Source organism: Salmo salar, chromosome 27 (assembly GCF_965601325.2).
Source record: "Salmo salar chromosome 27, fSalSal1, whole genome shotgun sequence".
In the NCBI taxonomy this organism is placed as follows: Eukaryota; Metazoa; Chordata; class Actinopteri; order Salmoniformes; family Salmonidae; genus Salmo; species Salmo salar.
The window spans coordinates 14,860,280-14,932,368 of NC_138317.1; the positions used below are offsets into that span (position 1 = coordinate 14,860,280).

At 42.7% G+C, this 72,089-nt stretch overlaps 1 protein-coding gene and 1 gene segment (V, D, J or C); both read left to right on the forward strand.

Annotated features, from left to right (window-relative positions):
• The window catches only part of LOC106588257 (Ig kappa chain V region GOM-like), an 11,841-nt gene extending 11,630 nt beyond the window's left edge, over positions 1-211 (forward strand). The window contains 1 exon segment of the V gene segment in view: positions 9-211. Within this exon segment, the coding sequence occupies positions 9-211 (203 nt within the window).
• A 20,396-nt stretch (positions 212-20,607) lies between these two features.
• Positions 20,608-50,893, forward strand: LOC106588300 (zinc finger protein 516). Of its 2 annotated transcripts, none has more exons than XM_082970060.1 (5): positions 20,608-20,790; positions 36,742-38,462; positions 40,338-41,702; positions 46,233-46,297; positions 46,986-50,893. In XM_082970060.1, the coding sequence occupies exons 2-5, from the start codon at positions 36,926-36,928 to the stop codon at positions 47,034-47,036; spliced, it is 3,018 nt and encodes a 1,005-aa protein (XP_082826186.1). In that variant the 5' UTR covers positions 20,608-20,790; positions 36,742-36,925; the 3' UTR covers positions 47,037-50,893. The 2 variants fall into 2 exon arrangements, with proteins under 2 accessions (XP_082826186.1, XP_082826187.1); XM_082970061.1 differs by lacking the exon at positions 20,608-20,790 and adding an exon at positions 20,918-21,421.
• The last annotated feature ends 21,196 nt before the right edge of the window (positions 50,894-72,089 follow it).

Consider the following 72,089-nt stretch of genomic DNA (forward strand, 5'->3'; position numbering starts at 1 on the left):
TATTTTAGGTGAGATCAGTCCCACCCTGACAGTCCTGTCACCCTACAGTTCGGAGCTGCAGCAGGGGAAGGCCGCTCTCATGACCAACATGGGCTTCCCCTCAGAGTGGAGGCTGAGCTGGAAGCTGGATGATAGCATCAGCAGCAGAAGCACCTCATCAGTGTCTCCGGATGATGTCATCAAAAACACTTATCTGCATCTATCTTTCTGAGTAGAAAACATAGAAACATGTTGGGTTAGTGCTGGAAATGACGAATTTGATGTTGACATGGGTGGAATTTACCTTTAACAAGAAACTGAGGCAACAAAGTGCCAATTCTAAATGGAGTTAAAGAGAATTTTGAGGTATTCAAAGAGAACTCTACTAGGACCTTTCCCATCCCCCACCCACAGAGTTTTCCATTGTTGTCCAGGTTACAGCTCTTGCAGGGGTGATCAACCAGTTATGGGGCAAGATTTTTCTTCTCTACTTGGCATTCAAAAGTGATGGATCTGCATTCTGCACTAGGTGTGAGATCTGTATAGAGCCCCACAGTGTAGATGTTATAATACCCATAAAACCTAGCGGTCAAACACTTAAAATAAGGGCTGTGTTTCGTGTTGTAATGGGTGCGTGCTGGTGGCAGGGAAGTCAGGCGCAGGAGAACGAACTTGGTATAAACAGAGTTGTTTAATAAGTGCTCACAAAACTACAAAAACCAAAATATACAAAATAATAAAAGTGGGTACAAAACCCGTCGCGCACCAGAACATAACTTGCACATCACATACAAACAATCACCGACAAGGACATGAGGGGGAACACAGGGTTAAATACACAACATGTAATTGATGAGATTGGAACCAGGTGTGATGTAAGACAAGATAAAACCAATGGAAAATGAAAAATGGATCAGCAATGGCTAGAAGGTCGGTGACGTCGACCGCCGAATACCGCCCGACCAAGGAGAGGGACCGACTTCGGCGGAAGTCATGACACGTGTAGGTTTACCCCGGCGTGACTTTTTGATAACCATGTAAATCTCTCTCAGACAAGGTGACTTTTATCAATATATTCGGCTCTATTCACTTTCAGATTCAAAAATGCTAATTGTTTGGACACGATGCACAAAAAATACTAATAAAGATATTAGCATTTGAAAACAGTGCCATGAAACTAAACCAATGCATGGCTTGCTGTCAATCACATCTTGTCCATCAATTGCTTACAGGCTAAGGAAACCAATATGTCATTTTGTATTAACTCTCTCTTTAAATGGATAGTTCACCCAAATGACAAAATAACATATTGGTTTCCTTACCACGTAAGCTATGGAGAAGGTATGACATCAATCCATGCTTTGGTTAAGTTTCCCTGGCACATTCCAAATGTTCAAGTTTTAGGATTTGTGGCACAAATCCCATTCAAGTCCTGTTACCAATATTAGCATTTTTCATGCATCCATGTTCAAATAGTCTATAATGACTTTGTTGAGCTTCACAATCAATTTGAAATACCTTTTGGACATGATGCGTGAAAAATGGTAATATCAGTACCAGGACATGAATGTGATTTTTGCCACAAATGCTAAAACGTTAGCTTTTGAAAACAATGCCAGAGAAATATCACCAAATATTTTTTCATTTTATTTATTTAACCTTTATAAAGAATGGACTGCTGTCATACCCTGTCCATAGACTGCTTAAAGGATAAGGAAACCAAAGTGTCATTTTGTCATTTGTAATTTCCATTTCAGAATGAATAATGTTAGAACTAAATGATAGAGTATTTTACTCTTGATATGCTTGTTGTCTAAAAAACTAAAGTGAACTGAGAAAATATGGCACTCACTTCTTCAGAGTTTTAACTTTGATACTAGCAGAACAGAGATCTGGGTCACAATCACCCAGATGATCCTTGAATAAATAAAGCCAGTGTGTGTCGGTAATAGTGTGAACTCCCTAATACAAGGTTTTTCAAATGTTATGAGCAGATAAGCCAGCCAGTATATAGTTCAACCGGCTGGTGCATGGGTTATAGCCTCTGGTCAACTATCTCAAAGTACTTTATAACACTGATAAACACTGTAAAAAACATTAGGGACACCTGCTCTTTCCATGACATAGACTGACCAAGTGAATCCAGGTGAAAGCTACGAACCCTTATTGATGTCACTTGTTAAATCCACTTCAATCAGTGTAGATGAAGGGGAGGAGACAGATTAAATAAGGATTTTTAAGCCTTGAGACAATAGAGACATGTATGTGTGCCATTCAGAGGGTGAATGGGCAAGACAAAAGATTTAAGTGTCTTTGAACAGGGTATGGTAGTAGGTGCCAGGCACACCGGTTTGAGTGTGTCAAGAACTGAAACGCTGCAGGGTTTTTCAATCTCAACAGTTTCCTATCTGTATCAAGAATGGTCCACCACCCAAAGGACATCCAGCCAATTTGACACAACAGTGGGAAGCATTGGAGTCAACATGGGCCAGCGTTCCTGTGGAATGCTTTGGACACATTGTAGAGTCCTGTCCCGATGAATTTAGTCTGTTCTGAGGGCAAAAGGGAGTGCTACTCAATATTATGAAGGTGTTCCTAATGTTTTGTGCATTCAGTGTATAAACACAGATTTATTAGTAAAAAGTAAGTACAGATGTAGGATCTTAATTTGAGCCAGTTTGCTACAGCAGGAAAAGAATCCTGCAATGACAGGAAATGTGAATTATTATGTGGATTATAATTAATAGACATTTTTATAGGCAATATTTTTTTCATTATAACAATCAAGTCTGAAATTTCAACATGGAAATTACAAAATCTAGAAGCATTTTTGCATTTCCTAGATATCTTAAGATGAATGCATTAACTTTAAGTCGCTCTGGATAAGAGTGTGTGCTAAATGGCAAATGTAAATGTATTGTGACAAGTCCTCAGGATAGGAAAGTCATCAGAGGAGACAATAAAAAAAACATATTACTCCTTTGAGTGATGATCACTTCACTTCCCCTGGGTCCCTTTTTTCCATTCTTTACAAAGAGATTTGCCAATGGAAGCTTATCCCTAAAGAACACTGTTCTGCATCCATGCAATCTTTCTTGTTCTCACAAAACTACCTTCCAGGGAAATGCATCTGGTTGGGAGATAAGGGGCTTCTGTTGGAGAGGAGCAACAGATCAAGTTTGGTTGATTACATCTTGTGCCCAGATTCCAGGCATGTGTGTGTCAAGGTTGGGCTCAGTTAGAATTGAATTGAGAATGCCTCATACATTTTCATTACATTCATGAATTTGAATTGGAGAAGTAAACAGGATACAGAATTGCAATTCGAATTTGAATGAAAGGAAATAGAATTGAATTCAGTGAAATTTAATGAAACTCAAATGCCTCTTCTATTCTATATTAACTTGAACAAAAATATAAATGCAACATGTAAAGTGTTGGTCCCATTTTTCATCAGCTGAAATAAAATGTCCCAGCAATGTTCCATATGCACAAAAAGCTTATTTCTCTTAAATGTTGTGCACAAATTTGTTTACGTCCATGTTAGTAAGCATTTCTCCTTTGCCAAGATAATCCATCACCTGGCAGGTGTGGCATATCAAGAAGCTGATTAAACAGCATGATCTTTACACATATGCACCTTGTGCTGGGAACAATAAAAGGGCACTCTAAAATGTGCAGTTTTGTCACAAAACACAATGCCATAGATGTCTGAAGTTTTGAGGGAGTGGGCAATTGGCATGCTGACTGCAGGAATGTCCAACAGAGCTGTTGCCAGATAAGTTAAAGTTAACTTATCTGGCAACAGAGGGGGTGCTGAGGAGAATTTCTGTCTGTAATAAAGCTCTTTTGTTGGTAAAAATTCATTTTGATTGGCTGGGCCTGGCTCCCCAGTGGGTGGACATGGCTTCAAAGTGGGTGGGCCTAGTTATATGAAATACATAGATTAGGGCCTAATGCATTCATTTCAGTTGACTGATTTCCTTCTATTAACTGTAACGCAGTAAAATCATTGAAATTGTTGAATGTTGTGATCATGTTTTTGTTCAGCATAGATATACAAATATACATCTTATGCATGAAACAATTGAGTTTCAGGACAAACTCTTAAAACTAATTATAAAAGTTATTATATTTCATTAATCACTTACATTTTGTTCAATATGGGGAAAATACTACTTTTCCCAGAATGCATTAGCTTAACCCTCAAGTTGACCCTTAGTCCTTCAAAAAGAAGCCAAACAAATGATGTGGTTATTGGGAATATAAAGTACAGCAATTGGCTATTCTAAGCACTAAGGTTAAAAAGAGTATATGAACATTGTTTCCAGAGAAAAGTGATATTCTTTGGTATCTGGAAGTGTGAACTGTCAGATACAGTGAAACTCTCATGTTCTATGACTGAGTGGAATTGATTTGAATTGCACTGAATTCAATTCTACTTCCTGCCACTCAAACTTAAATTCTACATCCTGTGGGGTGTGACCAATTCAATTCAAACCAACCCCGCTGTGTGTGTGTGTGTGTGTGTGTGTGAGTGAGTGAGAGAGAGAGACAGAGAAAGAAAGAGACAGAGAGATGTGATGGGGGTTGGAGCTACTGCCCCTCCCCCAATGAGGACCAGCTTCCTCCATGCATCTTCAAAAAGCCCTGAACTTCCATGTGGGCATCCGTTGAAAAAAAGTGAGACAGGAAAAAACAAGACCAAAGGTATCTAAACGAATATGCAAACTGACATGTTACATAATATTCAAAGAGTAACTACATTTCCTACATTGCTACTGATTATGTAGGAATGATATCCAGATCTGTTGGGAAAAAGTGAGAAAACAAAACTGAAAAATATATGGACACATGCACCTGAACTGATATACATTCATGACATGCTACAAACCATTAGAGTTACAACACTATCTACATACTACTGGTATTGTAGTAGATACAGTAATGGACTCTCCATACGAGTCTCAATGTAGTGTCAGATACACAGCTGCAAAACTACGCTCTACAACAGGGACGTAGGCACGGGTGGGTGCGGGCCCACCCATTCAGATTGAGGAAAAAAAACGGGACATTATTTGGGATATACATTCACCGACCAGTTTATTAGGTAAACTATCTCTTTCACTAAAATGGATCGCTCATGCAGACAGTGAAGCTCGTTGCCGTGGCTTGTTATATAAAGCAGGCAGACAGGCATTGAGGCATTACGCTACTGTTCGATTGAACGGTAGAATGGCCAAATTAGTGACCTAAGCGACTTTGAGTGTGGTATGATCGTCGGTTCCAGGCGCAACGGATCCAGTATCTCAGAAATGGCCGCCCTACCAGGCTTTTTACGCACAACATTGTTTAGGGTTTTTCCAAGAATGGTGCGACAAACAAAAAAACATTCAGTCAGTGGCAGTCCTGTGGGCGAAAACATCTTATTGATGAAAGAGGTTTAAGGAGAATCGTGCAAGCTAACAGGCCGGCCACAAACAGACAAATAACGGCGAAGTACAGTGGTGTGCAGAAAGACATCTAGGAACACACAACTCATTGATCCTTGTCGCTGATGGGCTACTGCAGCAGATGACCACACCACACAGGGTTTCACTCCTATCAGCAAAAACAAATTCAGTTTACAGCAGCGAATTCAGTTTACTTGAGTGGCCAGTACAGACCTTAACCCAATAGAGCATCTATGGGATAAAATGGAACAAGCTGTTTGCAGCATTACTATACAGCCGTCCAATCTGCAGCAACCGCGTGATACCATCGCATCAACATGGGCCAACATCCCTGTGGAACGTTTCCGGCACCTTCACATACCCCGAAGAAGTCAGACTGTTCTGGAGGCAAAGGGGGATCTGACCCAGTACTAGATGGGGGTACCTAATAAAGTGTAAATTGACAATAATAATAATCAATTTTATTTGTTAGATGCCTTTCAGGATACTCAAGGACATCTTACATAAAATACAGTGCTGAACATAAAATACATTTAATTGAGGCCTGTGTAATGAATTAGAATTATGCTTGATTATTTACTGGGGAAAAAAACAGCAAACGAATTATAGCAAATTAATTGACCAATTTCAAAATAATGGGCAGGTTCTGGCATGTGTCACTTTGCACTGATACCATATGCAGAAAACAGTAGCTATCTCCTCATTGTTAGCTACAGCTGCAGCTAAGACTCAATAGCCAACTTGGCTAGCAAAAACAAGTAAAATGCCAAAACAAAGCTAAGTGTAAACAAAATTCAAGAGACCGTGTATAGAATAGGAGGTTGGAGCATTTGCAGAGTTATTTCATAGAAGTGATTTCGCCATGAAGGGCCTCCAGTCCCCCTCTATATCAATCACTGACTGCTTTTATCTAATTGAGGGCCTTAAATAAAGTTTCAATAGATTCAGAGACAATGATCAGCACTACAAACACTTTTAGAAATCATGAAACACACTTCTCCACTTCGACTCACATTCTCTCCCTCCATCCACTGAGACATGACCATCAATCCAGTGAAATGTCAATTTATGCTCCAATGTGCCTCGCAAGTAATAGGCTAAAACGAATGACCTATTACCAGTGTTATCATATAGCCTAGCTTGAGACTCAAGTTTTGAAATATACTGTGAGACTCTACGTTCTTTATAATAAATCAGACCCGTCTTAATATACAGTGCCTTCAGAAAGTCTTCATACCCGTTGACTTATTCCACATTCTGTTGTGTTACAGCCTGAATTCAAAATGGATTAAATGTATTTTTTCTCTCACCCATCTACACACAATACCCCATAATGACCAAGTGAAAATGTGTTTTTAGACATCTTTGCACATTTATCTCAAATGAAATACATAAATATATCATTTACATAAAAATTCACATCCCTGAGTCAATACTATGTAGAAGCATATTTGGCAGTGATTGCAGGTGGGAGTCTTTCTGGGTAATTCTCTAAGAGCTTTCCACACCTGGATTGTGGACCATTTGCCCACTATTCTTTTCACAATTTTTCAAGCTCTGTCAAGTTGGTTGTTGATAATTGCTAGACAACCATTTTCAGGTCTTGCCATAGATTTTCAAGTAGATTTAAAGTACCAGACAAAAGTTTGGACATACCTAGTCATTCCAGGGTTTGTCTTTTTTTATTTTTTATTCTACCATTGTAGAATAATAGTGAAGACATCAAACCTATTAAATAACACATATGGAATAATTTTTTTGCAAATTTCTTTACATCCCTGTTAGTGAGCGTTTCTCCTTTGTCAAGATAATCCATCCACCTGACAGTTGTGGCATATCAAGAAGCTGATTAAACAGCATGATCATTACACAGGTGCACCATGTGGTGGGGATATTTAAAGGCAGCTGAAATGTGCAGTTTTATCACACAACACAATGCCAGAGATGTCTCAAGTTTTTAGGGAGTGTGCAAATTGCATGCTGACTGCGGGAATGATCACCAGAGCTGTAGCCAGATAAGTTAATGTTAATTTCTCTACCATAAGCCTCCTCCAACTTCAATTTAGAGAATTTGGAAGTTTGTTCACAACCCCAGACCACGTGTATAGTGTCTTGTGGGCGAGCGGTTTGCTGATGTCAAAGTTGTGAACAGAGTGCCCAATGGTGGCGGTGGGGTTATGTTATGGGCTGCCATAAGCTACAAACAACGAACACAATTGCATTTTATCAATGGCAATTTGAATGCACAGAGGTAACGTTATGAGATCCTGAGGCCCATTGTTGTGCCGTTCATCCGCCGCCATCACCTCATGTCACCCATTGAGCATGTTGGTGAGGCTCTGTATTGACGTGTGCAACAGCATGTTCCAGTTCCCGTTAATATCCAGCAACTTCGCACAGCCTTTGAAGAGGAGTGGAACAACATTCCACAGGACACAATCAACAACATGATCAAATATATGCGAAGGAAATGTGTCACGCTGCATGAAGCAAATGATGGTCACACCAGATATTGACTGTTTCTTTGATCCACACCCCTACCTTTTTTTAAAGGTATCTGTGACCAACAGATGCATATCTGTATTCCAAGTCATGTCAAATCCATAGATTAGGGCCTAAATAATTTATTTCAATTTACAGATTTCCTTATATGAACTGTAACTCAGTAAGATCTTTGAAATTGTTGCATGTTGCATTTATATTTTTGTTCAGTATAAATAGCCTATCATTTTTACCAATTTAATTGAATTATAAATATAACTTCTCCGCCCATGCACTATAATTAGGTATTAATAAGCTATTAATAATTTCATTAATATCATTCAATACATTGTAGGCACACCTGATCTCTTGCGCCCAACAGAGAATTGCACTCACTTGCATTTTGACTCATGAAGTGATCTCGACTAACATGCTGACCAGACCGCTCGCGTGCGTGCGTGCATCCGCCATCGCGCACATGTTGATTTTGTCCACCCACACCAGACGCGATCAGGACACACAGGTTGAAAAATCTAACCAAACTCTGAACCAACTATATTAATATGGGGACAGGTCAAAAAGCATTAAACATTTATGGCAATTTAGCTAGCTAGCTTGCTCTTGCTAGCTAATTTGTCTTGGGATATAAACATTGTTATTTTACCTGAAATGCACAAGTTCCCCTACTTGAACAATGAATTCACAGATAACAGGGTAAACCGAGTTTGTTTCTAGTAATCTCTTCTCCTCAGGATTCTTCTTCTTCTTCTTTGGACTTTATATGGCGGTTAGCAACCAACTTTAAGGTGCATTACCACCCTCAACTGGACGGAGTGTGGACCTCAGTTCATCTTTCTTTCAATCACCCATGTGGGTATATGCTCCTAAAAAATAATGAGGAGATGGGAGAGGCAGGACTTGCAAGGCGTCAAGCTTCACAAATTGAACCAAGTTCTATTTTAGCACCTGGCTACACAGACGCTCATTGACGCGTGTGAGCATTGTGGGTGCAATGATTGAATAACATGTATGTGTACATTTATTTTGCAACACTCGCGCAAGCGACGTGAGTGGTGTGGTCAGCATGCTTCCCCGGGATGATCAGGGGGTTCTTCTCGTCATGTCCGAGTTTTGCTTCTGTGTTGCGACCCCCAACTCTCAGGCTATGGCTGCGTATTGTGATTATTACTGTTATATCAGGGAATTATGTTCTAGTATTAGTCTATTCATTATAGGCCGATGGTTTATAATGTGTAGGTGTACTGTCCTCCGTATGCGTTATTGCACATATTTTGACCGCAAGATAAAACCCTTCACATCAATAATCCTCAAAGCATGATCTCCATGTTCACAAGATTTATTATTAAGTTGAAACAGCATGAAATGAAAAAGCTTCCTAAGTCATACAACATAAAGGATGGATGAAGATAGTAAGCAGACAACTAAAACAGAGCACTGAGCTCTACATGAGGCAACAATGACCAACTTCCTCCAAACAGGTCACACGACGGATCCTTTTTAGGTAAAGTAAAATACTCCAGATCAACACTAGGGAGAGCCAAATTCAAGGTAAGTAATATAGGTAAGTATTAGAACTAAAACAGAGCACTCCCCACCTGGCGTGATAGAACGCCACTCTGATAACTATGGAATGTCCATATAAGAGACCTTGTTTGTTTAGACCTCTGAAGGGAGGAGAAGGACCGTCTATGTGACGGGCCTAAGAAAGAGCTTAGTCCCTTCTTGCTTGCAGAGTCTAACCTCGACTTTACGGACTTTACCATCCTTGCTGGGAAAGACCTGAGTGATCAGTCCAACAGGCCATTAATTCCTCTTGACTTGTTTGTCTTTGAGGAGCACAATGCTTCCATGCTCGAGGTTGGGCTGGTTTGACTGCCACTTCCTTCTTATCTGAAGTGAAAAGAGGTATTGTTTCCTCCACCTATCCCAGAAAGTATTTGCAAGATGTTGAACCTGAAGCCAATGCCGCTTAAAGAGGTCCTTGGCGCCGAAGGGGCACTCACTTTCTGTGTGAGGAGAGTAGCAGGTGTAAGTATGAGGAGGTCATCTGTATCTGTAGAGACTGGAACCAGAGGTCTGGCATTGATGATGGCAACCACTTCTGCCATAAGAGCAGTGAGCGTTTTGTGACTTAGCATTGAATGACCCTGTTGGAGGAACATAGAATCCAGGATTCTCCTTGCTACACCAATCATCTTCTCCCAGGCACCACCCATGTGAGAGGCATGAGGCGGGTTGAATATCCAGGTGCAGCCCTGTTCTGACAGGTAGGTATCCACAGAGTCGTCGTTGATTTTCAAGGGGATCTTAAGTTTCTTGCAGGCCCCAATGAAGTTGGTCCCATGGTCGGAACGAATCTGCTTTGCTGGGCCTCAGATCGAGAAGAAATGCCTTAGGGCGTTGATAAAGCTTGATGTATCCAGTGACTCAAGAACTTCAATATAAACGTCTCTCACGCTCACACAGGTGAATATGACGGCCCACCGCTTACTGTGAGTGAGGCCTCCTCTTGTCCGGTGAGAGGCAACGGTCCATGGACCAAATACATCCAGGCCGACATGGGTGAACGGCGGTTCGGGGGAGAGACGATCAGCAGGAAGGCTGGCCATCTTCTGTGCCTGTGGGGGACTGCGAAGTCTCCGACAGGTGACACACTGGTGGATGATGCTGTTCACACACCTTTTACCACCAACTATCCAAAGACTGGCTGTAGGAATGGCTCCCTCTTTGAAAAGGCGTCCCTGGTGTTGGATCCGTTTGTGGTAATGCCTCACCAGTATAGTTGCAACGTGTTGCTTCCCTGGGATGATCAGGGGGTTCTTCTCGTCATGTCCGAGTTTTGCTTCTGTGTTGCGACCTCAAACTCTCAGAAGGCCGTCTTTATCAATGAATGGATCTAAGGCTCTCAGAGAGCTTTCTTTGGGGATTGTTTCCTGGTTCCTGATGCACTCAAACTCTCTTGGATAGGTTTCCTCTTGGACTGTCCGTATGATTATATCCTTTGACTGAGAGAATCCGTCTGGTGTGCATGCTGTCTGACAGTAGTGCCAGCCCTTACAGTTGCTGTTTTTTTTGTCGCTGTAGTGTTGTTGAAGAGACGAGCGATGTGGACGAGGTGAGTGATGGCACGAGTCAGCGACTTCCACGTGGAGGACCTTGAAAAGCGTAAGGATCCAAGCTGCTTGGGTGAAGTTATTGTCTTCAGTGTAGACACTTGATGGCGAATATCAGCATCTGAGGAGGGGTTGATGAGCTCAAAAGCATCCCTTTCAAGACTGAGAGACTGGCGTGTCAGAAACTCTGGGCCAGAGAGCCAGGTTGTGTCTGAGAGGTAAGCTGCAGGGACGAATGTCGTCACATGATCTGCAGGGTTCTGATCTCTAGGTACATAACGCCACTGTTCTGGACGAGTAGATCTCCTTATCCGATGGACTCGATTGCTCACATAGACGTAGAAATGTTGGGTCTCGTTGTAGACGTAGCCTAACACCACCTTGGTGTCTGTGTGGAAGGTTGTATAGTCAAGCTCGATGTCTATTTCTGAGGTGATGAGCTTGGCCAACTCGACTGCCAAGACTGCTGCGCAGAGTTCCAACCTTGGAGTCGTGTGTTCTGGGCGTGGCGTCAGTTTTGCTTTACGCAAAACAAAGCCCATGTGACTCAATCCTTTGACGTCTGTCACTTTGAGCTAGGCAACTGCGCCTATTGCCTTTGTGGATGCATCCGGGAATATGCATAGTTCTCTTCATCCTTAGTGAGACCTTAGTGTAGGCCCTAGGGATATGGAGGTTACATAGCTCTTTCAAAGACTCTCTCCATGACTCCATTTCTGGAGGCAGGGGGAGTCCCATTCACTGTTGGCCATTGTGATCTCCCTGAGAATAGACTTGCCTTGAATGGTGACAGGGGCCACAAAAATCCCAGTAGGTAATACAGACTGTTCACAGTTGATAGCACTCGGCATGTGAAGGGCTTCTCATCTTCAGCTATCTTGAAGGTGAAAGTGTCAGTCCTGAGGTCCCAGTTGAAACCCAAGCTGTGCTGCATAGGCAGAGTGTCTGACCCTATGTTGAAATCTTTGAGGTCGCTTGAGCGATCTTGAGATGGAAATGCTTCCATTACCTCCTACTTGTTCGAGGCAATCTTGTGTAACCTCAGATTAGAGTTAGCGAAAATCTCTTGTGTTCTCTTGAGCAGGGTGACTGCATCTTGGACTGCAGGAAATAACTTTAAGCCATCGTCGACATAGAAGTCATGTTCCACAAACTGTCTGACATCAGGATCGTAGTTTGTTTGTCCTTGTTGAACAGACTGTCTGAAGCCGTAGATGGCCACTGCTGGAGAGGGACTGTTGTCAAAGACATGGACCTTCATGTGGTAGTCGATGATATCTTTGGACAAGTCGTTGTCCTGGAACCACAGGAATCTCAGGAAGTTACTGTCTTCTTCCTTTACCAGGAAGCAGTGGAACATTTGTTGGATATCTGCTGTCACAGCGACAGATTCCTTACGGAAATGAGTAAGCACCCCAAGGAGTGTGTTGTTGAGGTCAGGCCCAGTCATGAGAACATCACTGAGGGATACTCCATCGTATTTGACACTAGTGTCACAAACCACATGGATTGGACCAGGCTTCTTTGGGTGATAGACACCAAATGTAGGCAGGTACCACCGTTCTTCTTCTTTTTTCATGGGCCGAGTCACTTCAGCATGACCATTCTCGAAAATCTTCTCCATGAAAGAGACAAAGTGGTCTTTCATCTCAGGCTTCCTAAGGAAGCTGCATCTGAGGGAGGAGAAGCGTTTCAGCGCTAGAGGTCTATTGTCGGGGAGACAACGTCTTGATGACTTGAATGGTAATGGTGCCACCCAGCTGTTGCTGTCGTCCTTTCTCATCCCTTCCTTCATTATTTTCAGAAAAGAGCTGTTTTCAACAGAGAAGGCCACTTTATTGTTGTCTCTTGTTTGCTGGAACACATTGCAGCCCAAGTGAACTTCCTCTTTGTCGCAAGGAAGACTTTTGTAGCAGCATAATGCAGGTTGATCGGGAGCTTGGGCATTCTGCAATCTTTCTTTCACCAAGAAGAGGTTGAGATAAGGCTCGAAGAGATTAGGGCGTCCTTTCTCCAAAGTGTTTGTGTAAAAGGTACTCACTGAGAGAGGCTTGTGAACGCTCCCCAGGCAGACATTGCCTATTATGACCCATCCGAGGTCAAGCTTCTGGGCATATGGTGAGTCATGGGGCTCATTAACTTGCTTGCGCACCTTATGGACATTATCGGAGCATGATGGGAGCCTTGGGTTCGAGTTCTGGGATGAGGTGAGCAAGGGGCTTCAGGTGAGCATGGTAGAGTGCTGCGTCTGGAGTTGGGATCTCAGATCGGTTGTTCGGGATCTCATTACACTCGATGAGAGTTAGCAGCGGAAGACTGACTTGCCCATCCATAGATTCTACCTGGTAGCCGTTGGCTCATCTTCATACTGTCTCCATCACCCCGGCGCAGGTCTTAAGGGAGTAGGGAGAGCTGGGGCCTTGTACCCTGAAGATATCGAAGAACTCAGAACTGTCACGTCCTGACCAGCAGAGGGCGTAATGGTGTTAGTTTTGGTCAGGAGGTGGCAGGGGTTTTGTGTGTGTGAATGGTTGTGTTGGTGATTGGGACTCCCAATTGAAGGCAGGTGTGTTGAGTTGCCTTTGATTGGGAGTCCTATATAGGAGTGTGTGTTTTTCTTTGGGGTTGTGGGTAGTTGTTTTTGCACTGCGTTTGATAGCCTGCAAAACTGTTGCTGTCTTCTTTATTGTTTTTCCGGTGGATGCTTTACTCTTTTGAATTAAAATATGAGTATCCACATACCCGCTGCGCCTTGGTCCATTTTTGAAGACAGTTGTTACAAGAACGAACCAATGATCTGTTGCTTTGCTCGTCGAGGATGGCATAGAATTTCACTGCTCTATCTCGGTAGGCTGTTGGGTAGATTTAGACGAGGCAGATCTTAGAGCAAGACCTGTCAGTGATGTTTCCACTGCAGACTTGCGTACACTGAGACGTTACATCGAAAGGAAGTGTGAGCTCTTCCTTCCCACCGTGCTCTGTAGGAAGGTCTGCTTTTTTGACCCAGGGGGGTGGTCCTGGATGAAGGGAGGTGTTATGACTCTCACTCTCACATTCTGCGCAGCTAACGCTTGACTTGCAGTTCTTGGCAATATGAAAAGAGGATGAACAACATCTAAAGCGTATGCCATTCTCTTTCAGCCTTGCGTTGGTCCAGTGGTTTCTCGTGGAAGGCGCAGCACTTCCGTAAGGGGTGAGGCTACTTGTGTATAGGGCACTGCTGTTCGGAGTTCTCGGCTTTCTTGATAGGCTTGTTTGAGTCAGAGGAGGTAGTGGGGGATACCTCTGTTTTGTGAACTGAGACTTTTCTCTGCCTGCTTTGCTTCCAGGGAACTGTCTGCTTTAGCAGGAATGTCGGCAACAAGGTTGAAACTGAGGTCGTTCCTGATTCTGGCTTGCTGGATGACGAAGTCAACAAAGAAGGCAAAAGGAGGGAACGGAACATGATATTGTTGCTTGTAGTTGGAACCAATGGAGATCCATTTCTCTTGTAACCCGAAGGGCAGTTTCTGGACTATAGGGTTAACAACTCGAGCTGTATCGAGAAAAGCTAGACCACGGAGGTCTCCTTTGGCCTTGGTGGACTGAAGCTCCATAAGCAGGTTTCCCAACTCCTTCAGCTTTGGGTAGTCCTTGTTGCAGATCTTGGGGAAACTGTTGATTTGTTTGGTGAGCGCACTTTCTATCACCTCTGGCGAACCGTAGCATTCCTCAAGTCTATCCCAAACCATCCTCAGACCTTGTTCTGGATGGTTTACATAAACGGCTCAGATTTGTTTTATATGTTCAGCAGACTCTTTTCCAAGTCACTTAACCTGTTATGGATAGGGGGCAGTATTTTCACAGCCGGATAGAATATGCATATAATTATTAGCTTTGGATAGAAAACACTCCAAAGTTTCTAAAACTGTTTGAATGGTGTCTGTGAGTATAACAGAACTCATTTGGCAGGCCAAAACCTGAGAAGATTCTGTACAGGAAGTACCCTGTCTGACCATTTCTTGGCCTTCTTTGCCATCTCTATCCATTACAAAGGATCTCTGCTGTTACGTGACACTTCCTACGGCTCACATGGGCTCTCAGACGGCGGAAAAAGTTGAATCGTGGCTTTGCAGGCTCTGGTTGAAACAAAGTAGCGCGTTTGGGTAGTGGCTGGTTACAGTACTGTGAGACTCAGGTGCGTGCCCGCGTCGACCGAATGCTTTGTTTACTTTCCTCTGTTTACCGAAACGCAGATTCCCGGTCGGAATATTATCGCTTTTTTACGAGGAAAATGGCATAAAAATTGATTTTAAACAGCGGTTGACATGCTTCAAAGTACGGTAATGGAATATTTATAAATCTTTTGTCACGAATTGCGCCATGCTCGTAACCCTGATTTACCATTTCGGATAGTGTCTAGAACGCACGAACAAAACGCCGCTATTTGGATATAACGATGGATTATTTTGGACCAAACCAACATTTGTTATTGAAGTAGCAGTCCTGGGAGTGCATTCTGACGAAGACAACAAAGGTAATCAAACTTTTGTAATAGTAAATCGGAGTTTGGTCAGGGCTAAACTTGGTTGGTGTCTAAATGGCTAGCCGTGATGGCTGGGCTATCTACTGAGAATATTGCAAAATGTGCTTTCACCGAAAAGCTATTTTAAAATCGGACATATCGAGTGCATAGAGGAGTTCTGTATCTATAATTCTTAAAATAATTGTTATGTTTTTTGTGAACGTTTATCGTGAGTAATTTAGTAAATTCACCGGATGTTTGCGGGGGGTATGCTAGTTCTGAACGTCACATGCTAATGTAAAAAAAGCTGTTTTTTGATATAAATATGAACTTGAACAAAACATGCATGCATTGTATAACATAATGTCCTAGGGTTGTCATCTGATGAAGATCATAAAAGGTTAGTGCTGCATTTAGCTGTGGTTTTGTTTTTTGTGACATTATATGCTAGCTTGAAAAATGGGTGTCTGATTATTTCTGGCTGGGTACTCTGCTGACATAATGTCATGTTTTGCTTTCGCTGTAAAGCCTTTTTGAAATCGGACAGTGTGGTTAGATTAACGAGAGTCTTGTCTTTAAAATGCTGTAAAATAGTCATATGTTTGAAAAATGGAAGTTTTCGGATTTTATAGGAGTTTGTATTTCGCGCTACGCCCATCATTGGATATTGGAGCAGGTGTTCCGCTAGCGGAACGTCTAGATGTAAGAGGTTTAACTAGAAGATCCATTTCTTCACTGTAGGTTAAGTCTAAGCCTCTGATGGCGTTGTGAACAGAGCGCCGCCAAGCCCCGTTGCTCTTCGTTTTTTTGGTATTTTGGTATTTTATTAGGATCCCCATTAGCTGTTGCAAAAGCAGCAGCTACTCTTCCTGGGGTCCGCACAAAACATGAAACATAATACAGAATGACACAATACAGAACATCATTAGACAAGAACAGCTCAAGGACAGAACTACATACATTTTTAAAAAGGCACACGTAGCCTACATATCAATGTATACACACAAACTATCTAGGTCAAATAGGGGAGAGGCGTTGTGCCGCAAGGTGTTGCTTTATCTGTTTTTTGAAACCAAGTTTGCTGTTATTTGAGCAAGTTCCATGCAATAAGGGCTCTATATAATACTGTACGTTTTCTTGGATTTGTTCTGGATTTGGGGACTTTGAAAAGACCCCTGGTGGCATGTCTGGTGGGATAAGTGTGTGTGTCAGAGCTGTGTGTAAGTTGACTATGCAAACAGTTTGGGATTTTCAACACAATGTTTCTTAGAAAAAGAAGAAGTGATGCAGTCAGTCTCTCCTCAACTCTTAGCCAAGAGAGACTGGCATGCATAGTATTTAAATCAGCCCTCTGATTACAATTAAGAGTAAAACGTGCCGCTCTGTTCTGGGCCAGCTGCAGCTTAACTAGGTCTTTCCTTGCCGCACTGGACCACACGACTGGACAATAGTCAAGATTAGACCAAACTAGAGCCTGCAGAACTTGCTTTTTGGAGTGTGGTGTCTAAAAAGCAGAGCATCATTTTGCAATCATTGAATCTATATGTTTTGACCATGACAGTTTACAATCTAAGGTAACGCCAAGTAATTTAGTCTCCTCAACTTGTTCAACAGCCACACCATTCATTACCAGATTCATGTCTAGCACTTAAGGAATGATTTGTACCAAATACTATGCTCTTAGTTTTAGAGACGTTCAGGACCAGTTTATTACTGGCCAACCATTCCAAAACAGACCGCAACTCGTTGTTAAGGGTTTCAGTGACTTCTTTAGCTGTGGTTGCTGATGCGTATATGGTTGAATCATCAGCATACATGGACACACATTCTTTGTTTAATGTCACTGGCAGGTCATTGGTAAAAATAGAAAAGAGTAGAGGGCCTAGAGAACTGCCCTGCGGTACACCACACTTTACATGTTTGACATTAGAGAAGCTTCCATTAAAGAAAACCCTTGAATTCTATTAGATAGATAGCTCCGAATGCACGATATGGCAGAGGTTGAAAAGCCATAGCACTTAATTACGTTTTTTCAACAACAGGTTATGGTCAATAATATCAAAGGCTGCACTGAAATCTAACAGTACAGGTCCCCCAATATTCCTATTATCAATTTCTTTAAACCAATCATCAGTCATTTGTGTCAGTGCAGTACATGTTGAGTGCCCTTCTCTATAAGCATGCTGAAAGTCTGTTGTTAATTTGTTTACAGAGAAATAGCATTGTATTTGGTCAAACACAATTTTTTCCAACAGTTTGCTAAAAGCTGGCAGCAAGGTTGGTCATCAAATTGGAGTAGACCCGTGGTGATGAGCTCACGACAAGCGAAGTACCTCACAAAGTTGTTAACGTTTGGGTTCTCACTTTGGGGTTCTTCCCATGTGCGCTTGTAATGTGGAGCAGGTGGATGACTTCCGTCATTGTGCATACCTCTTTGGGTCCAGCTGTTGTTCTGACCTTCTTGAAGGGAACCGTGTATGCTAGGGGTGAGGTGAAACTTCTGGGCTGGCCTTGACTCCGGATTAGGGAAGCGGCGGTCTACAGCGGTAGTGGTGTCAACAGGAGGAGAACTGATCTCAGGCTTGAGACGTTGTAATAGGGTGTTACGTGCGGGCTCTGGCCTGATATATCCCTGTCTTGTCTCGTCATCAGAGGACGGCTCTACTCCTGTGATTGGCTTGGGAGTGTAGTAGGATTTATCTTGCTCCATGAGAAACTCCTTAGTTCGCTGTGTGGGGTCGAGTTGGGTGGAGTCGAGCTTGAGTCTGCAGCTACTTTTCTGACTGCCAAAGACAGCAGCGGCCTCTAGAGCCTCAGCTTCAGCCACTGCTGCTGCCGCTTCCTTTTCCTCTTTCAGCACATCATTAGATGCTTCTAATTGTGCTTTTTTTATTTTCATTCTCCTTTCTTTCTCCACAAAGGAGAAGCGAGCTTTTGCAGCTTCTGCTTTTGCCCTTGCTATAGCGTCTGCGGCTCCTGTAGGTGAGCTGTTTGAATGGTAAGATAAGGCTGAGGCACGAGACCTAGACTTGAAGGTGCATGCCTGCTCCTCGGCCATAGTGTATTGGAAGTTGTCTGTACTCTGTCGTAATTATCGTAGGCCTCTCTTGGCGTTGTGACGGTTAGCAGTGTCTGTTGCTTGATCCAACTTGTGGTCCTGCTCACTAGAGACCTGTCATTTCATGATAGGCCGATGTTTTATAATGTGTAGGTGTACTGTCCTCCGTATGCGTTACTGTGCATATTTTGACAGCAAGATAAATGCCTTCACATCAATAATCCTCAAAGCATGATCACCATGTTCACAAGATTTATCGAGTTGAAACAGCGTAAAATGACAAAGCTTCCTAAGGCATACAACGTAAAGGATGGATGAAGATTGTAAGCGGACAACTAAAACAGAGCACTCTGAGTGTAACAGTATTGCTTCCGTCCCTCTCCTCGCCCCAGGGACCCTCTGCACACATCGACAACAGTCACCCTCTAAGCATTGTTACCCATCGCTCCACAAAAGCCGCGGCCCTTGCAGAGCAAGGGGAACAACTACTTCAAGGTCTTAGAGCGAGTGACGTTATCGATTGAAACGCTATTAGCGCACACCCCGCTAACTAGCTAGCCATTTCACATCGGTTACATGAGCTCTACATGAGGCAACAATGACAAACTTCCTCCTAACAGGTCACATGACAGGTCATTTTCTAGCTAAAGGAACATCTCCAGATCAACACTAGGGGGAGCCAAATTCAAGGTAAGTAATATAGGTAAGTATTAGAACTAAAACAGAACAGTAGGTCTATGTGAGTTGCATTTTAAATGTTACGTAGGCCTACAAGTCTATTTGGTCTGTAATGCAAAATCACATGTTAGATGGTTTGTTGTGTGTGATCAATTACAGTAGGGTAGGCTTTTATGATAATTTAATAATAATTTGAGTTGCCACATTTTTGCTGGCCCTGCCATCAACAGATTTCTGCGTATGTCCCTGCCTACCTCTACAAAAACATGGTTACTTGGAAGCATATAAAGACATTTTGGGAATATTTGATTGTACGATAAAGTAATCAAAACCACTATTGATTATGACCAATGTGTGATTCTTGTTTTGTTTGACCCTCTCCATGGGACCATGGGTAACACTCCCAGCTATTTGCCCAGTGATTGGGGGGTGGCTGGTGGGGGAGAGATTATGTTTCTGTGGGGTAATTGGAGATTAGGGGATCGTGTGGCATGTCTTTTCAGACACACACACAAAACTGGAGCATTTGCTTAATGGTAGGGCGAGACAGCGGAGTAGGCTTTGTTCTGTTCAAGCGACAGCTGTTGCCCACATTGGTGAAATGATATACTCAAATCTGTACACTCCCAACTGACATGGCAACCTCAGAAGGTTTCATGGACATTCTAGTTGTTGTGGTGTGTTACTTTCATTATTGGATTGTAACTTTGTATTTAACATAATAGCTTCATACTCACATAGACAATTTTATTGTTTCGTAAATCTAAGATGGAACCAAATATGTTAATGTTAATGAATACAAGTAATATTGGACCAGATGGGTGAATCTTATTGTCTTCTCCTTGTCCATTTCCACTGTTCAAATTGTCTTCTTTCGTGTTGGATTTTACATGCAAAGTGTTTGCCTCCTTTTACAAATTAATTTAATAAAATAATATAATTCTACCTTGTGCTTTGTATTTATTTTCTAAACATTGAAATCAATGTTGCATCCGTGTTTGCACTTGTGACAATACAGTAGGTGAGATAATTGGAGGCATTATTTGAGCAGCTAGTGGCAATAGTAGGTAGCCTACATTATTTTTTATTTATTTTACATTTTAGTCATTTAGCAGACGCTCTTATCCAGAGCAATTTACAATGAGTGGATACAGATAACTTTCCCAATCATACCGCTCAAGAAATGTATGTCGGTCTATTAAATAATTACATTATATTGACACACTAGTTTGAAAAACATTTGGCTTGTATAGCCAACAATGGAAACCCCCGAGTATTCTCCTGTGAAATTCCATTCAACCCACATAGGATTGCTGAGAGCTGTTATTAGGCTACGTGAGTCAGGGTAGCTAGCCTACTTTATTACACATCCAAAACAGAGATAACGTAACTATCAGCCACTGTGGAGGTGGCGTCACGCAGACATCTTCACTTTGAAGTATGCCATCGATGCACAGTCATCTACCCTGCCCTTAGGTTTTTAATAACATCAACAACGTACAGGTAAGAAGAGAACGATTATAGGCTAACATTACCTACATTTACAAGCGTTTTTATAAATGGTGATGGGTTCGCGGGTTATTTTATATAATTATTTGTTTATTTATTAGCGGTGGATGTCCGTGTAGAGAGGCAGAGTGGAGGGATTATTTCAACACCACATTCCATTGAAGAAATTAGATCAAATCTAGCCTAATTTTGTCATAAAATGTTTTTATACCTAGGCTACAGAAACTACGGTCTGGTGGAAGCATAAGGCGGAGCTTAGCTCCTACTTTTTTGTTTTGATGCGTTTTTGTCTTGAAGCCTATTGCTTGTAACTGTTAAGTCTGTCGAGTACTAAGCCGATTCTATTTCAAGGGTAGCGAGTCGAAACGGGACATGGAGACCATGATTAAACGACCCGACTAAAATTTTGCACTTCGGGCATATTGAGCGCAGCAAGAAATCACGCCAGGAATTCATCTGGGAGCAGTAGGCTATAAACATATAATTGGAGGATTATCCCCGCTAAAATAATTGGGCAACTTTTAACGGATGTAGGCTACTGTCATCGTGTTTTTTTTTTTTTTAACCTAGTGTGTTAGGCTACTGGAGGACAGAACAGATTCGTTTAGCCCTTGATTATAGTCAGGTAAGGGACTTTTTTAACTTAAAAGATGGAAACACTCAAGTGATATTAGGTTATGCAACGAAAGTCCATATGCAAATATTTGCCATTGTTTGAATTATTGTTTTTCATGGTGTCCCCAAAACGGTTGAGCACAGTGCATTGTTCTGAAGAGGAGGGGATAAACCGTCCTTCAATGGTTAATTAATTCACAGTGCGAACTTGATGTTCAACAGGCAGTTTGGAAGGTTCTATAATATCTAGATCTATAATGTCTACTGAAGACAACTTGACTTGATTAGAGACAGCGTTTCATTTTTGACTTGACTCCACAAGATAACGAAAACAGGCTTGGCCTACTCTGCTGTCACACAATTGCTTATCCTTTTCACATATCTTTCTGCCTCTTTACATTCATAAGGCCGACTATTGGTGCTATCATTGTCAGTGCACATACACAAACTTGTGTTTGTGAGTGGCCCTAACAAGAGACAAGGCGCCTATTGTACAAGACCAGCAGCAGATTACTAGAATTCCTTTTCTCTACACTTGCTCAATGGCTTCTCAGTCTACTCCATCTGGACTGCCTAAAAACCCACACTGGCAACTTTAATATTTGAACGTCTTTGTCATTCTTCAACTGTTGCTGCTGTTTAACCTTCTCACCACAGTATGTTGGAGACCTATAACGAAGATATGGACAGTTTGGCTAAAGACAGTTAGACCATCTCCATGTTGAGATGTATTTCTGTATTACAGGTAGGTATCCACACAGCATGCTGTAGAATGGTCAGCCAGGGCCAGAGACACTAAAACACCACTTTCAAATCTAAGTCTCGTGACTAGGGAAAATGTACAAAATCTTTGGTCACCCAAGTAACAATGGCTTGGATGACTTGCCTCCTGGATAGCCCTGCACTTTGAAAGAAAGCATAACAGGGTAGGCCTGATGCAGTGGACATCAAGCTCGGCAAAATAGGATGTGACATATAGTAATCTGATGATTAGAGGTCTGTAAAAGTAATGATGTGTGTGTGTGTGTGTGTGTGTGTGTGTGTGTGTGTGTGTGTGTGTGTGTGTGTGTGTGTGTGTGTGTGTGTGTGTGTGTATATATATATAGATAGAGAAAGATGCCTGTAGATGGATCTGGATGGTTGAAAGAATGTCTGTCTTGTCTGTCTATCTCCAGGCCATCAGACTGTTAAACAGTCACCACAAGCCGGCCTCCGCCCAGTACCCTGCCCTGAACATAGTCACTGTTACTAGCTGACTACCACCCTGTACTCTACCCTGCACCTTAGAGACTGCTGCACTATGTACATAGTCATTGAACACTGGTCACTTTAGTAATGTTTACATACTGTTTTACCCACTTCATCTGTATATCCTGTATTCTAGTCAAGGCTAATCCTATATAACTACTGCTGTACACACCTTTTCTATTCATATATTGTCCATAGTGTCTATATACACCATCATGTATGTGTGTATTTACATTTTTGGGATTTGTGTGTATTGTTAGGTATTACTGCACTGTTGGAGCTAGAAACAAGTATTTCGTTGCACCTGCAATATCGGCAAAATATGTGTACGCGACCAATAACATTTCATTTGATTTGACAGACATATTTTTTTGTACAGACAGATGCAGACAGACATATATATTGTAGGTAGACAGGCAGACAGATACATAGTAACTAGAGATAGATAGATGGATGGATGGGTAGATAATTATTGAAAATACCCCCCCTACCCCATACACACACACCATCCCCCCGCGTGTGGCCAACATGTGGGGAGGTAATCCGCTGCTATTAGGGTAATCTTCTCAGCATGGCGATCAATCGGGAGTATGCTCAGCAACTATCAGGCAGGCAGAGTATTGCCGTCCCCAACAAAATTAGGGGCAAGGAAAAATGATTTAATCATACAGATTAAGTGGGAGAGACATGGCGGCGGCGGGGGGGTTGGGCGGAGACATGGCGGAGGGAGGTTGTGTGTTGAGATTGTTCAGTGATAGGGTTTATCACTGTCCACATGTTTTGAAATCATGTGGATAGGTAGGATCTTGAAATCATTGCAGTCGTGTGTTATTACCATGATGGGGGTATTCATGACGCTTAGTGCTGCGGTCAATGTATGGTACAGGACAACCTGCTTAAAAAAAAGATAACCTCATATTATCAATAACCTAATAGTAATGGTTAACCCCCATCTAAGTCATTGTTATTATGCTGAATAGAAGTAGGATCCAATCTACAGCATTGTAAAAATTTACTGCACTTTACTGTAGGGTCAGTTTTCTGAATAACCTACCTCCCGTATCAGGCACAGGGTACAGTAGTGGCATCATTAGTAGTATGCAAATTCTCTGCTGTGCCACTGTGGACCACTAACTGGAAAAACACCACTCATAGTCAAGAATGACAGTTTAGCATAACATCGTTGACATGTTTCAAACTCAAACTGTGAGTGTGCTTTTGCTTAAAGTTCTTTGTGCAATAATGTGTGTAAAGGCTGTAGAGAAAATAAGAGGGGTTTTGGTGTGTGTAAGTAGAAGTGTGTTATTTTTACATGCTAATGACAGTGGGCAGTCAACGTATTGTAGCAGAGAGAGAGAGAGAGAGAAGAGCTCACTTGCGGCAGCTGTGTTTAGAACACACATGCTGGTGTCTGGTGAAGACCTTGGCTCTGGTCAGTTGGCAATGCCACAACTGAGAGCAATGTGGGCAGGGGACTTTGTCCTGGCATGGTGTGTGTTTTTTGTTTGTTTGTGTGTGCTTGTGCATCCGTTAGTGTGTATGTGCATCAGAGAGATTTTGCTGAAGGTGCATCTTCTCTTTGGATGTTGGTACTAAATAAAGTGACACAGAAGGATCGACTATCTAACCATAGAGGCTGTTCATGTGACTGTCTTGGCAGCATTCAGGATGCTTACTGTCCCTGTTTTTGGCTTTCTAATTTTGGGATAATTTGAGCATTACCATGCTTCAAATGAAGTCCTGGTACAGAGCTTTCAATCAGGTTAAACAAATAACCAGATGGGTTTAAACACAATGTATATGCAGTACACAATGGCACTTAAGGGCCAATATTAGGCATCTTTAATAATAAAAAAAAATCACTAAGGTCTCCCACTCTATATAGATGGGGAACATGTTGCCTGATTAGTGAATGGATATAGGTGCCAACATTTGTTCTTCTACTTGTTATTCTGCAAATTAGGCCTTGTCATTTAAGAGAACTATATTGGGAGGTGTCATGTAGTTTTAAGCTATTTATTATTCATATGGTTTCATGCAAGTGGTTGCATTGTTACTTTTTAAATCTGCAAATTGCCTTGTTCTACTGCTAATACCAGGGGTGGGAAAACTACAGCCTGTGGGTTTTTGTGGTAAATTATTATTTTGGGTAAAAAAACCCACTCAGGCCACACTTGAACGTCTACAACTAGATAGAAAGCATGTAGAAATTATAATGGAACAATATAGTTTCAAAATAACTGCCCCTTTTCTGACCCTCATTGATTTTGACCAAAAAAATCGGTCCCCAAAAAATCTGTGCAGCACTCTGTTGAATTTCAAAATCCCGGCGTGGCCCTCGAGCCAAAAGTTTGCCCACCCCTGACCTATGTGGTACATTGTAGAGACTTTGGGGGCTCTATCCAATCTGTATTGCTGAAGCGTTACAGATAGCGCGATAGAAATGAAAGGTAATTTCTGATTGAGCCTCCGCTAACGCTGGAACATTGCCTTTAAATTTCAATCCCACTGTAATGCTGAACTTCCGCAATACGGATTGAAAAAAGCCCTTTGTCACGAAGGCCGTTATTGTAGCTACACTTCATACGATGAAGTTAATATTCATATCTCTGACTTAATATAGCATTTCATGTGTTATTCATCCATTGAAAATGTGATTACAAACCATTCAGTTGAGTTGGTTATGTTGTTTGGGTTGAAAAGTGACATTGCGTTTACACAAACTAACTCCATCACCCCATTGATTCACAGTCTGCTATAAAAACTAGACTTGAATAAAACCAATGTCCTCTGGAGTTTATTTTTTATTTTATTTGACCTTTATTTAACTAGGCAAGTCAGTTAAGAACAGTGGGTTAACCGCCTTGTTCAGGGGCAGAACGGCAGATTTTGTACCTTGTCAGCTCGGGGATTCGAACGTGCAACCTTTCGGTTACTAGCCCAACGCTCTAACCACTCTAACCACTAGACTACCCTGCCGTTGCTGAGCAACTGTTCTTTTTTTCGTCCCATTTGAAATCAAGCTTATGTCACCTTTTCATATCTGAGTTCCTGCCTATTCTGTGTCAGTGCTTCATTCTTTTCTGTGTCTGAATATGCTTCCTTATGGTTGGCGTTCAAATAGCTGCATTACAGTTATGTGGACTTTCCAGCCATTCATTGATGGCATTAATTGATCGATAAAATACCAAGGGAAGTCAATAAAGCAGTAAGACATGAGTTTACTCATTAAGGCCTGGAGTTGTGCAGCTCCGATCTGTAGTGTTTCCCATTTGAGTGGTAATGTTCTCTTGGTCTGTCTGACTGTGGGTAGATACAAACTAACCAAGATTGATCAGCTGGGAAAACTCATACTCCCATGGTTCTCCTCTCTCCTCCCACTATTTCTGTAGTATTGAGCCCTTAGATGAATTGTCTTCCGACAGGTGGCGTTACTTCTACGCGATGCTCGTCCCTCAACCGACCTGTCTTGTAGGACATGGAACTCGTACTAAAATTTTTGTATTCCCGAGCATCTGCCATTCAAAAATGTTTTTTTTTTCCTAATTTGAGATATCACAGCACTCTCGCATGACTCTCCATGAAATAACCAGAATAACTAGCTATATTATTACAGACGTTGTGACAGTGATTAAATAGTTTGCAATTGTGAGAAAATAAAAACAAAGCGGAGCTATCCCCTGCAAAAGTTATGTACAAGGACGTCAGTCGCCAGTGCAGTGACTTACTTGATCAGCGGCTTAGCTAACTATTGTAGCTAGCTTACTGAAATTTACCTAGCTAGCTAGCTCTACATAAAAACCTTGCTTAGCCTTTTTAAATTACGTTAAGTTGTAGACATGCAGGCCCAAAATTAAGAGGGACAGTTATCAGAAATCAGTCCGTTTCTCAGCAATCGCTAACATTACATTGTATCGTTGGGTCAGCTGTGCACAGCAGCTTCATGAAAACTCATAGTGTAAGCATTAGTACCACTACAGTATATTGCTAGCTAGATTTTTTTTGAAAGATTCAATATTGTGTATGTAGCACTAAATATGTAGCTAGTTGGTTAGCAGCATTGTTTCAGTGACTGGCTCAGCTAGCAAGCTAATGTTGGACACATTTATGATAGCTTTCATGCCCATAGTCAAAATTCTGAAATACTGCCCATTGAAGCACAATAATCCTTAGCTACATGTAAAACTGGGTGACTTTCTCCCCCAAAAACATCAACATTATTTACATACTCATTGTTTTAGCTTAGATTAACTGTTTTTAGGGAGAAATGGGGATCAGCAGACAATGTTACCTACCGTAGGTAACATTTTCAGATCTTATATAGCACATTGTAGCCAAACTACTTTTGATCTATCCCATTACTCTTTGTGAGATACGAGACATATCACTGCAGGCGAAAACGTTGAGTTATCTGAAGTAAGACAATGCCCTTAGATTCTTATTTTCAGAATCACCATCCATTACAGCCAACATAAAACAAGACTTGAAGACTTGAAACCAACTGAAGCCAAATTCTCAGAGGTAGGGGAGGGAAACATATTGAGGGGGGTGGGCTGCCTTCTCTGTATTTCAATATACAGATGTAAAATCTTAATTTGATCATCCTGTTGCAGGAGGACTTTCCTGCGTGTCAGGACATGTAAAACTTGTAGTGTATTTGAGGTTTACAAAGGCTTTTGAAGGTTGTAATTTCCACTTTGAAACTTGATTTTCAACCCCTACAAAAAGGTCCATGAATTCTAATCCACATAATTCAAATGTCTTATTGCTGCAAGATTATTTTCCTGCTGTAGCAAACTGGCTCAAATTAAGATCTCACATCTGTATTGAAAACACTGGTAATATGTCCAGATGGGAGATGAGGAGGCGAGGCAGTCCTAGATCCCTTCTGTTCAGTCCTCTGAGACAGGGAGAAGACAAGATTGGATGGGTGTCCAGTTACTTATACTATAGTCTTCCAATGAGGCGGTGTTGGAAAAGATGCTGCACCACCTCAGGGAACATGATCCCGATGCAGCCAGCTGTAATTAAATGCACACAGGAAATGAGGACCTATTGGATACCACTTCATTAGAATGGTCCCCCACAAATGATGTGTAAATGCTCAAACTGTCAACAAACTATACATTTTAAATCCCCAATATGAAACTTTTTTGGGAGACCCAACCAAATTCACATAGACAGATCTATAATGCACATTTCTTTCTCATTGAAAGCAAGTCTAAGAAGCTGTAGATCTATTCTATGTGCGCTATGTTTATGCTTCCTGTTTTTAAGTTTTTGCATCTTTTACTTTCGGTTTTATACACTAGCTGAAAATACAGTATTTTTGGTTATTGAACATGTATTTCACAGCAGTTTAGATGGTACAATGATTCTCTACATTGCTTGTTTTGCCACATTAACTGAAATTAGGCAAATTTTAGCAACCAGGAAATGGTGGAGGGTTTTCTGCATATTGCACCTTTTAAAAATGCAAGGAGGATCAAGGCACTCTCTAATTAAAATGCATTTATTTGTATGGCATGTTGAAGGGAACAAGGATTAAAGACTGACACGTTTCGGCAGCATGGCCTTCATCAGGGAGTATGCAGATGTACTTTGCACTCAAGGCCAAAGAGCACTTTCTATTTACAAAAATACCTACTATTGTGTACCCTAGCAGTGATCCCATTCCTTCTTTTTTCTACAAACTATTGGTTTTATTTAGTGACTGCAAGACCGCAAATGATTTAATAATACTGTTTTTAACCTTGTATTTAGGCCTAACTGTTGACCAACTACTGTTTGTTGTGAAAGGTGGTGATATACTGGGTGTTTATTTATTTATTTATATATATATATATATATATATATATATATATATATATACTGCTCAAATAAATAAAGGGAACACTTAAACAACACAATGTAACTCCAAGTCAATCACACTTCTGTGAAATCAAACTGTCCACTTAGGAAGCAACACTGATGGACAATACATTTCACATGCTGTTGTGCAAATGGAATAGACAACAGGTGGAAATTATAGGCAATTAGCAAGACACCCCCAATAAAGGAGTGGTTCTGCAGGTGGGGACCACAGACCACTTCTCAGTTCCTATGCTTCCTGGCTGATGTTTTGGTCACTTTTGAATGCTGGCCGTGCTTTCACTCTAGTGGTAGCATGAGACGGAGTCTACAACCCACACAAGTGGCTCAGGTAGTGCAGCTCATCCAGGATGGCACATCAATGCGAGCTGTGGCAAGAAGGTTTGCTGTGTCTGTCAGCGTAGTGTCCAGAGCATGGAGGCGCTACCAGGAGACAGGCCAGTACATCAGGAGACGTGAAGGAGGCCGTAGGAGGGCAACAACCCAGCAGCAGGACCGCTACCTCCGCCTTTGTGCAAGGAGGAGCAGGAGAAGCACTGCCAGAGCCCTGCAAAATGACCTCCAGCAGGCCACAAATGTGCATGTGTCTGCTCAAACGGTCAGAAACAGACTCCATGAGGGTGGTATGAGGGCCCGACGTCCACAGGTGGGGGTTGTGCTTACAGCCCAACACCGTGCAGGACGTTTGGCATTTGCCAGAGAACACCAAGATTGGCAAATTCGCCACTGGCGCCCTGTGCTCTTCACAGATGAAAGCAGGTTCACACTGAGCACTTGACAGACGTGACAGAGTCTGGAGACGCCGTGGAGAACGTTCTGCTGCCTGCAACATCCTCCAGCATGACCGGTTTGGCGGTGGGTCAGTCATGGTGTGGGGTGGCATTTCTTTGGGGGGCCGCACAGCCCTCCATGTGCTCGCCAGAGGTAGCCTGACTGCCATTAGGTACCGAGATGAGATCCTCAGACCCCTTGTGAGACCATATGCTGGTGCGGTTGGCCCTGGGTTCCTCCTAATGCGAGACAATGCTAGACCACATGTGGCTGGAGTGTGTCAGCAGTTCCTGCAAGAGGAAGGCATTGATGCTATGGACTGGCCCGCCCGTTCCCCAGACCTGAATCCAATTGAGCACATCTGGGACATCATGTCTCGCTCCATCCACCAACGCCACGTTGCACCACAGACTGTCCATCCCTCAGGAGACCATCCGCCACCTCATCAGGAGCATGCCCAGGCGTTGTAGGGAGGTCATACAGGCACGTGGAGGCCACACACACTACTGAGCCACATTTTGACTTGTTTTAAGGACATTACATCAAAGTTGGATCAGCCTGTAGTGTGGTTTTCCACTTTAATTTTGAGTGTGACTCCAAATCCAGACCTCCATGGGTTGATAAATTGGATTTCCATTGATTATTTTTGTGTGATTTTGTTGTCAGCACATTCAACTATGTAAAGAAAAAAGTATTTAATAAGATTATTTCTTTCATTCAGATCTAGGATGTGTTGTTTAAGTGTTCCCTTTATTTTTTTGAGCAGTATATATATATATATATATATTTTTTTTTTATTTTTTTAATGGGGGTTTTGTCTGTAAAAATGTTTCAGATACAGCATTTTATGATATTTGAAAAACTCCTGTCCTACATATTGACAATAGGATTTAATGATTTGCTTTATTTCAAGTAGAATTCACATTTGTTGACAACTCAATCCAATGCTAAACAAAATTGGTTGTTTAATCTGTTGTCTTTGTGGGTAGTTACTTCCTGGATAAAGCTACATAAGAGTGATAGCTTAGATGTAGCCTACACAGCCTTAGGCTATATGTTTTACCGGCTTTAGACTGCGTGCCTTTCATTTCATAATTATGTAAGCTTTCCTTACTCTTTACTCTTACCATGACAGAGATGCATCTGAAAATGTTGTGCTTATTGCCAGGCTATACGATACTAGGATTATCACCATGTTTAGCACCATTTCAGCGTCAATTTCACCTACAATTTGATCAATCAGGAAATTGGCACTTATACTATTATAAGTATACAATTAGCACATTTACGCTCATTGTAATCTCTGTATAGTATTCTACAAAACATTAACCTGCCAGGCTGCCACTAATTAAATGTGAAAGATGTGCTGTGTGCGAAATTTAATGAACTTGGATGAGATGGATCATATGTGTTGGCCATATTACTTTAGATATTCTCATTTGGGTATTCGACCCTTGTAGCATTTCACATTATTATATTCACTATGTTTGACAGAGAAACAGACAGAGGGTTGGATGGAGAGAGAGGGAGTCTGAGCTGACCTTACCATGATAATCTAATCCCTGTCGAGAGTGCTTTTTTTAGAGAGCAAGTTAATGCCACCAGATTATACTCCAGTGTCTCCCACACCGACCAATCGAGGCTGTAGAGATGGAGAGGTCTGTGCTGCACTGTCAGGCCCACCAGGAAAATACAGGAAACACCGCCTCGTATACACAACATTCTGGAATTGCTCAAAATCGGGCTTTAAGCTCACCTAGGGGAGCAATATGTGTGTGTGCTTGTGTGTCTGTGTGCATTTGCGTGCATTTTCTTCATTCCCTCGATCTCCATGCTCAAGATCCCTCCCTGGTTTACCTCCAGCACATTTCAGTGGTGTAGCAGGCCTGGAATGTTAAAAGGCAGGTCATTGAGCAGCTCATCACATGCTATCAAGAGTAATCCCTGTGTATTTGTTGTGTAACCGGGTGGAGAGTTGAACACACACACACACACACGCAGCAGCATAACCACACCAGCTGCTGGTTGCTTTAAGGGCCAGACATGCTGTGTGTTTGTACTAGTGCACATTTTGCACCTCTTATGCCATAATGTTAAATCAAAGAAGGAACATGAGACTTCATCATATATCTTACTCATAGTTTAACAATTGCTTGAACCTTTTTGCTTTTCTGAGGGATATAGACTAGATCTTTTTGTTGATTTGGGAAAGCGGTGTTTCACTGTAGAATTAAGTTATAGTCGCAATGGCGACAAGACATCCTTCCTCATGTCTGTTTAGCTGATAGAGATACTGTTTATAGATGTGGTCCACACAATGTGAGTGATTGACATCTATAAACAGTGTTTCTTACCCAGACATGCAGTTTCTTGTTTCCACATAATATTTGACACGTCTACTCAGTGGGCGTGTGTTTCTGACACGTCTATAACACAGTGTTTCTGACACGTCTATAACACAGTGTTTCTGACACGTCTATAACACAGTGTTTCTGACACGTGTATAACCTCCAGGACGTGGATTAGGCAGACAGTGTAGACAGTGTTAGTCAGTGTGGCGGTTGCTGGAGCTGCAGCGCGGCCCGGTAAACAACGCCTCGTTTAAAGGGCCTCTACACTGTGACCTCACCACGACAGACGGCTGTCATCCTCGTCGCCTCTCACACCTCTGTCTGTCTCTTTTTAGCTGGACATTGGAGCGGACCCTCTGTGGCCAAAATAGGGACACATTGGGACCAAACAGCATCCCTTTGTGATCAAAGTGGAGGCGTCCCCCTGCCTATCTCAGTTGCTCAATTTACTATTGTTCTCGTTTTGTTTTATGTTGTCTTGTCTCGTGTTTTGTCTGCTGTCTTATGTATTTAAAAAAATAATAATCTTCCACCTACAAAATAATCAAAGTGAATCACTGGGATAATTTCACCCAATCCCTAATTGACCCAAAGTCTTTATGCATCTGAATTAATTGGATAGTTGTAAGCAATATCTTCATAGCTGCACCTTGCCCTCTGATAAACTCACAGGAATTGTGTACTCCAATCCTTACAGATCTAGGAGGGAGTAGGGGCTAGAGGTTGATTTGGGATTGGGCAAGACACAAATTTGGATCACTGACAGAAGCACACTGTATAGCATAACATTAGCATAAGGACTGTCACATGCTAGCACTAGTGGCTATGTTGGCACAGCTTGCAGTTGGTTGAGAGAGCATATGTGGGTGACTTAATCATCACACACAGACAACACACTCACATACTCAGACACAGGTTCACTGGTGCGTGCACGCATAGCTGCACACATGCATGTATTCACGTACTGTCTCTCTTTCTCTCACGTACCACACTCTCTCTCTCTCACACACACACACACACACAGGCTCTTAGCTCAGCACCAGAGCCCTGGCCATGGGGAGTTTATGCTGAGCTGGTTTGGACGTCAGGCTGAATAAATGTGAGGACAGCTGACTGGACATGGCTATTCATCTGCCAAAGAAAAGAGAGAGGGAGAGAGGGACTGTACAGAAAAAGTCAGCTCATAGCAACATATTTGGCTATCTGTGTGTGTGTGTGTGTATCATCCATCGCCGTGTCCTCTGTTTTTTTGTGTGTGTGTGTGTGTGTGTGTTTGTCTGAAGCATCACACTTCCACTATTTTGAAGTCAATGTTACATCTCTGTTTTCATTGAATGTGTTATCTAGCTAGGCTATAGCCTATATCAGGGCTCTCCAACCCTGTTCCTGGAGAGCTATCCTCCTGGTGGTTTTCGCTACAACCCCAGTTGTAACTAACCTGATTCAGTTTATCAATCAGCTAATTATTAGAATCAGGTGCGCTAGGTTAGGGTTGGAGTGAAAACCGACAGGATGGTAGCTCCCCGGGAACAGGGTTGGAAACCCCTGGCCCATATTATGTATTGCCTTCCTTTATGTAGATCATCTGAGAGAACACTGCCCCTCTCATCTTCAATAGAGCTTACCCTCTTTGTAAGGTTCAACATAGAGCTAATACATCTTTAAAGGCACACTCCTACATTTGTTTTGAATTGTAAATATTGCAGATTCTACCTTTTTTTCCCAATAGCCTCTTTTTGCTCTTTGTTTGTATTGCTATGTTGTCTAAAGAACAAATCAATGATCATTCAAGATCATGGTCTTCTCTATTAGGCCATTTCTGTTTAGTTTGGACTTTTGAATAACAGAGATTTATACGAACAGAGACAATAAAGGAACAGCCACACAGCACACTGTCAGACGCCTTCTCACTCCACTAAATGACACAGCATGTGTTTAAACCCTCTCATAGAAAGACTGTTTGGTTTGTTTTTGTGTGTGAATGTTGTGTGTGTGTTTTCAATTCAGTAAAGTTTGGTGGAGATGTGGCGAAGTCCACGGAAACAGAATTATGTTGAGACTCTGATTTTTTTACTCTAAAATGTATGTCAAACAAAAACCAATGATTGCAAAGTTCAACAAACTGTACAGCTCTATGCACAAGGGCTATTTGGAAGAATTTCCAGAACATTTTACAAAAACACATTTACTTGAACAGTACAGATGCAAAAGTTTGGTAACAGAATGCCGGCACAAACAGTCATTCTGTTCCCAAACTTTGCATCTGCACTGTTCTTCAAGTAAATATGTTTTTTCAAAATGTTCGGTGGAAATTGTTAAGTCTGACCATGGAGTTGCTCATGTCTGTTAAACATTTTGTTAGAGTTTATAAAAAGATGGTGTTGCTGCCTATTAGGATAGTTAAGGTTGCTATATGGCATTTTAAGACCCCAAACCTAACAATGACCTAGTTGGAAACACTTCATACCCTCCAAAAAACTTTACCGGGGGTGACTCATTTAGTCTGCTTGTAAGACACACACACACACAGGCCTGATGGCCCTCCACTACCATCTGTTGCCTCCTTTCGCTCTGACATCATCCCACCATCCCCCATTGTGTTAACCCATCATCACCCAGCCCGGCCGTCACCTTAACCCCCCCCCCCCCATACAGAGCCACTGTGCCACTCGGTCTGTACGCTAATCCCTCAGCGTCTGCCCTCTTAACACCTGCCACCACACTCGTCTAACTCAACTCCCATTCTGGAGCCCATGCCAGTTTCTTGGCTGTTTTGCTGGAAGAGCACACACATTGAAAAAGCCCATAGCAGAACGCACACACACACACATGCTGAGACGCGCACACACACACACACACACACACACACACACGGCTCAGAGTGGCCTGAGACGGGACAGATAGGTCTCTTTTGTCATCCCCCCCCCCGCCACTGCTCTCTCACCCCTAGACATCTTTTGCAGGCCCCATTGCACAACAATGGCCACTGTAGGACCCCCTGGTAATGGTTGGAGGGCGAGACGTGACCAAATGTGACAGTTCTGGTGCAGCTGACACAATGGTGTTTCTTTCCCGCGGCTGCCTGTACTGCGTTGGCTTTAAGAGAGCCTGGGCACTTTGCGCACTGTTATAGTTTTTGAGAAGGAAGTTACCATCTTCTGCTGTGGTCTGGAAAACCACCCCCCTGCCGCCAATTACTTGGCCATAAAGGATGTGTGTGTGTGTATCATCCACAAAAATAAAAAAACACAACTTGGAACAGATACCCCTTCACAAAGATACATCTTTATCTTAGACATAAATAATAAATACTTTAAAAAATATATATTCTGAAGTTGTTTGATATAGGAACAGCTCACATTTTATTTTAGGGTATCTATAGTGCTGGAGGAGTTGACTATGAAAATATGTATCATATTTTTCTCTTAACTATACTGATGCCACCTGCCCCATTTTTATAATTATTTTATCTGTGCTTTTCTCAGTGTCTTTTGTATGAGTGAGGTTAACTACTGTTCGTTTATGACATTTCCCTTCATATTAATAACCACTCGATGTGACCTTGGCGTTCACTGTTGGTATTGTGAGTGTGTGTGTGTCTGTCTGCATGTGTGTGACTGTCTCAGCCTGTTTGTTTGTCTGTGAGATAAAGAAATGTAGTTTGTTGATAATGGTGTATTGATGGGGTTTGGAGTGGACTGGCCCTGAGGCCTCATCCTGACTGGTCAGGACTGAATGCACCTCTTCATGCTTCAGTACACACATGCAATTAAGGCATGGGGAACAGAGGACACGCACACACACACACACTTTCAGTATAAGCTTCCTTTAAGGACAACCATCAATCATCCTGTTGTGGACAATAGCCATTCAAAAGTAAGTGTAATGCAAATTCTCTCCCTCTCCTCTCTAACACACGCCGTTACATTTATAAAACTTAAATACGCACAGACGTAACACTCTCTTACGTTGTGACAGTGAAACATACACATTCAAAAACCGACTATATGTGGAAATTATGGTTGTTAGTAATAGTAGTCCTATGTAAACTCTTTACACTTGGGCCCAATGCGAGAAGCTCTTTCAAATGAATGCAAACTTAAGGTGTGGTTGAAATCATTTTAAATATACCAGGGAATGGGATGTGTATTTTCTATTTATTAGCAACCATCATTGTATAGAGGCTAGTCCTTTAGACAAACTTGTTGATGCTCTTTTTATGGTCATAGTGTTGTTTTGTTGTTGATGACTGCAGCATGATAGCATTTCCCCCCTGTTTGACCTCCTGGTGACTGTCAAATCAAATCAAATTTTATTTGTCAAATGCACCGAATACAACAGGTGTAGACCTTACAGTGAAATGCATACTTACAAGCCCTTAACCAACAATGCGATTTTTAAGAAAAATATGTGTTAAGTAAATAATAGATATGTAAAAAAAAAAAGAAATTAAAGTAACAAATAATTAAAGAGCAGCAGTAAAATAACAATCGCGAGGCTATATACAGGGGGTAACGGTACAGAGTCAATGTGCAGGGGCACAGGTTAGTCGGTGTAATTGAGGTAATATGTACATGTAGGTAGAGTTAAAGTGACTATGCATAGATAATAAACAGAGAGTAGCAGAAGCTTAAAAGGGGGGGGGGGGCAATGCAAATAGTCTGGATAGCCATTTGATTAGCTGTTCAGAAGTCTTGTGGCTTGTGAGTAGAAGCTGTGAAGAAGCCTTTTGGACTTCCACTTGCCGTGCGGTAGCAGAGAGAACAGTTCATGACTGACAATTTTTAGGGCTTTCTTTTGACACCGCCTGGTATAGAGGTCCTGGATGGCAGGAAGCTTGGCCCAAGTAATGTACTGGGCCATACGCACTATGTGGTGCCTTGCAGTCGGAGGCCGAGCAGTTGCCATACCAGGCAGTGAAGCAACCAGTCAGTTCTCTCTGTCCCCGTCTGGGCCTGTCTGCCTCTGTCTGTCTCTTGGTTGAATATATAGCCTACCAGATGTCAGTTATTGTATTGGTTGTGTGGTTATAATAAAACCTATTATTAGATTTATAATATGGCCTAATAGTTTTTTCTTGTTTTTTTAGGTGTTTTTAATGATAATCTCTCCAGTCTTAATGATTGCTAAAGAAAATCCCTCCAACAACATAAGTAAAGCAGCATCTACAGACCTATCCCTCATCACAATCACTATGAGAACCTTATGACTTTGGAGCGCACGGGTCAGTTTTCTTCATCAGGGATCAACAGACACTTGAGCTGCCACAGCCCATGGAGGTGGTGTCGAAGCAGGAGCGGGCGGACCAAAGCAAAGCTGACGCTTTCAAGAGTGACCAGGAGGGGGACAATGCGATGGCCTCAGGCCACACCTGTGGTCTCTGCGGACGGAGCTTCCCTCTCCTTAGCTCGCTGTCCCAGCACATGCGCAGGCACACTGGAGAGAAGCCGTACAAGTGTCCTTACTGCGAACACCGGGCGGCCCAGAAGGGCAGCCTGAAAGTCCACATCCGCAGCCACAAGCTGGGCCTGTTCAGCCGAAGCTTGGGCAAGAAAGAAGAAGAGGGCAAGAAAAGGGAGGGGGAAGTGGAGGAGGAGGATGTGGAGCAAGGACAAACACAGAGAGACCCCCAGCAACTGGTTAGTCCCGACAACAACCTTGCCAAAGGCGCCTCGGCCAAGAAGCACAAAGTCAATGGCAAGACAAAAAAGAAAAGCTCCAAGAAGAAAGATGACGACGCAGTCATCCAGGATGGCGGCAAGGAGGACAAGTCACAAACCACGGCTGAGGGCAACTCATTTCCGGGAGGGACTAACTGGGTGGACGAACGGGACGAGGAGGCCAGTGCTGGCTCCTTCCCCTGCGGGTCTTGCAGCCAAGTCTTCCCCCAGGCCCTGCTCCTCAAGGCCCACATGAAGAAGCATCGCGGTTCCCTAGACCACGGCTGCCGCATCTGCGGCCGGCGCTTCCGCCAGGCCTGGTTCCTCCAGAGCCACATGCGGATTCATCGGGCCAAAAGCCAGCTGCGGGGTGGGGGTGGAGACAGCAGCAAGTCCCCAACCACCCTCAACGGGGTCCCCCGGGAGCCGGCGTCCCTGGTGAACGATGACTGTCTCTACGAGCTGTGTGCCGGCTGCGGCAACTTCTTTTACGACCGCAAGACCCTCCGGCTGCACGAGAGGGTCCACAAGCAGAGCCATACCCCCAACAAGCCGCTGCAGCAAGACCCTGACAACGGCTCGTCATCCCCCGCCGCCAAGAGTCGCTTCCTGGAATGCCTTAACCTTAGGGCAGCTGGGGCTGGAGAGGCAGCTATGGAGGGGAGTCTTGGAAGACGGATCCCCGAGCTGGACCCGGTATGCAGTTACCAGGCCTGGCAGTTGGTCACCCGGGGGCATGTGGTTGAGGTGACAGATAAAAGTCTAGGCTGGGAGGAGAGGCTGGCGGATGCCGATGTGGCGTTTGACCAGGAGAAGGGCGAGTATGTGCCGCTGAAACAGGAGAAGCGGAAGAGGCAGCTGGACTCCTCCCAAAGCAAGAAGAAGAAAGGATCCCAGGATGTTGTTGTTAATGGTGGCTGCGGTGGGATCTCCCACCAGCAGGGTGACCGTAGAAATAGCCGCACCTTGTTGAATGGGCTCAGCCCAGAGACGTTTGGAATATTGCAGAAAAAGGTGAAATATGGTCATCAATCCAGCAAGCAAGCCACCAAACCAAACTCTTCCAGTCAGCCCAGCACACCAAGACAAGAAAATTCTCTGTCTGCCTCTTCCATAAAGAGGAATAATATCAGGGACCCAACCTATGAAGGTAAGACAAAACCACACTATCACCTAGATTAGCAACAAGAATTCGATTTTTGTGAAATTACATGACAAAAGGCATCTTGGTTGTATTCACATTTAAAATCCTGATTCTGAAAAAAATATTCCTTAAAAGGAGCAATTTTCTTGCCACCCATGTGGCGAAGCAGTCTAAGGCACTGCATCACTCAGTGCTAGAGGCGTCACTACAGACAAGGGGTTTGATCACAGATTGTGTCGCAGCCAGCCGTGACCGGGAGACCCATGAGGTGGCGCACAATTGGCCCAGCGTTGTCTGGGTTAGGGGAGGGTTTGGCTGGCCGGGATGTCCTTGTCCCATCGCGCTCTAGCGACTCCTTGTGGCGGGCTGGGCACATGCACGCTGACTTCCGGTCGCCAGCTGTAAGGTGTTTCCTCCAACACATTGGTGCGTCTGGCTTCCGGGTCAAGAAGCAGTGCGGCTTGGCGGGGTCATGTTTCAGAGGACACATGACTCTTGACCTTCGCCTCTCCCGAGTCTGTATGGGAGTTGCGACGATGGGACAATACTGTAACTACCAATTGGATATCACAAAAAGGGTAAAAAAATGAAAAAACAGGACCATTTTTCTTACTCACAGCAATAATAATGAAATAATCCCCCCAAAAATTCAGACATTACCACATTACAATATTTCACTGGTCATCCCCAAAGCCAACACCTACTTTGGCCGCCTTTCCTTCCAGTTCTCTGCTGCCAATGACTGGAACGAATTGCAAAAATCACTGAAGCTGGAGACTTATATCTTCCTCTCCAACTTTAAGCATCAGCTGTCAGAGCAGCTTACCGATCACTGTACCTGTACACAGCCCATCTGTAAACTGCACACCCAACTACCTCATCCCCATATTGTTATTTATTTTTGCTCTTTTGCACCCCAGTATCTCTACTTGCACATCATCACATCTATCACTCCAGTGTCAATGCTAAATTATAATTATTTCTCCTCTATGGCCTATTTATTGCATTACCTCCCTAATCTCACTACATTTGCACACACTGTACATAGACCTTTTGTATTGTGTTATTGACTGTACGTTTGTTTATCCCATGTGTAACGGTTTTGTTTTTGCCGCACTGCTATGCTTTATCTTGGCCAGGTCGCAGTTGTAAATGAGAACTTGTTCTCAACTGGGCTACCTGGTTAAATAAAGCTGGAAAAAAATGGGAAAAAAAACATGCTTACATGGTAAATATGCCCATAACTAGCAACTCACAAGTTTGTAATAGTCTTGTAATGTTTGAAATTACACTCATGACATTGACAAGCAAAAAGTGATGGATATATTTATAATTCTGTAGCACTTTTCTCACATTTTGAAGTAGTATGGAAGTGGATGTCTTAGTTCAGTTTTCCAGTTAAAAGCTGGTGTTCAGTTGTCATGGAGCAGTACTCATACAGGTCAAATGGGTGTTCAACAGTTGCCTTTAGGGTGCCACTGCAAATGATATGGCTATGGCGCCATCGTGTGGCATGGATTGCCCATTCCACCCTTCATCCTACATAAAGGAATATGAAAGGCCCTTACATCTGGTACTGTGAGGCCTAAACCTTTCTGTACCATTCATATAGCTTGACATTTGTTGGAATGTTTTCTGGAATATACTTAAGGGTTCATGAAGGTTTCATTCAACGGTTGAATTTAGCATGTATTGAAAATAGTTGAGTTGTTAGGGTAAAGGACTGATGAAAAGTAGCATTACAATGTCCTCCTCTCTCATCCACATGTTTGTGAAAGCATGTTACCACTTATTAAATCTTCATACCTTGCTGAAGCTCATTTTCTTAAAATGTCTGTTTTTCAATGTGAGCTTAGTCTACCTGTACTCTGCTATCCACAGATACCAAGCCATACTTCTGCGAGCACTGTGACTTCCACACCAGCGACCCCTCTTGCCTCACGTTCCACATGCACAAGCTGCACAAGCACATCAGGGATGCACGTCATCACGTACTGGAAGCTGTTATGGAAGACCCGAGCCACGGCACTCCCAAAGTCTCAGGTTACATGGAATATCTCCGGCTGAAGAGCACACTGCTCAGCCAGCCCTACTGGAATCCTCCTGGCCAGGAGAGGGCGGCATCGAGCGGACAGTCTGAAAAGTCGAGGAGCCTAAAGGTCAAAGGGCAATCCTCTCAGGATGCTATCATCAACGCCAGCCTCCTCAACCTGTCTGCCCCGCCCGAGGGCCAGCAGGAGGATAGTGGTGCGAACCCTGTGGCAGCGCTGTCCGAGGGTAAGCTAGTCAGACACCAGTGCCCGTTCTGCACCCACACCACCCATTACCTGGAGGTGCTGTGGATCCACCAGCGTGTGGCCCACAGGGTGGATAGTGACAGCTCCCTGGCCCCCAAGTGGGCCCCCTACGTCACCTGTTTCAAGGGCTCCAAGGCTGCTGGACGACGCACGGGGCCCCCGCCTTTCCTGGAAGGAAAAGACTGCCCAGCGCTCCTAGTGCCCCGGTCCCAGCGCACCAAAGCCCCAGGTTCCACTGCCATGCAACCTTCAGGTGGAGGCACCAAGAGGCCAAAGACCCACACAAGCACTACAACTACTACTGCCCAGTCCAACACTAGCCAGGCCATGGTGTCAGGGTCGCGTACCTCCACAAGGTCACCCCCTGGTGGTGGGAAGTCGCTCCTACCTCAAAAGAAGAAGTCGTCAAGCCTCCCAAACCATACGGGGGAGGTGGCAAATAAGAGCGCCCGATCTAAAACAGAAGCCCACCCTAAAGTTCCTGCCGCCTCAACCAGCATCCGAGGCTTCTCCCAGCAGTCGACAAGCAGAACCAAATCTGGAAGCCATCATCGGGCGGCTGCCGAGGGAAGCCTGCTTCCGCAAGAGGGCCTCGGCTTTATTCTCGCCAGGAACCATGGCAGGGCCGACCACACATCCCATCTTACCCCAGACAGAACTCACCTACACCCCCGTCCACACCCACACAGCCATCCACAGGATCCCCCTGCAGCCCTAAAAGGTCAAGACCTTTGGTCAGTCACAAACATGTTTGGGGCGCAGGGCAGCAGTGGGTACCTGGCACCCACCACCGTCTTCGGCCATGGGAAGAGGGAGTCGACTGCTGGGGATAGCAGAGACACGCCGATGGACATGGACATCCTGGGTCTGTTGAAGAACTACAACCCCCACGACCTGGCAGCTCTCTACCAGCACTGGGGCTTTGTAGATCCCAGGCTTGACCAACAAGGTAAAGGGGGATTGAGTGTTGGGTAATGTAGTCCTTTTTTACCTTTATTTAACTAGGCAAGTCAGTTAAGAACACATTCTTATTTACAATGACAGCACAGTGCCTTGTTCAGGGGCAGAACGACAGATTTCTACCTTGTCAGCTTAGGGATTTGATCTAGCAACCTTTCCGTTACTGGCCATACGCTCTAACCACTAGGCTACCTGCGGCCCCAATGCCATTAACCTCTATGGGCAAGCGTCCCACCTACGTAACAGCCACTGGCAGCCTGGGGCGCGATTTTCAAAACGTTAAAAATCCTATTACTTCAATTTCTCAAACATATGACTATTTTACAGCTATTTAAAGACAAGACTCTCGTTAATCTAACCACACTGTCCGATTTCAAAAAGGCTTTACAACGAAAGCAAAACATTAGATTATGTCAGCAGAGTACCAAGCCAGAAATAATCAGACACCCATTTTTCAAGCCAGCATATAATGTCACCAAAACCCAGAAGACAGCTAAATGCAGCACTCACCTTTGATGATCTTCATCAGATGACAACCCTAGGACATTATGTTATACAATACATGCATGTTTTGTTCAATCAAGTTCATATTTATATCAAAAACCAGCTTTTTACATTAGCATGTGACGTTCAGAACTAGCATACCCCCCGCAAACTTCCGGGGAATTCGCTAACATTTTACTAAATTACTCACGATAAACGTTCACAAAAAGCATAACAATTATTTTAAGAATTATAGATACAGACCTCCTCTATGCACTCGATATGTCCGATTTTAAAATAGCTTTTTGGTGAAAGCACATTTTGCAATATTCTAAGTACATAGCCCAGGCATCACGGGCTCGCTATTTAGACACCCGGCAAGTTTAGCACTCACCATAATCATATTTACTATTATAAAAGTTTGATTACCTTTTGTTGTCTTTGTCAGAATGCACACCCAGGACTGCTACTTCAATAACAAATGTTGGTTTGGTCCAAAATAATCCATCGTTATATCCGAATAGCGGCGTTTTGTTCGTGCGTTCCAGACACTATCCGAAATAGTAAAGAAGTGTCGCGCACATGGCGCAATTCGTGACAATAAAATTCGAAATATTCCATTACCGTACTTCGAAGCATGTCAACCGCTGTTTAAAATCAATTTTTACGACATTTTTCTCGTATAAAAGCGATAATATTCCGACAGGGAATCTCCTTTTCGGCAAACAGAGGAAAAAATCCCAAAGGCGGGGGCGGTCGGGTCACGCGCCTAAGCCCAGTGTCCCTTGATCGGCCACTTGAGAAAGGCGATAATGTGTTTCAGCCTGGGGCTGGAATGACGACATTCTGTTTTTTCCCGGGCTCTGAGCGCCTATGGACGACGTGGGAAGTGTCACGTTAGAGCAGAGATCCTTAGTAAATGATAGAGATGGAAAAGAAGTTCAAGAAATGGTCAGACAGGCCACTTCCTGTAAAGGAATCTCTCAGGTTTTGACCTGCCATTTGAGTTCTGTTATACTCACAGACACCATTCAAACAGTTTTAGAAAATGTAGGGTGTTTTCTATCCATATGTAATAAGTATATGCATATTCTAGTTACTGGGTAGGAGTGGTAACCAGATTAAATCGGGTATGTTTTTTATCCAGCCGTGTCAATACTGCCCCCTAGCCCTAACAGGTTAATAACAATGGCATTGATTTTGTATTTTTATATTTTTTATATTGTTCACCACAGCCCTACATAATTCAGCATGTAGAGGAAGAGAAGGATACATTCACAAAACTGACCATGTACTCTACACTGTACACTAAGGTCACTTTGAGAGTAGCAGATCTAACCTGCAGCTTGTCGTCGGAGATACCATCATCATCCTCTTTAGCCCTTTGAGTCACATGTAATAACGTGACCTTTTGTAGTATGCGTTTTTCATTTTATTTGTCCTCCGCCTTTTCGGTTTTTCTACGAGTGTTTTGGCATGAATGCTAATAGCTTGGGGGAAACATGTTTGCCAAGGCCGACAGAAGGACAGTGCATGTTTCTGCCGGTGATAGTACCAGTCAAGGAATAGGTCTCTCTGTCTGCTGTCGACCTGTGTGTGTGTGTGTGTGTGTGTGTGTGTGTGTGTGTCACAGTGGACAGGGAGGACGGCTCATATTAATGGCTGGAACAGAGTATTTTGGCTGGAATGGAGTGATTGGAATGGTATCAAACACATGAATGTGTTTTAATAGCATTACATTGACTCCATTCCAGCCATTATTATGAGCCGTCCTCCCCTCAGCAACCTCCGCCGGTGTACCAGTATGTGCGTGCATGGATCACAGTGACACAGATGGGCAGTGGGCACCCAGTACTGTGTGACAAGGATAAGGGTGTGTGTGTCTGAGAAAGGGAGAATGAAAGAGGTGGCATCGAGACTCTACACACACACACACACACACACACACACACACACAGACACACACACACACACACACAGTAAATTCCACTCCCAGAACATCAGAGACCTGACACAATTGGGGTGACAGCAGGAGAAAGAGCAGTGAGCAAGTACAGGGAAAGAGAGGGAGAAACAACAAGGAGCGAAAGAGTGACCTAGTGAGAGGGATATGCAGACATAGAGAGAGGAAAAGAGCGAGAGGAGTACATCTGACATGTGACACGGGAGCGCTGGCCAAAGGCATCGGCCGGGCAGTTTAATTTGCAGTAATATATGCGTTACTTCCCAGGCAGCCAGGGGCTGTGTCAGGGCTGTCAGATTTGGTACGAAAGTTGTTACCCACTGCCCTGAATGAAGCCCACCCCTCCCCCATCTTAATGGCACATCGGAAGTACTAATGAGCCCAATACTCTGTGGCTTAGGTGTTCTAGCGGTTAGCATCGCTGTCTCCAGCACACATGTATACCTGTGTCTGCATGGGTTCAAATCTAACCCACAGCCCTTTTGACAGTCTCCTATTCTTTACACACTATCACTCTGACTTTATTCTGTTCATTAAAAAATCTGAAAGGAAAAACCCAATGACCTAACTAGCTAGCTACTGTTTCTTCATAATACGTGCCTACCGCACAGCGCCGGTGAGTAAAAAGATTGGATAAGTTATAAATTGCGTGAGATAAATAATTTATCAATGGAACAGGTTAGCTACCTATCCAACACTGCAATTAGAGCTAGCTAACGTTAGCATACTTTAGCAGGTCAGCTGCAATGGTAGATAGCTAGCTAGCATATACTCCATGAACAAAGCAAACTTTCTAGCGAGAAAAATAGAGGAAAGAGAGTGGTGTTAATGATTTTAGAAAACTGTTCATTAGATAATCCAGCTGGTCGGCATTGTTTCCTATGCATTCTTGTGTTCAGACTTCTGATGGTAATAACTCAGAATTGGATTGGTGCAAGTGTAACCCATGTGAAACGGCTAGTTAGTTAGCCGGGTCACGGCACCAATGTAACAGTGTAGGTTCCGTCCCTCTCTTCGCCCCAACCTGGGCTCGAACCAGGGACCCTTGCACACATCAACAACTGACACCCACGAAGCATCGTTACCCATCGCGCCACAAAAGCCGCGGCCCTTGCAACGCAAGGGGAACAACCACTTCAGGTCTCAGAGCGGGTGACGTCACTGATTGAAATGCTATTAGCGCGCACCACCGCTAACTAACTAGCCATTTCACATCGGTTACACAAGCAGAGGCTGAATGGATTGGTGCAAGCACAGATTTGCATGCACACAAACACATACCCACACACATGAAAAAACATAATTTACATTTCTTTACAAAGTGTGTATTGTGCCTGTGAATGCCAGTCTGCCCGTGTGTGTGCTTTTGACCTTGGATGGCAGTCCCTCAACTTTGAACAAACACATTTGCTTGTGATGTCAGTTATGGGGATGTACAGTAATTGGTGTGTGTGCATGCTAATGAGATGCCTGACCACCAGCACAGTGACCATTGGTCCTCTGTAGCTCAGTTGGTAGAGCATGGTGCTTGCAAAGCCAGGATAATGGGTTTGATTCCCTGGACCACACATATGTAAAATGTATGCACTTATAACTGACTAAGTTGCTTTTGATAAAAGTGTCTGCTAAATGGCATATTTTATATAAGTGCATACATTTTACATATGTGTGGTCCAGGGAATCAAACCCATTATCCTGGCTTTGCAAGCACCATTATCCTTGCTTTTCTTTCAAAAACAAGGACATTTCTAAGTGACCCCAAACTTTGTGTGTGTGTGTGTGTGTGTGTGTGTGTGTGTGTGTGTGTGTGTGTGTGTGTGTGTGTGTGTGTGTGTGTGTAGCCCACAAATCAATTGAAGACCAAAAACTAGAACAAGCAGAAAAGCCATCGCTTTTTCCCGCTCGTCACTCCAAGGCAATATTACCCTGAAATCTAAACGGAATATTGCCCTAAAAATACAACAGATACCTTAACTTACTGTGATATTATTAGGTTCAGTTTTTTTCTTGTAACTCTTCGTTGGGAAGGTCTTGGGATTCTAAAGTGTTGCTCTGTCTCTCTTGATTCTACAGCGATGCTGCAGTACAATGGACATTTTGGAAATGAAGTCCATTCCTCCACGGAGGCCTCCAAACAAGTATGCTACTTTCCATGTTTGGGTTTTGTTTTGCTAGAAGTAGAATCCGTCTCCTTACTGTGTGCCCTTCGATGTATATCTCCCTCTGCATTCCCCCTATCCTGTCAATAACAAAAAACGAAAGGTATTTAGACCTTTAAAATAATTCCTCATCACTCCTTTCTGCTCCCAGCTCTGAGAATCCAAAAGAGAAATCAGTGTATGAAACACTAAAGGCGAGGCAGTGATACTTGAGCGTCTGTGTCAGACTGCTGTCTCCCTCTTTCTCTGTTTGGTACGAGGAGCTGACAGGAAAACAAAAAATAAAAAAGCCTTGACATCCCCCTTGGGGTAACAGTCGTGCGTCTCCATATGGCATGTCAACATCCTGCCAATCATGACCACACGCAGGCCCTCCTGGACTCTCTCTACCTACCTGTCTGTTGTTCTCTTCTTATATTCTTCCTCTTCTGTTGCCTTTGTAATGTGTGAGACGTGAGGACACACTGACACACACTGAAAGATTAACTCACACACAGTCACACAAACTGACATTTTTGCACAATCAGAAACACACTTTCAGACACAGAAGTATACTTGCACACACAAATACACTCATAGAAAGACAACTGACACTCAGCAACACAAACGTGTCTTGGTATGATCTGTGATCTGACTCCATTTTGCCCCTTATATCTGTCCTCTACAGGCGAGCGGCCGTTCCTCTGCTTCCACAACCTCTCTTAGGAAGGGGACATGAAAACTCTGCATGCCACATGCCCTGAAAACTCGACTTCCCAAAATGCATTGTTGCAAGATGAGAAGCCTGCAGTCCCTCACAGGAACCAAGCCATGACTACAGGAGAACAGTGGCACTTCACTTGTGGGGCCCAATTGTCTCAAGGGACACTCTTTGTCCACAATTAACTAACCCTCCCGGACTGATAAAGCTACCATTACATGTGGACGTGACAGAGTGGAAATTCTTCCCCAACTGGGGTGTGAACTCACAGCCCTCTACACTGTAACTCAACATACACAAGAAGCACCGTCAACACCTCAGCACACAGAAAGGACAAGGCATTTCTGCATCCAGAGTGACAGAACTTCTCAGGAATGCAGTAGCGATGCACTTAACCATCTGCTACATCACAGGGCCAGGCTTAGATGTTTATGTGGTGACAATATACTGACCTAGAAATGGTGTAGTTGTTCAGCTCATGGTGATTGAGTTCAGGCTGGGTTAGTGATAACTGATTCTAAATCAGTTGTTAAAGGGCAGAAAACCAGGATACCCCAGGGTGTTTTATGTAACCTTTAATGCAAACCCTTTAAATCCATGTCAGAGCAAAAAGACAAGCAAAGACTGAAACTTTCATATTGTATCCCTCCAGAGAATTGATAGAACATTTTGAAATAATCGGATTGGTACGTGTGTTTACTGTGAATGTGTGTTAGTGTTTTAGTCATCTGTTTATTTTAGCTTTTGACACTTTTTTTTGGTGTTATTTGGAAACTGTTTGGATTGGTCAACCAGCTCACACAAGAAAAGTTACCATCCACCTTGAAAGCTGGAATCTTTAATAGTAAAACTGCCATGTCCATTTGTGATATTACAACAAGAAACAAATTACTGCAAACAACAAACACGTTTTTTTCTCTCGTACATCATCGCGATAGAACAGCATATATTCATAATTAATATTTTTTTTACCTTGATGCACGACGCTCCCCACCTCGTGATGCACGACGCTCCCCACCTCTTGATGCACGACGCTCCCCACCTCTTGATGCACGACGCTCCCCACCTCTTGATGCACGACGCTCCCCACCTCTGCTTCGTCCAACAAACAAAATCAATAACAATGGTCATGGGGTAGACAGTGGTATGGTTTCTCCCATCTTTAAGCAACAGTAATGAGGCAGCTGTTTGTGACTTACCGTCCATCTCCAACCATGTTTACATGAACAACAACTATGCTAGACTCTGCTGACCAGGGATGTAGTGGAGGGTAAACGCACACAATTCTGGCAAGTAGCCTCAAGGTTGGAGCGTTGGGCCAGTAACCGAAAGGAATACGAATACTGGAGCCAACAATGTGTCGGGTTGCCCTTGAGCAAGGCACTTAACCCTAATTGCTCCAGGGGCGCTGTACAACAGCAACCCTGGTCGTGACCCAACTCCCAGCGAGTGACTTGAGGAGTTGGGATATGCAAAGAAATATATATATAATCCTAATCATTATAAACTTGTGTAAGCACCCTCCAAATTATTTACTCACCTTTTAATTAGTGAAATGACGTTTACCCACTTATTATTGCGTTCCCAGCGTAGATCAAAGCTCAGAAAACTTATTTTCTTGATATGAGTTCTACTCGCGCCTTCCTTCTTTTAGCGAACGGCTAAACTCTGCCCTCTCGCGAATCGCAGCACAGACCGAGGGCCAGTGAAACAAACTACCCCAGCAGACCAACGACAAGTGGCTATAAAAGTAGGCAACTAGAGACGCCGCTGACAGACTAGTGGGTTTGCGAGATGCCGTACATAATTGTATTATTTTTTCCTAAACGTACGCGACTCCTGCCGTGTCTACAGACATCCCCCAAACAAACATAAAACCTGACTCTTGGAGAATGAGTGTACAGCTGGCAAATAGTTGCGTATAGATATGTCAGTCAGGTGGCAGAGACTTCTAGTATTGCCATAACATTAAAGGGATCTGGCTAGTGTTTGCCAGCTAGCTAGCTGGATGAAGAAAGAAGCTAATGTTAAATGGCGCTTGACCAGAGCAGGGGCAAAATATAGGCTACTAAGTTCTCATCATAAATTTGCTTTACAGAGAGTACTAGTAAAGATATTTATAACTAACCCAAGATAGACCAGAGCCTGTCGTTTCCAATGGGAGCAAATTAATCATAGTTGGCAGAATAAGTAAGGAGTTGGGCAGAGCCAAGCACAAGTTAGTTTGATCCTACTGGCGCGTTCTAGCATTTATATTGCATATGTCCATTAGGGAACGCATACTCTGAAGTGCGCGTGTGCAATAACTACATTTGGCCTTGCCCTCCTACTAAACAACACAACTTTGGGAAAGGTTAAAGTCTACAAAACACAGTCCACTCTGTTACAGATTCTAGTTTTGGAAACAGAAAACTGTATGGAAATCAAATGTTTACTCAATGATTTATTTTTGTGGAATGTCGGCCAAAATCCATCTCGCTCTATCTTCTTCCACTGCCGGCAACTAGACTTTCTCTCATGACCATATTTGGCAATGGGTGGAAATGCCAACCGGATGCTTCACATTTATACATCAGGTGAAATATCTGGCTCATTGTTCTATCTGTGGGACTGGTCAGACAGACAGTGGTGTGGCAGACAGTGGTGAGGCTGCGGCAGGCTGCGAAGCATGCAGAGAGCGAGAGGCTAGTACAGTGGTTCCCAAACTTGGGGTCGGGGCACCCTGTGGGGTCCCCTGAGAAAATCTGTACTAATCTTATTATACAAATTTAAGAACTTACAAAAATAAGAAATATCAATATCTCGCCATATCCTACCGTCCCTATAGGCCCACAGTAAAATGCGAACAATACAGATATAAAAATGTAACACGTCTTCCTTTATTTCGTTAGTCTTATCTTGATCGCTCACTGGACTTTATAGTTTACCCACCCTTTGTTTTACCACTATATCAATGCTGCTGACTATGTATGTTCTGTCGCATTAAGTTTGTATATCCACTCAAGTGGATATCCCTACATTGAAAGACTGGCTTCCATTGCTAGGGAGCACTGACCATGTGGAACATTTCAAACATTGTGTTTCTCAGACCTCAGAAAGTTGTCTTCTGTTGAGGTAAGTCCACGTCCCAGGCTATGTGATCCAGACGGAATGGAAAATGAATCCAAAACAAATGCATGGAAAAGAAAAGCACTATGTAACTTACAGATTTGCAGTGCTTCATGCGTATAGCTGGATCTACACAACCAATGGTGTTGTGGACTTGAACAGAAGGCCACTTTTGAGGTCTGAGAACAGAAAATGTCCCTTTTAGAAGGTAGATGTGCAGTTCGACTCCATGAAAATGACTACTCTTCAATGAGGAGGATTGTGGGTCAGTCTTGGATTGTCTGTTTCGAAAAACACTGTTCTTTAGTTCCTTTTTGCTGTGTTTTACTTTTTGTGTTTTGCTGGATCACTGGATATCTGTCTTAGAAATGGCTTCTGCAGTTTTTTTCAAGTTATTTTAGCTGCGCACAAGGAAAGAAAGCCATCCATGTTAAAAAGTACCAATCTGATGTTATTACTACATTATTTATTGAATATTATATGATAGTTATCCACCTTGATCGATTGTCGGTATGTTAAAAAAAAAAAAAAAAAAGGTTTTATGAATTGAAGTCAGAATTATATAGATTGTAAAACGATAGATGTTTGTAATAAAAGGTTGGGGCTTAGATGGACATGTGTTAATCAGACCGCTTCATGATGATTTGCAATGTTCACTCAGTGCTCAGATATTCTGTGACTTTTAGGACTTTAGATGATGAGGCTGTATTTTCAAAGTATTTATATTGCATAATACCTGTTAGTACGAATAAAACTTGATATATTTACATGGGCTTGATATTGGTCATTTCCTTATCCCAGAGGCTCTTTCATCAGCCTTTGAGGTGGTATGTTTATAACAGTCACACACATGAAAATGTAGTATAAATGGTTGTGATTATGTAACATGAAAAGTTCATACAATTACAGGTATTTGTAATAGGCTTAATTTATCTCTCATAATTGTTCAACAGTGCTTGGTAAAGCTCTTACACCAATTATTCTTGCTCATATAGTTATATTAGAAAGTAAAAAGTGTTACAAAGCAATATGGAAGGAATTTGACATTCATTTTCTGAGAGGATGGATATACAGTGAGTGTACAAAACATTAGGAACACCTTCCTAATATTGAGTCTCTTTTGCCCTCAGAACAGCCTCAATTTGTCAGGCATGGACTTTACAAGGTGTCAAGTGTTCCACAGGGATGCTGGCCCTGTTAAAAATACTTCTTTAACATGTCTCCTCGCCTTCATCTACACTAACTTCAGTGTATATTTGGCCTTGCGTTTTCAGTTATTACCCTGTTGAAAAGTGGATTTGTCTCCCAGTGTCTGTTGCAAAGCAGAATGAACCAAGTTTTCCTCCTATGCTTCGCTCTATTCCTTTTATTTGTATCCTAAAAAAAACTCCCTAGTCCTTGCCGATTACAAGAATACCCATAACATGATGCAGCCACCACCATGCTTGAAAATATGAAGAGTGGTACTCAGTGACGTTTTGTGTTGGATTTGCTCCAAACACTATGCTTTGTGTTCAGGAAAAAAACTTTCTTTTACACTTTTTTTCAGTATTTTTTGAGTGCCTTATTGCAAACAGGATGCATGTTTTGGAGTATTTGTCTTCTGTACAGGCTTCCTTTTTTCCCCCACTGTCATTTCAGTTAATATTGTGGAGTAACAACAATGCTGTTGATCCATCCTCAGTTTTCTCCTATCCCAGTCATTTAACTCTGTAATTGGTTTAATATCACCACTGGTGAAATCCCTGAGCAGTTTCCTTCATCTCCTGCAACTGAGTTAGGAATGTCGCCTGTAACTTTGTAGTGACTGGGTGTATTGATACACCATCCAAAGTGTAATTAATAACTTTGCCATGCTCAAAGGGATATTCCATGTCTGCTTTCTTTTTTCCCCCCCATCTACCAATAGATGCCCTTCTTCGCGAAGCATTGGAAAACCTTTGGTGTTTGTCCTTGAATCTGTGCTTGAAATTCACTGCTCGACTGAGGGACATTACGGGTAATTGTATGTGTGGGGCACAGAGATGGGGTAGTAATTAAAAAATAAAGTTAAACACCATTATTTCACACGTAGTCCATGCAACTTATTATCTGACTTGTTAAGCACATTTTTACTCTGGAACTTATTTAGGCTTGACATAACAAATACTTATTGAATCAAGACATTTTAGCTTTTATTAATTTGTAAACATTTCTAAAACCATAATTCACTTTGATATTATGGAGTATTGTGTGTAGATCAGTGACACAAATCTAAATGTAATCCATTTTAAATTCAGGCTGTAACACAACAAAATGTGGAAAAAGTCAAGGGGTGTGAATACTTTCTGAAGGCACTGTATGTTGTTCCAAGATAAACCATGTTCAAATTAAAATGTTAAGTTATAATCATAAACATGAACATAATTCAAATCATTTGCTCAAAGAATAGAAAAGCATAGGCAATAAAATCTCAATATGGCGTTCAGCAAGGCTCTAACCTTTACCACAGGTCACACCACATTCCCTGCCATTGTGCCCTGGAGGTTGTGCCAACTGACAAGGTTTCCCTTGAATGGAAACATTCAAGGGTTTTTCTTTATTTTTGCTATTTTCTACCTTGTAGAATAATAGTGAAGACATAAAAACTATGAAATAACACACATGGAATCATGTAGTTACCAAAAAAGTGTTAAACAAATGAAAAAGGCAAATAGTGGCAACTTTGAAGAATTTCAAATATAAAATGTATCTTGATTTGTTTAGTACTTTTTTTGGTCACTACATGATTCCATATGTGTTATTTCATAGTTTTGATGTATTCACTATTATTCTATAATGTAGAAAATAGTAACAATAAAGAAAAACCCTTGAATGTGTGTCCAAACCTTTGACTGGTACTGTATGTAAATAAGATATTTCAATTTTTTATTTATAATAAATGCGCCAAAAATTCAAAAAAATTGTTTTCGCTTTGTCATTATATGTGAAGATTAATGAGGAAACATTTTTATTGAATTGATTTTAGAATAAGGCTGTAACCTACCAAAATGTGGAAAAAGTCAAGGTGTCTGAATACTTTCCGAATGCACTGTAAATGGTTAATTTGCCGCAAAATCAACATTTTCCATTGGCCATTTCAGTCTCCGTGAAACACATTGAAAACCTGTGGTCTGAATGCAAGAGGGCAGTCCATAAACGCAGACGAAAGATCTGGAAGGATTATGTACGGAGGAACGGTCTAAGATCCCTCACAATGTGTTCTCCAACTCCTCTTAAAACATTTGAGAAAAAGGCTCAGTGCTGTTATCCTCACAAGGTGTGGTATCGAAAGGTATTGAAAACAGGGTGTCAATAACTCTGACCCCTTTCTTTTTGAGATTTTTTAAATGACTTGTTAAACACAATTGCTTTCTCTGAGCAATTGTATTAGTATAAAATAATATCTTTTTTTTAGTATACCTACATTTTTGCTCATCTTTATCAAGGTTGTCAATAATTTCAGACCCCCCCTTTTCTCATTGATTCTTGAAGAATTTAACTTATAAATGCCTCATGAGCTTAATTCAACTTTCGTGCCACAGCGGAACCCAAAATATAAACTTGTTTTACTCAAATGAATGTAAACACTTTATAGCCTAAAAACATGGTTAAAACTATAATGTTGATATCATGGATGGTTAGTCGTTGCATCCATTGCTTTGTCTATGAATTTGAGAGTGGTTACAATTTTCCAGGCCCATCCTTCAGCTTTCACCGAAACAGAGGGCGGTTGGATCCTACCCTAACCCTAACTTTATTTCCACTTCTCAGTTCAACCCTAACCCTAGCCTCAAACTAACTTCATATCCACATCCCAGTTCAAGCCTAACCCTAGCCTCAAGCCTAACTTCACATCCACATCCCAGTTCAACCCTAACCCTAGCCTCAACCCTAACTTCATATCCACATCTCAGTTCAACCCTAGCCTCAACCCTAACTTCATATCCACATCCCAGTTCAACTCTAACCCTAGCCTCAACCCTAACTTCATATCCACATCTCAGTTCAATTCTAACCCTAGCATCAAACCTAACTTCATATCCACATCTCAGTTGAACCCTAACCCTAGCCTCAACCCTAACTTCATATCCACATCTCAGTTCAATTCTAACCCTAGCCTCAAACCTAACTTCATATCTACATCCCAGTTCAACCCCAACCCTAAGCCTAGCCTCAACCCTAAATTCATATCCATCGCCACATCTACATCTCAGTTCAAGCCTAACCCTAGCCTCAACCCTAACTTCATATCCACATCCCAGTTCAAGCCTAACCCTAGCCTCAACCCTAACTTCACATCCCAGTTCAACCCTAACCCTAGCCTCAACCCTAACTTCATATCCACATCTCAGTTGAACCCTAACCCTAGCCTCAACCCTAACTTCATATCCACATCTCAGTTCAACCCTAGCCTCAACCCTAACTTCATATCCACATCCCAGTTCAACTCTAACCCTAGCCTCAACCCTAACTTCATATCCACATCCCAGTTCAACTCTAACCCTAGCCTCAACCCTAACTTCATATCCACATCCCAGTTCAACTCTAACCCTAGCCTCAACCCTAACTTCATATCCACATCTCAGTTCAACTCTAACCCTAGCCTCAACCCTAACTTCATATCCACATCTCAGTTCAACTCTAACCCTAGCCTCAAACCTAACTTCATATCCTCATCCCAGTTCAACCCTAAACCTCTAAACGTATGCATGGTGTAAGTACAATTTCTATCAGGAGATGGCGCACAATACCAAGGATTGGGTGGAGAAGAGTTCAGCCGCAAAGAATGAAAGGCATAAAATAATATTACTGTCCATTTAGGATAAACTATGGCTCATTTATAGACAAAAGTTAGAAAATGTAACCACATCACATAATACAAGGAATAAAAATGCCATAGCAACATTATTAAATATGTAGTTAAGTGTGGATTGTCAAAATGCATCAGTAAGAACCCTCGGTATAGCCATCCGCTTAAACAATGGGCATCATTTGGGCAGCTAAGCACAGATCCATTATCAGTTTTGCTCTTTTAATCAAAATGATTGGGATTGGGTTTAAGCTGAGGTAAACTGGCCCCGCTCAGGTGTGAAAAATGTTTGTTTACCAAGCACAAAACATCCTAAATCTAAATCAACAGTTTCCATCCATGCCTCAAATCCTTACATCCTTTCTGTTCCGTCGCATCTTCTGGCATCACTTCGGTGAACTCCTTCCGATGCTTTTTGAACACACAAACACACAGCAGCGTGCACCTATCACATCCTGTTTGTCAATGGGACCGCATCATCTCTAGGCCTGGTGACAGTGTCAGTCATCCGCCTAAAATACACAGATCATGGCTAGAGCCACGAGCAGAGGACCAGTGAGTTTTGTGTTGGCCGTAGGGCCCAGACAGTAGATCATGTCACCAGTCAGGCTGGGAGAAGGAGAAGGAGATGGGTTGCCATATGTTCTTTGACGGGAAACTGCCTCGCTTTAGTTCAGCCCTCTTGCAGGCAAGAGGAGAGACGGACTGGTGGTTGATTGGAGTGACAGGCGTCTCCTGTCCTGTCGGTCCTTGTGCCTTGTGAGGAGAATCTCTCTCTCTCTCTCTCTCTCTCTCTCTCCGTGTGTGTGTGTTGGGGTCATATGCCCACAGCTCGATTACTGCAGAGAGACGCTGTCTATTGTGGGAGGTAATATTACATGTGCGCACACACACACACCCTTAAGGCAGTCCATGGTGTGTATATAGACATTATGGACAGTATATGATAGAAAAGGTGTGTACTGCAGTAGTTATATAGTATTAGCCTTGAATAGAATACAGTATATACATATGAAACTCTCTTCAATAGCCGTCCAAAGGAGGATGGGCCTGGATATCTGGATATCCTGGTCAATGATGCAGTCTCCCGAGAGGATACTTTCAAGACATTTAAAGTGTGGTGCAATGGCAAGTGAGGAGAGATGGAGAGTGTGGGTGTTTCAAGTGGAGGATCAGATGACCACTGACATAGGACCTCTGTTTTTGGGATGTTAACAGACAGCCCCATTCTGCTCTGTGCTCTCACAACTGCTGTGAAGTTGGCTTGCAGAACTTCTGGGGTATGGACCACAAGAGTACAATCATCTGCGTACTGGTACGCGTTCAGATTTTAGCTTTGTGGCAGCTTGGAGCCTCCAATTGTTGAAGAGGTTCCTGGTCAATCTGAAGTCCAGTGTCACCCCACTTTCTGTTTTCATGTCCTTGTGCAGGAATGTTGTGACACTCAGGAGGAAGAAATTGAATAGGACCGGCGCTAGCGCATACCCTTGCCTCACACCAGTACCAACTCCAAAGGGTTCAGACTGCTGACTCCCAACTGTAACTCTGGCCACCATCCCTTCATGGAACTGATGCAGGATGTTCACACATTTCCCAGGGTAGCCATACTGCAGGAGGACCTTCCAACGAAGTTCACGGTGTACTGTGTTGAATGCTTTGGAGAGGCCCACAAAGGCCATGAACAGGTCTTGTTTCTGTTCAAGGCACTTTTCCTGCAGTTCGTGTGCACTGAAGATCATGTCCACTGTGCTTCTGTTCTTTCTGAAGCCGCACTGGGACTCAGTTATCAGGTCCTAAGTGATGGTGTCGATGAGTCTGCGGAGCATGATCTTTGCCAAGACTTTGCCAGCAACTGCAAGGAGGGATATGCCCCTGCTGTTGCCGCAGATGGATTTGTCACCCTTGCTTTTGCATATGGTGACAATGTTTGCATCCCTCCATTGATGGGGGATGCTCTCTTGTCTCTATATCTCAGAGATGAACAGGTGAACTGCTCTGGTACAGAGATATCCCCTCTGTTTTAGGATCTCAGCAGGGATGGGGTCAGGTCCAGAAGTTTTGTTGTTCTTCAGTGACCTGATGGCGGCGCAGACCTCAGAAAAGGTGGTTGGGAGATCAAGCCTCTGGATGGTGGTCAGGGTTGGGAGCTCATCCAGGACTGGGTAGTCAATTGGGTTTGTCTGGTTAAGAGCGCTTCAAAGTGTTCACCCCACCTCTGACCTATCTTAGTTTGGTCTTTTATGAGAGTGGACCCATCGGCATTTCTGAGAGAGCAACTTCTTGGGCCATGGGGTGGTCTTCAGTGGATCATAAAAGTTGTGCATGTCATATCTGTCCACACAAGATTGGATTTCTTATGCTTTGGAGATCCACCACTCATTTTGTAGTTGTAGTAGAATACTCTGTGCCTCCTTTCGCTGCTCTTGCCATTGCTTTTTTAGGGCCTCAGAAGCTTGTTGATTTTTCGTCTAACCATGCCTGATGTTTCTTGCTGCTGTAGCTGATGGGTTGGGCTGCTGACTCAGTGATGTGCTTAGGGAGGCCCATTTGCCTTCAGTCGCTCCCTCCGCATTCAGGAGAGTCCTTCTTGTTCTTTAGTTTTTCTGCTAGAGAGCGACGTAGGTTGTTACATGCCTCTGTTTCCTGAAGTCGAGCATAGTGCAGCCTTTTTTGGTTGACTTCTTGGGGCGGATGGCTGGGCGAACATTCATTCTGACCTTGGTTAAGATCATTCAATGATCTGTCCAGCATTCCGCTCCTCTCATTGCTCGCGTAATGAGGACATCCCTGATATCCCCCTGACAATCATGTAGTCTATAATATGCCAGTGCTTTGATCGTGGGTGCATCCAGGTTTTGTATTTGTTTTTCATTTGGAACATGGTGCTGGTAATGGTGAGTTCATGTTCAGCACAAAGGCTTAGCAATCTCAATACATTTGCATTGGCATGACTAAAGCTGTGCTGTCCTATCACATGACTCCATATCTCACAATCTTTCCCCAGTCTTTCCCCAATAACACTCTGTGGAGGGCCTCATCCAGCATCTCTTAAAAAAGCAGTCTTTTGCATCACCTTCTGATGGTAGAGTTGGTGTATAAGCACTGGTACATAAGCATGCCGGCTTTCAACGAGGAGAATGCGGAGTGACATTAGCCTTTCGCTTATGCCAGTTGGTGTTTCTGTGAGATTTGGGAGAAGGCAGGTCTTCACAACAATGCCCATTCCATGCAGATGCTGCTCTTCTGAGAGGTATCCCTTCCAGAAGAATGTGTAGCCCTCTCCTTCCTCACTGAGCGACCCTTCACCCAGGAGTCTGGGCTCACTGAGAGCAGCGATGACAATGTTATATCGCTTTAGCTGCTGCGATGAGTGCAGTCCTTCGTTCGGGCCTATTGGTGAGAGTCCTTATGTTCCATGTTGCAAGTCGAAAAGAGGACATATTTCTTATTATTTCGTTTTCTATCGCTGAAACGGAAAGTCCTCGTATGTGTAGTAGCCTATCCAGAAGAGTTAGAGTGGGTACTGTTTAGGTCACCTTTTTAGGCCTTTCCCCAGCCGGGGTGAACAGTGTAGTTCCTAAATAGGGCTGCTCAGATGTACAGGGTTCTGCCGGGAGCAGCTCCCACTCAAATCTCAGCTGCTGACGACCAATAGCCCTGTGCTTCTACCATGGAGGGACCTGGCTAGGAGCTTCCAGATCATTCAGCCCTGCCCCCATTACCAAGCACCTCATCGCCAGTAGACTTTAACCTCTCTCGGGTATGTGGGACGAAATCGTCCCACCCTATTCAACAACCAGTGAGAAATCAGAGCGCCAAATTTAAAACCAAAATGTCATAATTCAAAGTTCTCAAACATAGGACTATTTTACACCATTTTATAGATACACTTCTCCTGAATCGAACCACGTTGTCCGATTTCCAAAAGGCTTTACAGCGAAAGCAAAACATTAGATTATGTTAGGAGAGTACATCGACACAATACCCACACAGCCATTTTCTAAGCAACTAGCATGCATCACAAATACCCAAAACACAGCTAAATGAAGCACTAACCTTTGACGATCTTCATCAGATGACACTCCTAGGACATTATGTTATACAATACATGCATTTTTTTGTTCGATAAAGTTCATATTCATATCTAAAAACAGCATTTTACATCGGCGTGTGACGTTCAGAAAATATTTTCCCTCAAATACTGCCGGTGATCAGCGCCACAATTTACAAAAATACTTGTCATAAATGTTGATACAAAATGAAACTGTCATTCAAAGAATTATAGATGAACATCTCCTTTATGCAAACACTATGAAAGATTTCAAAAAAGCTTCACGAGGAAAGCACTCTTTACAATAATCTGAGTACTGAGCTCAGAAAAATACACTAGGCTATACAGATAGCCGCCATCTTGGAGTCATCTAAAATCATAATTTGCATTAGAAATAATCCCTTACCTTTGATGATCTTCATCAGAAGGCACTTCCAGGCATCCCAGGTCCACAACAAATGTTGTTTTGTTCGATAAAGTCCATAATTTATGTCCAAATAACTCCTTGTTGTTCACGCGTTCAGTAAGCTACTCCAAATGTAGAAAGCGCGCGGACGATGTCGCGATGAAAAGTTAAAAAAAGTTGTATTTACATTCGTTCAAACATGTCAAACGTTTTAAAACATCAATCTTTTGGGCCTTCAGAACGTGAAGATTCAGTAATATTTCAACCGGAAGGTTCCTGTGTCTTGAAAAAGGTTTTGGAACGAGAGGATCCATCCTCATGAACGCACGCCAAGAAGTGATGTCATTTTCTGGGTGACAAACTTCCCAGGCTTCTCATTTGGTCTCTGTTCATCGTAGACGCTTCAAACAACTTTCTAAAGACTGTTGACATCTAGTGGAAGCCTTAGGAAGTGCACAATGAACCCTAACTCACCGTGTGTTCGGTTGGCAATGACTTGAAAGGACTACAAGCACCAGAATTCTCACTTCCTGCTTAGATTTTTCTCAGGATTTTGCCTGCCATATGAGTTCTGTTATACTCACCGACATCATTCAAACAGTTTTAGAAACCTCAGAGTGTTTTCTATCCAAATCTACTAATATGCATATTCCAGTTCCTGGGCCCGAGTAGTAGGCCGTTTAATTTGGGTACGTTTTTCATCCGGCCGTGAAAATACTGCCCCCTACCCTAGTGAAGTTAATGGTGCAGGAAATCTAGCTGGGACTTGCTGAACACACACACACATACCTGATAAATGCACAACTTCTTCAATACAACGACATAACCATCTCCCATGTGATTGACACGGCATGGTGACTGGTAGACACAGTCATTAACGGGAGCTGTATTCATCTCAGGAAACAACGTTTCTCTCAGACCCTGTTTATGAATCATTAGTTAAAACCACGTAACACACTAGGTTAATGATGCTCGTACTGCTACATTACCCGCAGAGCGAGAACACAGTTGTGTGTTTCATGAACAGCCCATAGTCTATTCTACTATGGATTTGAAGGGTCTGACTGGGGAAACACCAAATACGATCTGCCCACACAAAGTTGGGGTATTTTTTATTTATTTTTGTTGCAATTCAAATGCCATTTTATTTTCAACCAGGGCCTTTTAATTGAAGGATATCATGTTTTGTGATGAGCAACAGGATGAGTTACAGTGTCCGTATTGGGACAGACTCAGAGAAGGTATCAGGCAGCCTCACAGCCTGAGGCTGTCCTAATATGGACATAGAAGTTTTATAGCTTTACTGTACATTATGTGCTGGTTATGCTCTGGTACATGCAGCATGTGTAAATTGTCGGTCCTTTCTCTCATCTCAGGAGAGCAATGGGGACAGGTGGCCATCTTGACAATAACAGATGCTGAACCAACAACACGTTGATGAAATTGTGTGGAAAGTTAGACAAGGGTTGTGAAAATCAAGTCAGCACTTTTTTTTTCGGAGTGGGGGGGGGGGGGGGGGTGCTCCTCCTCAAGGCAGGGTCCTCCATGTTATTAAGCGTGTAAGCAGTTTATTCCCCCGTGACAAAGAACCAAACAACAGCATCCGTGTCGTATTATGTATCGGTCGCCTTTTGAAATAGAAACGGGTGACGATGGGTTATAAATCGAACTTAAAGTCAATAGATAATTCACAGACTTATGTGGCTTCTTCGTGTGAACACTACTGCGTACTCATTGTTCAACAAACAACTATGGAAGTCGAGGAACAATATGTGGAGAACAATGAGACAAAGTGGGCCTTTGTTTGTTTTTGCTGAGGGGTGGAATTGTGTTCTGGCATTATGGCTGTGTAGCATCCAATTTAGGGTGTAAAAGTCTCCTCGTCCTGGAAAGCTTAGCTTCATTGTGTGTGTGTGTGTGTGTGTGCATGCATGTGCGCGTGTGCAGCTAGTTTATCTTAGAGTCTGAGAATTCACAACAAATTCTTTCCTATTCCACCCACAATGTGCAGACAACAAGGATGTAACATACCTCTATTCAGAGGAGAACCAGTCATTCCATGCATGCTTTAGAGAGCATTAGATACGCCCTGAATTTGAACTTGAGGCCAGGCAAGGATCAGTTCGACCTCAACTCAAGACATTTCAGTGGATTGATAAAACGTTTAAGAATGATCCACTGTGGTTTCCATCGGGGTTGTTAATTCATGGGACAAATCAAATGTGTTGAATTAACAAAGTGAATCTGAAATGGACCCAAACCCTGATTTTGGCCTCACCTTCTTGCCATTTAATTTAGCTGTTAAACTTGTTATAATACCTTTTGCTACTGTGTGCTCTACTGAACATGACCCAGGTCTTGGGGCTGCACACCTGTGGGTCTTGAGGACCAGGATTGAAGAGCACTGTACAGCAGGGCCTCACATTTACTCAGTGTATTCTAGTCTAGTTTGATTCCATTCGGTTGTTTCTTTATATATTTTTTGCTCTCTTTAAGGGTCCCATCATTATGCGGTGTAGTTCGTTGTAGAAACTTAGTAAATGTAGCTAACTCAATTGAGATTCCAAAGCTGCACCATACAAAGAGTATGAATCCTTCTGGCAAATGTCATAAATTTAAAATATATTTTGTTATCTAACCACTGCAATTTAGTTGGACAGTGTAAAGGAGTACTTTGCATCTTGGCTTGTTTTACATTCATGGAGAAGACTAGTCATGAATGGTTCATGTTACAGTTGTGAATGCCTTATGACTTACCATTTAACTGAAGTGTAATGTCTCATTTGAAACCTCTTTCAAAAAATGGATCACATTTGTTTTCCCTATTTGTGGCCGTTCCTGGACCATTTCAGTACCTAGACACTCTCTCGCTTTCTCATTACACACACACACACACACACACACACACACACACACACACACACACACACACACACACACACACACACACACACACACACACACACACACACACACACACACACACCCCTCAGGAGTGCAGAGAAGTGATGGATGGACATGTGTCTGCATCACAAAAGCACCTATCCACGCTCCGGTGTCAGCTCGCCTTTATCAAACGGCGGCCTGGGTATATTCTGCTGTGATGCCTCATTACCCAGTGCCACTGAGGCGTCGTGCCTGAAATGTTTGAGCTGCTCCCGTCGCTTCCTCAACACCTTCACCCCTCCTCCCTCCCTCATCCTCCCTCTATCATCACCGCTCCTTATTGTCCTCTCTTTCTCATAGAGATATCTCCTATTCTCCGCTCCACTCTTCTTTTCTCCTTCTGTGTTCAGTATTTTCTCTCACACCGACCTCACCCTTCCCTCCATTCTCTTCCTTCCTCCCTTTCTTCCTCCCTTTCCATCCCCTCTACCCCCGATGACTGCATCGCCCTGTTCTCTGTCTGGGGACTTTGTCACACCTCTTGAGGTATGGACGACAATCAGTGGCAGCCATTACAGGGCACAGCAGCGGCAGTTGCAGCGCTCTCGCTGGGCCGAGTGATGGATCTCACTGCGACTGACGCCGTCTCTCCGGCTCAAGCACTCAGTGATCGCATTGCTAATGAGGGCGCCATCACTTTAGCCCCAACCGGGGTGAAGGATGGCAATCGGCGGCCGTTGGTATTGGAAAACGATTGACGGGGACAGGGTGATTAGAGGACCCCTGAAAGCCCCCTTACCCCATGACCCCTCTTTAGACCACTCTCCCGCCCCCTCACTCACTGCCACTGACCGCTGTTTGACATCCTACGATAGGAAATTGAAGTGGGTTCGGGGACGTGACAGAGAACGATGATTCCAGGTAGAGTCACCTGTACACCTGGGCCATGTTTATTAGGGCATGGAATGTTTGGCAGCATTGTGATCTAATATTTATATGGCATCTAGTGTCAAGACATTTCAGTTACTACAACTTGTGTGATGTCCAACCATCAATCCCGTTGAAATAGTTGCCATTTCCGAGAAATGGGCTGTGTTCATTAGGCTCAAAACGGGTGACAAAAAAACAGAAACACACATTTTTCTTTGTGTGCCTGACCCTGTTCAATGCTGTGATGCGTTACCCCAGAGCAGAGTGGCATCAATTTTGACCCCCTGTAATTGGTCAGCTTCGCAAACGTTTCCAGGAGAAGGAAATAAAGAGAGCGAAGGAGAGAGGACGGAAAGAAAATGTAAAAACTCATCTTGTTAGAGAAAAACAAACAGCCTTGGGTCTCCTGGTTAGCAGTGCAGCACTATTACTCTCCTGATAAAGAGCCATCACCACACCACGCGAGGAGAACACTCCATCTTTATAGATGGAAAAAAGCTGCTTTTTTCAGCCTCTTTCCTCCCTAGTGGTGTCTGCTTACTGTAACTCTTATTCTACTCAAGTCCATATACCAGGGACCGCAAGAAGCCCAGATATAATGTTTGACTAAAACATAATCATTTCAAACCTTGCTTACATGTGTATATGGTCTCTCTATTATGCATGGGAATACTTGGGAACATATTTCTTAAATTAAAATCCCTTGGAGCTGATTTCCTAGTGTTTTTACAGTCTTCTATGTTCAACAATAAAAAAAATATGCTTTTTAATTATGATTTATTTATTACAATTTTTGGGGGGCCACCCAAAACCCCCCGCAGGCTGCCAGTTTGGGAACCCTGCCATATACTATGACATATATACTATGGTTAGCTAACAACGTCAAAAAACAATGCACACGCTTCAAAGGGGGTGAAGGATGTGTGTTGTTACGGTTCTGGATGGCCAGATAGCTAGCAGCATTGACAAGAAGCTGCCATGTGGTGAATCGTTAGTGGCTCATTTCAGCTTGTTTGATCTTCTTCTTGATACCATGTCTTGTTTTGAGGTGTTTTGATTGATGTCACGTCTAGGCTAATATGTCAAAAAAATTGCTGTAACAATGTATTTGAGAGACAACTGCATTGTGCAACTTTATTTATGTTTTCAATAAACTTCGGAGACAAAATATAGTTTACATGTTGTCAACAATCTAAGCCTGTCTGTTTTGCCCCATAGTTGCGCACGCTTCGGTTTTGTTGCTAAACAACCAACCCGTCTATATTACATTCTTAAACATATGACTGAAGCCATACTCATATCAGTGCTGCCTCTACAGGATCGGTGTCCCCTCGCCCCCCCGCAGGACAGTTTAGCTAACGCAGGCTAATGTGATTAGCATGAGGTTGTAAGTAACAAGAACATTTCCCAGGACATAGACATATCTGATATGGGCAGAAAGCTTAAATTCTTGTTAATCTAACTTCACTGTTCAATTTACAGTAGCCATTACAGTGAAGTAATACCATGCTATTGTTTGAGGAGAGTGCACAGTTATGAACTTGTAAATGTATCAATAAACCAATTAGGCACATTTGGGCAGATTGCTATCATTTTGAACAGAAATGCAATGGTTCATTGGATCAGTCTAAACTTTGCACATACACTGCTGCCATCTAGTGGACAAAATCAAAATGGTGCATAAACGGGAATAATACAATGTGACCTTTGTCTTGCATTTCAAAAATTATGATTTATAAACACATGTTTTTTTCTTTGTATTGTCTTTTACCAGATCACTCCTACAATTTACTTTTTGCTCTTTTGCACACTAGTATTTCTACTTGCATATCATCATCTGCACATCTATCACTCCAGTGTTAATTTGCTAAATTGTAATTACTTCGCTACTATGGCCTATTTATTGCCTTACCTCCTTACGCAATTTGCACACACTGTATATAGACTTTTTCTATTGTGTTATTGACTGTACGTTTGTTTATTCCATGTGTAACTCTGTTTTGTTGTTTGTGTCACACTGCTTTGCTTTATCTCGGCCAGGTCGCAGTTGTAAATGAGAACTTGTTCTCAATTGGCCTACCTGGTTAAATAAAGGTGAAATAAAAAAATATTTTAAAAAAACATTAATTTCACATTTCCACAAACTTCAGTGTTTCCTTTCAAATGGTATCAATGTCCTTGCTTCAGGTCCTGAGCTACAGGCAGTTAGACTTGGGTATGTCATTTTAGGTGAAAATTGAAAAAAAGGGTCCAATCCTTATTGAACCATTAAGTTTTGCATCTACAACAGCAGCCCACTTAACTCTTTGAAAGTACTCGCTTCAAACCCAAGAGGTATGATTTGGTTTGTGTGTTTAAATTTACCATACATGTTTGTTCCATGTATTGTATGATTATGGGTTTGTAACATATAAAAAGCAGCAAGAAGCATCCCACTTGGCAAAAACTGGTTGAATCAATGTTGTTTCCATGTCATTTCAACACACAAATTCAATGTGATGACGTTTAATCAACGTGGAAAACGGATGGGATTTGAAAATGTAATCAACATAAGGGAATTTGGTCTTTGTTTCACCAAACTTTTAGCTTAAATCCAGTGACATGAAGTTTTTTGTTGATTTCACATTGAATTCACGTTAGTTGACAACTGAACCAAACTAGACGTTGAACTGAAGTCTGCCCAGTGGCATGAAATATCTATGAAGAATACTGCTAGTCACAGAATTGTGATTATGTTGTTAGCTGGTTCAACTACATGGCTATTGTTGGCCAAACGAGGGGACCCATATACAAATATAGTATATTCAATGTTAGTGTTTCATCTCATCAGACTCCTATAAAATCAAATCAAATGTAGCCACTGACTTCAATCCAAACTCCTCTCTCTCAACATTTGAGTGCCTATCGTCGACCACTGGGTCGTGTTTATTAGGCACCAAACAGAAGCAAACTGGGTCAAACAGAGAGTTACTACTTGTACTTGTTCAATTAGAAACGTGTTCCATTGCAGAAAGCTGTAAAATGTTTTCCCTTGTGTGCCCTAATGAACACAACCTGGATACATGGAATGGCTTGGGACTAACTAAGTCATGCAGATACAGAGCAGGGAAACATAATGGATTTGGGACTGTGGCACTGCTGAACTTCTTAATTTGAGATTATAAACAACTGCACGGTAGGGCACTGTGAAAAGCATATCCATTATTGGTTATGATATGCTCTTGATAATAGTAATTGGACTTTGAAAAGGCTAATTACATTTGAGCAAAACAGTTTGTACCAGTAACCAATTGTGTTGAATTTGTTGGAGGTATTAGAGTGTCAATATTGGCGTGTGTGTGTGTGTGTGTGTGTGTGTGTGTGTGTGTGTGTGTGTGTGTGTGTGTGTGTGTGTGTGTGTGTGTGTGTGTGTGTGTGTGTGTGTGTGTGTGTGTGTGTGTGTGTGTGTGTGTGTGTGTGTGTGTGTGCGCGTGCGCGTTAGAGAGAGAAAGAGACTAAGGGCTGAGTTAGGTAATGGACAGCCATAAATACTGCACAAATGCGATTTGTACTGAGCCATTGTTATGAAACTGTGTTCCCGAGACTAAGAGAGATGGAGAGAGAGACAGAGCGAGCCAGCTAAGAGACACAGAAGAGAAATAAGACATATCAATCAAATTAACACATGGGCGACTTGATTGTTATCTCCCCCAACTCTATTGTAGCCAGCCGCGGTCATGGCCGAGCCCCAGGCCAGGGTGATTTATCAATGCAAAGCTAATAGCATCAATATGAATCTAACTAAAAATCTATATTTCATTACCAAATTGTTAGCGGGAATGAAGAGGGATGAGCGGGAGCCGACTCCATTCTCCCGGGTGGGAGCATCTGGAGTTCACGGAGAAAGCATGAGTGATGGGCGACTTCAGGGTCGTGGGGAAGGACACTGTGAGGACATGAAGCTTGAGGCTTGGCCTGCAGTGGCCTGAACGTGAACACTCCCTTTCTGGTACAACTAAACGCAACACACAGACCATTTTCATCTGATGTAGCCTAGCTTGTAGTTTTTGTCGGACGTCTGATGTAGCTTGTATTGTATGTCCTAACGTAGGTTTGTCGTGACTGAACCTATAACAGCACACAGGCAGGTCCTGAAGTACACTGAACAATACTCCATGTGCTCTATTTCAGTTGAACTGTAAGGTACAGGCTGAGTACCTTCCATACCACAGTGGCCTGAACATTCTGTTGTCTCCCACTCTATTTCAGCTAAACACACAAGCACAGGCTGGCATTCACTCTTTTGGCTTCTCTTAGACAGAACACACATTCTGCATTCTCATCTCCATCACACATTCTGTCTTTCTTTGCATTGCTCTGATCCCATCTTCTCTTTGCTCCTCTCCTTTTACCATAGACCCCCTCCAGTTCCGAATAGCTCACACACCTTCCACCTTTTTTTGGACTCCATCCCAACCAGAGGTTGATGTCAACTTAATTGGGGGAGACGGGCTTATGGTAATGGCTGGAGTGGAATTAGTGGAATGGTATCAAATACATCATGCACATGGTCTCCATGTGTTTGATGACATTCCTTTCGCTCCATTCCAGACATTATTATGAGCTGTCCTCCACTGATCCCCACCTGTTCCTAGCTTTCGCTCCCTCCTCACCCTCTCATCTTCCTCTTTCCAGGCTTTTCTCTTTTACTCCCTGTGTCGATTTTGAGTGCAATTTAAACAAACAACTACTTCTGAATCATCTTCATCCAGCATGCACGACTGCACGTCTTTGGTCTTCAAACCAATGGCAAAACATTTAGATTACTCACTATTTAAACTGTGTTTTATTTTACTTCCCTTGTAAGTGAGCTTTTGATGAGCACAGATCGAAGTCCCCCTATGTTTATAAAGCCCCGGGCAAAAGCTCCAGAGTTACAGTAAAACTAACAGACTTTTCTCTGGATGTCGGGAAACATCATTTGATCTAAGAGAAGCAGCTCCAGTGGTATATGATGATATGATTGCACTGACTGACTTCAGGAAGAAAGCAATAGATTATGAGTCCCTAAGGTGGTCTCTGGGAGTGACTTGCCAGTGTGCATCCTTCAGAGTCTGAGATAATTTCTTCCTTTGGTTGGACGGTAATTGGGTGCACATAAGGCCGTCAAGATGTCTTACATAAACATTGCATGACACACATGTTCACTACGGTTTCCACAGGAAAATACATACACTTCAACTTTCATTACAAAATACTTTCAGGTTTGTGTTCAGTGGAAAATACCAGGTGTATTAGAATCACATTCCCTAAAAAAAAAGGCATTTTACGGTTAGTTTTAAAAAGCAAATATTTCCATCACAACAATCTTAATTTGTATTTCCTTTGATCTTAAGCTAGTTATGATACACAGTACATTATCACAGCATCTACAGTTGAAGTCAGAAGTTTACATACACCTTAGCCAAATACATTTAAACTGAGTTTTTCACAATTCCTGACATTTAATCCTAGTAAAAATCCCCTGTTTTAGGTCAGTTAGGATCACCACTTTATTTTAAGAATGTGAAATGTCAGAATGAGAGTAGAAAGAACGATTTATTTCAGCTTTTATTTCATCACATTCCCAGTTGGTCAGAAGTTTACATACACTCAATTAGTATTTGGTAGCATTGCCTTTAAATTGTTTATCTTGGGTCAAACATTTCGGGGAGCCTTCCACAAGCTTCCCACAATAAGTTGGGTGAATTTTGGCCCATTCCTCCTGACAGAGCTGGTGTAACTGAGTCAGGTTTGTAGGCCTCCTTGCTTGCACATGCTTTTTCAGTTCTGCCCACAAATTTTCTATAGGATTGAGGTCAGGGCTTTGTGATGGCCACTGCAATACATTGACTTTGTTGTCCTTAAGCCATTTTGCCACAACTTTGGAAATATGCTTGGGGTCATTGTCCATTTGGAAGACCCATTTGCGACCAAGCTTTAACTTCCTGACTGATGTCTTGAGAAGTTGCTTCAATATATCCACATGATGTTCCTGCCTCATGATGCCATCTATTTTGTGAACTGCACCAGTCCCTCCAGCAGCAAAACACCCACACAACATGATGCTGCCACCCCCGTGCTTCACGGTTGGGATGGTGTTCTTCGGCTTGCAAGCCTCCCCCTTTTTCCTCCAAACATAACGATGGTCATTATGGCCAAACAGTTATATTTCTGTTTCATCTGACCAGAGGACATTTCTCCAAAAAGTATGATCTTTGTCCCCATGTGCAGATGCAAACCGTAGTCTGGCTTTTTTATGGTGGTTTTGGAGCAGTGGATTCTTCCTTGCTGAACGGCCTTTCAGGTTAGGTCGATATAGGACTCGTTTTACTGTGGATATAGATATTTTTGTACATGTTTCCTCCAGCATCTTCACAAGGTCCTTTGCTGTTGTTTTGGGATTGATTTGTAGTTTTCGCACCAAAGTACATTCATCTCTAGGAGACAGAACGCGTCTCCTTCCTGAGCAGTATGACAGCTGCGTGGTCCCATGGTGTTTATACTTGCGTACTATTGTTTGTACAGATGAACGTGGTACTTTCAGGTGTTTGGAAATTGCTCCCAAGGAAGAACCAGACTTGTGGAGGTCTACAATTCTTTTCTGAGGTTTTGGCTGATTTCTTTTGATTTTCCCATTATGTCAAGCAAAGAGGCACTGAGTTTGAAGGTAGGCCTTGAAATACATCCACAGGTACACCTCCATTTGACTCAAATGATGTCAATTAGCCTATCAGAAGCTTCAAAAGCCATGACATCATTTTGTGGAATTTTCCAAGCTGTTTAAAGGCACAGTCAATTTAGTGTATGTAAACTTCTGACCCACTGGAATTGTGATACAGTGAATTATAAGTGAAATAATCTGTCTGTAAACAATTGTTGGAAAAATTACTTGTGTCATGCACAAAATAGATGTCCTAACCGACTTGCCAAAACTATAGTTTGTTATCAAGAAATTTGTGAAGTGGTTGAAAAACGAGTTTTAATGACTCCAACCTAAGTGGATGTAAACTTTCGACTTCTGTACGTTAAGTGTCCTATTCGACAACATGGCTGATTCTGTAATTGAATCTGGACCCTAAACAATCTACAGAAATTGGCTTTTTCTGAAGTTCTTTCTTCATTTCCTCGGGTCCCCTCTCCTTCTCGCTTTCTCAAACTGCATTGGAGGAGAACACCCAAGGTCTGTGCCCTAAAACCTTCTCCTCCAATGTGTTTGAAGAAGGAAGTGAAGAGAGAGGACTTGAGGAAACATTAAAGAAAGAGCCCAGCTCTTCTACCGCAGCTCAGGGATTGTGGTTACTCCAAAAGGTATCGAATCAAACTCGTCCTACCTAGAGACGACCAAAACCACCTTTGCTGGTGAGTATAATTAGTAGCTCTGAACCAACTCAGCTTGAACACTATTAGAGCGCAATAAGAAGTGCTCCATTTATAATTATCAAAGGAGAGGAGAAACAGGTGTTTAAGCTCTCTGAGACTGAAGGAACAGTGTATTTGCGGGGAACAGCTCTGCGAACAAAGCCAAGAGAGAGAACCAAGAGAGAACAGCAGTGTCCCAATGGTTTTCAACAATCGTGTACCATCCCTCGTTAACTTTCATTCGTGACCAATGATATAAAAAAAAAAAATCATTAGGTAATGCAATAGTTACCTTGGCCATCATCCATTTTGTTTTCAACTGCATGTAGTCCCTTAAGATCATTGTTCATAATGACAAGAAGATTAGTAAAAGGAATAGCCAAAATGGAGATTGAGACACACATGCAAAACAAAGATAATTTTAACAATGGCGTGTTTAAGAAAACTACATTGACGCTATTTCGATCCAATTTGCAGCTTTTTTTCCACAACGTCCCTTGACTGTCACGCTTGCTGTGCATGTGATTATAGTGGTGAGGATCTGTTAAGAAGGAACAGTGTGGAGGGAGGTCCCTTGAGCATCCTGGTAGATGTTTGCATTCAGGAGGACGGTATGTGAGGCTTGGGCATTTTACCCCCTGGAGGAAAAGCCTGTTCTGACTACTCAGTTGTTGGAATAGCTGGAACTGAGGCTGTTTTAGTACAATACAAGACACATTTGTTACTAGCCCCGTAGAGAGTAAAATAAGCCACTATGGGAGACAAGGCAGATTGCTGGGTATGTGGCTGTGGATCTGTCTTTTACTTTACACACATTTGGTGTCTCCAAAAAGATGGCCAGATTAAATTGACATATTGTTGCCAAGAAAACAAACGATTGGGTTGGTTCCACAAAAAGGTTGTTTGGCTTACTATGCCTATTCAGTTCCTTCTATGACCATCACTTTCCATATTTAAGTGTCTGTTCTTGTTGCCCAGGTAACATCAATGGTGTATTCATTCCACTGATTCTGTTGAAAAAACGTTTCTTAAGCAAACGGAACAAAAACGGGGATAAACATAGCTGAATTTGTCGAATAGAAACCCTTGTTTGCAACTGTTGGACTAATGATTACACCCTATATCAGCTAGATGCAGGCAAGAGTGTGCAAGGCGGTATTGAAGGTCCCTATCTGTCCCTCTGTCTGTGTCCCTCTGTCTGTCAAATTTGTCTCTCGACCTGTATGCACCTACGTTGTAAACTTTCACTCATAGGCTAGGTTGTAGCAACCTCATGATGGGTATAGGGAAAATGTTTGTATCATATAGTAGCTTAAACCTATCGATATTACATTGAGCTGGGTGAATGGAATATGAATGAGAGTCATCCAATATGCTGTAATAGTAATAAGGCCATGCTCATGAAAAATAATCATCCTACCTCATCTTAAACGGCACTGACTGCCACTGCACTATACTGTGTAAATTATCATGAATTGA

Coding starts and splice junctions, on each gene's coding strand:
- LOC106588300 (XM_082970060.1), top strand. CDS start 36,926: ATGGAGGTGGTGTCGAAGCAGGAGCGGGCGGACCAAAGCAAAGCTGAC. Junction 41,703..46,232: donor TCCCAGGCTTGACCAACAAG/GTAAAGGGGGAT, acceptor TTGATTCTACAG/CGATGCTGCAGTACAATGGA. Junction 46,298..46,985: donor CCACGGAGGCCTCCAAACAA/GTATGCTACTTT, acceptor TGTCCTCTACAG/GCGAGCGGCCGTTCCTCTGC.